The sequence below is a fragment of the Phoenix dactylifera genome, chromosome 6, assembly GCF_051530095.1.
Source record: "Phoenix dactylifera cultivar Ajwa chromosome 6, Ajwa_hap1_PhDact_Kaust_v1.1, whole genome shotgun sequence".
In the NCBI taxonomy this organism is placed as follows: Eukaryota; Viridiplantae; Streptophyta; class Magnoliopsida; order Arecales; family Arecaceae; genus Phoenix; species Phoenix dactylifera.
Genome location: NC_143195.1, coordinates 22,578,659 through 22,650,747, shown reverse-complemented (window position 1 = coordinate 22,650,747; position 72,089 = coordinate 22,578,659). Strand labels below are relative to the sequence as shown.

At 41.4% G+C, this 72,089-nt stretch overlaps 1 protein-coding gene and 1 long non-coding RNA gene across 2 annotated transcripts; both read left to right on the top strand.

Moving 5' to 3' along the window:
* The first annotated feature begins 30,195 nt into the window (after nucleotides 1-30,195).
* Nucleotides 30,196-36,724, top strand: LOC113462935 (uncharacterized). Its single transcript, XR_015987898.2, has 2 exons — nucleotides 30,196-30,508; nucleotides 34,219-36,724. It is a non-coding gene; the product is annotated as an uncharacterized LOC113462935 (long non-coding RNA).
* A 6,963-nt stretch (nucleotides 36,725-43,687) lies between these two features.
* Nucleotides 43,688-55,536, top strand: LOC103710299 (putative ascorbate-specific transmembrane electron transporter 1). The gene is made up of 4 exons (XM_008795966.5): nucleotides 43,688-43,940; nucleotides 47,704-47,752; nucleotides 47,855-48,054; nucleotides 54,990-55,536. Exons 1-4 carry the CDS (start codon nucleotides 43,791-43,793, stop codon nucleotides 55,287-55,289), a joined length of 699 nt encoding a protein of 232 aa, XP_008794188.1. The 5' UTR covers nucleotides 43,688-43,790; the 3' UTR covers nucleotides 55,290-55,536.
* The last annotated feature ends 16,553 nt before the right edge of the window (nucleotides 55,537-72,089 follow it).

Sequence of the window (72,089 nt, the reverse complement as noted above, 5' to 3'; positions counted from 1 at the left end):
CTTCCTCCTCCCAAGTACAATCAAGGGTTGATTCAAAGGGAAGACATCAGCCACCTAAAGTTATCTCTGCAAGGGAGCTAGCACCCCGGGAAGATAGAAAGCTTGGATCGGTTCCTGCTTCGTGTGGATACCCGTAGAGGCCGGGCACTTGAACGGCTTCAAGCGAACCTTCATCCAAAACCACGATCATCAGTTTGCGGTGATCATCTACCCGCACAAGGTGAAGATCTGATCTTCTAATGTTTTAAAAAGTTTTAATTCTTATCTATCTACGAACGGGTTCTTGAAACACGTTCATGCGATGAACGTCAATCCCGCTTATGCCGATTCCGCTGCCATCTGAAAATTGAATTTTCTGCAGCATGAGCGGGTTCCCAACATTTCTCACTTCCAAGTTTGAAGCGCCTTCCTTATTTTTGGTGAAGGAAATAACCGTCTTGTCAAACTCTATATCACTTTGAAGAGGGCATCAACTTCTAGGTGGTGGTCCTTCGAAGGACAAGTCTAGATGTTCTGCTCCCGAGGCGATGACCATCAGGAGTAGGGATGCGACATGTGTCTGCTAATCCTGGTGGCCAGACGACTAGTCGGCTTAATCCAAGCCATCCAGAATTTTATAAAAGGAGGAAGAAAGTCTCTACAAATACGCTACTTCTGGAGGGCTTTTGAATGTCCTTTCTATTACACTGAGAGACTTCTACAGAGCCGACTAGCCGAATCATCTTGAATCATCCTCAGGTGGTTGTTTTTAGCTTATCTCATTTTGTTCCTTTGAGAAGATTAATCATTTTGCAAATTGTCTTTTTTCTCCTTGAAGGATAACATCTTCTTGGATACTTCACAAGAAAGACGCCTTCAACAATGCATAGAGATACTCCGATTGGCTTTGCAAGCGGCTAAGGAGAGGGTGAATGAGGCAGAGGCCAAATTGGGGTCCTTTAGAAGCAAGTTTGCGGTCGAGATCAAAGATCAAAACTAAAGTGGCTCTGCTTCAGGCAGTTACAGTAGAAAAAGAACTGAAGGACTTTCGATTCACACTACCGAGACCGAGAAGAGAGCTTTCGAGGTTGTGGGGAAGTTCAAAACATTGGAGAGCCACCGTGTGATGTTCACCCTCACCATAGTTGAGTCCTTCATAGTGGGCTTCGACGAATGCAAGAATTAGGTGTCAAGACCCTTCTTCGAGGTTGACCTTAGTAGCCTCGACCCTGTTGTGAACGGCGACAATGAGGTGGGTAACCTTCAAGACCTAAGCAGTAGGCTTCTGTAGGTCTTCCTCTTCTGCTTTTTGATGCCACCATGAAGTCGAGTGACCTTGCCAAAGTCATCAACCTTGTAGAGATGGAGCCCGACCAATTTTGACCTTTTTCTTTTATAATGAAGTAGTCCAGTCCAGCCTTTGACCTTTTATGTATTCATATATTGTAAATGATAATTGTTGACCCCCTAATGGATTTTGATGAATACAAAACACTAGAGTATAATTCCATTTATCTTAACAATTTAATTGAGAAATTCATGTGTTTTATTAAGAATATTGTTAAAAAATGTCTAGGCAAGTTCCCATAATTTTTATGAATTTATTGAAGAATTTTTTGAGATGAAAGAAAAAGTTCAGGGACAGCCGAGACGTCTCCTGATAGTCTCAGAGACGTCTCTGGCACAAACAGGAAGAACTGGCACACTTGGAGACGTCCCCGGCACCTGCCGAGTCGTCCCCACGATAGCGGAGTCGACTCTCTCAGTAGCGGAGTCGACTCTCTCAGTGGCGGCAGAAAGGCAGTTTTCAAGAGATATGCGCGAGACGTCCCCACCGCAAGCAGAGTCGTCCCCACAAGTAAAAAGGAGACTTCCCGAGTCGTCCCCAAAATAGTGGAGACGGCTCTCTCAGGGTTTTCCAGAGAATGATTTTTTCGGTGATAAGGCAGCGGAGACGTCCCCTGAAAGAGCGGAGTCGGCTCTCTCAGGGAATTCCAGAGGACATATTTTTCGGAGATAAAGAAGCGGAGTCGATCTCGAGACAGCGGAGTCGTCCCCATTCAAAAAATGCAAACAAGCAGAGTCGTCCCCGTAAAGTGCCGAGTCGACCCCAGACAACGTAAAAAGTAAAATCTTGTAGCCGAGACGTCTCTCGTTGAAGCGGAGACGTCCCCGGAACGCCTGGGACGCGACTGACAACTTTTACAGGTTTGGTTTGAATTTCAAATCTCTTTTACTTTATCTCTAACGGCTATATTTGCTTTTTGGGCTATAAAAGGGAGCTCTTAAGTGCTTCAAAACAACTTTTCACCAACCCAAAAGCTAGATCATTTAAGAGAGAAGCAAGAGAGAGAAGTTCAAGGGAGTGAGTGCATTCAAGTGAAGAAATCAAGTGCTTTCAAGCTTCCCAAGTGATTTCAAGCTCAACCACTCTCTTCCGCTCGTGCATTCAAAGCTCACACTCAAATCTACGCGATCCACATCAGAAGAATCACCATTTCCCATGCTTCCAACGGCAAAAGGATTCTTCCGGATTCTATTGTTCATCATTGCCATATTTGCTTTTCTAGAGCTTTTCTTTTCTGTGTAAACTCTTTCATTGTGGTGCTTGTTCCAGTCAAGGGACTTGGAACAAGAGAAAGGCGTCCCAAGCCTAAGTGAAATTGGGGGTGTTAGGGTTTGTTGTGAGCCCGGTGTAAAACAACGAGTTAGGTAGTGAACTCGCAAAACTACCGTACTGTAATCTTGGATTATAGTGGAAATTTCCAAAGATGATTTGGGGAGTGGATGTAGGAGCAGTGGAAGCTCCGAACCACTATAAAACCTTGTGTTTGCGATTGACCTTTCTCATTCCTCCTTCTTTACTTTAGTGCATATATTTGTGTGTTTTATTTTTAATTAGGCGAAAAATTTTAAAACACCCAATTCACCCCCCTCTTGGGTGACCATCTCTGGGCAACAAGTGGTATCAGAGCAGGTGCTCTGTGTATTTCTTGAAAGACCTAACCGTCTTAGCCAAAGATCTAGATGGCAACACCCTTTAACAATGTTCCTGCCGAGGGGCAAGCAACCAATAGACCTCCACTCTTCAATGGGACAAATTATACCTATTGGAAGACTAGAATGAGAATTTTCATTCAAGCACAAGACTATGCCTTGTGGAGGGTTATAGTCAAGGGACCACAAGAACCATCACACGTGGTTAATGGCATTCGAGTTCCCAAACCTGAGGAGGATTGGGATGAGAATGATGATAGGATGGCTCAACTCAATTCGAGAGCCATGAACTCATTATTTTGTTCTTTAGATATAAATGAGTTTAATAGAGTCTCCACATGTAGTTCCGCTAAGGAAATATGGGATAGGCTTGAAGTTACCCACGAGGGTACAAATCAAGTCAAAGAGTCCAAAGTGAACATTCTAGTTCACAAATATGAATTGTTTAAGATGGAACCTAATGAAACTATTACATGCATGTTTACACGCTTTATCGATATTATTAATGGTTTAAAGAGCTTGGGTAAATCTTACACTAACCCGGAACTTGTGAGTAAAATTCTCAGGTCTTTGCCAAAAGCATGGGAAGCAAAGGTCACGGCGATCGTAGAAGCCAAAGACCTCAACACCTTGGGGCTAGAACAACTTTTGGGGTCATTGATGACGCACGAGCTCACGATGAAGCAACATGAAGAAGAGTTGCCGAAGAAAAAGACAATCGCACTCAAGGCTACCTCAAGTGTGTGTGAAGAAGAGAGTAGTGAGAGTGAAGAAGAAAGCCAAGATGAGGACTTGGGTTTGATAGTAAGAAAGTTTAAGAAATTCATGAGAAGAAAGAAACCCTTCCCAAGAAAGAAATTTGGAGGGAGAAATGATTGGGAAAAAGAAAAGGAAAAAGAAAGAGACCCAATCATATGCTATGATTGCAAGAGACCGGGACACATTCGTTCCGAATGTCCTCAACAAAAGAAGTATTTTGGAAAGAAGAAGAAGAAGGCATTGAAGGCAACATGGGATGATAGTGACACATCATCCTCCGAGGAAGAGAAGGAAGAGACCGCCAATTTGTGCTTCATGGCGTTCGAAGACGACAAGGTATGTCAAAACCCAACCATAAATTTTACTTTAGAAGAATTGTATGAAGCTTTTCAAGAACTTATGGGTGATTGTAGTATGTTAGGAGCAAAAAATAAAGAATTAAAAGCCTCCAATCAAAAACTGAAGGAAGATATTGAAAACCTATTAATTGAAAAGGAGAACGTTAAAAATATTAACACTACTAACCTAGAAATCAAAAATTCAAAACTTACCATTGAAAATGAAAAGGCAAAAACAGTAATTAAGGAATTAAATCTAAAAGTAAAATCCCTACTCGATAATAATACCTCACTTGCACAAAATGTTGAATCTCTTAAAAAGGATAAGGAAGAACTAGTCAAAGAAAATTTGAATCTTAAGAATGAGGTACATAAGTACAAACTAATTGTTGAAAAATTTACACAAAGCTCTGAAAAATTAAATCTTATTCTTTCAAATCAATGAGCTGTTTTTAATAAAGCCGGATTAGGATATAAAACTAACAAACAACAAAAGTATCTAAAGAATTTCTTTGTAAAAGCAAAAGATGTAAAAACTGAAAAACCTACATGCTTTCATTGTGGAAAGAATGGACATAAAGCCTACTCTTGTATTCAAAGAAAGATCCAAACTAACAAGAGTACATTTGTGAAAGCTAAAAACATAACTAAAGTATGGGTGCCTAAGGGAACCAACTACACTAACCACGAAGGACCCAAGAAAACTTGGGTACCTAAGAGCTTCACGTGATCATTTTGCAGGTATGCCTTGCAGCCGGAAATAAAAAGAGAATGTGGTATCTTGATAGTGGCTGCTCAAGGCATATGACCGGTGACAAGAGTCTCTTCGTCACCTTGGAATCAAAAGAAGGAGGTGTAGTCACATTTGGAGACAATGCTAAAGGCCGAATCATTGGTGTTGGTAAAATCTCCATATCACCCTCCTCATTCATTGATAATGTATTGTTAGTTAATGGACTAAAACATAATTTATTAAGTATAAGTCAATTTTGTGACAAGGGATTTAAAGTATCATTTGAATCATCACTATGCATAATTAGTAGTCCAATTGATAATGAGATCATACTCACAGGACATAGGCATGGAAATGTTTACATGGTAGATCTTGATGATCTCACCATGAAGGATGGCCAATGTCTTGTAGCCATGAATCCCAAAGTCAATGAGACTAGTTGGTTATGGCATCGTAGGTTAGGGCATGCTAGTATGGATTTAATCTCTAAATTAATTACAAAGGATCTAGTTAAAGGACTACCAAAAATAGACTTTGAAAAGAATAAAATTTGTGCTGCATGTCAATTAGGAAAACAAACAAGAAATTCTTTCAAGTCTAAGAACATAGTCTCAACAACAAAACCCTTGGAACTAATTCACATGGACTTGTTTGGACCCACTAGAACTGCTAGTCTATGGGGTAAGAAATTTGGTCTTGTAATTATTGATGATTTTTCACGTTTTACATGGGTTTCATTTCTTGCACATAAAGATGAGTCCTTTCCCGCTTTTATCAAGTTTCATAATAGAGTTTCGAATGAACTCAATCTTAAATTAAAAGCAATTAGGAGTGATCATGGTACCGAGTTTGAAAATCAGCACTTTGAAAAGTTTTGTGACGAAAATGGTATCAATCACAATTTCTCGGCACCTAGAACACCCCAACAAAATGGGGTGGTAGAGAGGAAGAATCGCACACTAGCAGATATGGCTCGTACCATGTTGTGCGAATCGGATCTACCAAAATATTTCTGGGCTGAAGCAATAAATACTGCATGTCACATTTTGAATCGTGCATTAGTTAGATCCATCTTGAAGAAAACACCTTATGAGTTAATAAAAGGTAAGAAACCAAATATAAGCTATTTTCATGTTTTCGGTTGTCGATGCTTTGTTTTAAATAATGGAAAGGACAATCTAAGCAAATTTAGTGCTAAATCAGATGAGGGGATCTTCTTAGGTTATTCCTCATCTAGTAGAGCATACAGGGTCTTCAACAAGAGAAACTTGTTGTTGAAGAATCCATTCATGTTGTTTTTGATGAAGCTAATGGAGATTCTTCTAGAAAAGAAGAAGATGGTGATGCAGGTATACTTGAAGACCGAATGAAGGAATTCTCCATACAAGACAAACAACATGAGGATGAGATCAAAGAAGATACAAATCAGCAAGGTGAAAAAGATCAACCTCCATCAAAAATTCAAGATCTTCCTAAGGAATGGAGGTATGCACATGGTCATCCAAAGGATCTAATCCTTGGTGATCCTTCACAAGGTATAAGAACTAGATCCTCTCTAAGAAATACTAGTAATTATCTTGCTTTCGTTTCACAAATAGAGCCTAAATCACTAGAAGAAGCTGAAAAAGATGATAATTGGATGAATGCTATGCAAGAGGAATTAAATCAATTTGAAAGAAATAAAGTTTGGACTCTAATGAAAAGACCCCCTAATGTTTCAATTATAGGCACCAAATGGGTATATAGAAATAAACTAGATGAAGATGGGATAGTAATAAGAAACAAAGCCAGGCTAGTGGCCAAAGGATATAATCAGGAGGAAGGAATAGACTTTGATGAAACTTTTGCTCCTGTTGCTAGATTAGAAGCTATTAGATTACTTTTGGCATATGCATGCTTCATGGATTTTAAACTCTATCAAATTGATGTAAAAAGTGCATTTTTAAACGGCTATATAATGGAGGAAGTTTATGTAGGACAACCTCCAGGTTTTGAAAATCACTTACATCCAGATTATGTGTATTGTTGCTGGAAATTGGACCCGGGGGCAATCTTCGGTCGAAGAGAGGGAGCGGATGTGAGTTCTCACGGCGGGGCGGTGGTCCGTCGGCGGGCGGCGTCCTCTGTCTGGGTGCCTGCACACGAACCGGTGGCCGGGTTTTCCGGCGCCGGCCCTCCGACGGTCAAGTCAGTGAGGGGGGCAAATAGTATGGAGAAGGAAGATAAACAGTGAATTTTTGGGGGTACCAATGTTTCCTCCCCCTTGAGAGGCCAAGGCTCCCTTTTATATGCGGGGGTCGGTTTACCTGTGATGTAACAGGGAGAGGCCGTAGTATGGCTCGGCATGTTGTTCAGGTCGGTGCTCGGTCAGGCGAATCATTGCACTGATGTTGGCGGTATGGCCGAGATCAGAGACTTATCATAGTCGACTAGACCCTGCTGGGTCGATTTGCCGTGGAGAGCTGGGGATCCGTAGATGTCAGGAGCCACGCGCATTTATTATGGAGTAAGCCGGAGATCCGCATTAATGGTGGAGTAAGCCGGAGATCCGCATTAATGGTGGAGTAAGCCGGAGATCCGCATTAATGGTGGAGTAAGCCGGAGATCCGCATTTATTGTTGAGTGTGCCGGAAGATTACAGCGGCCATGCGCAATAAATGCCGGAGGGATGTTAGAGTACGGTCCTCGGACATCGGGGTTTCTCTTAGGTCGGAGGTCTCGGGGTCGGTCGTCTCATGGCCGAGCGTTCCGAGGTCGGACGCCGACTACTGCTGTCCGGGGTCGGAGGTTGTACGGCTTCTCTGGGGCATTTATGTCATTTGGGGGGAAACTTTATTCCCCCCAACACTACCCCCCGACTTCCGAGTTCGAGCGGCTTGTGGGGCTCGGACGTGGGAAGTAAAATCTGTCACTAAGGTTGGGGGGAAGGTCTCGCCCGCCCCCTTGTGTTTTCTGGAGTCTTCATGGTGAGATATGCGCCCTCGTCTCGAGGCTGCTTTATTCGGTGAGCTAATGATGGGGCTCGTATCATCATGCTTCTTGAATCGCCAGGATCATTTTACGGCGGATTAATGAGGGGGGACCTCGAGCTCGTCGAGGCGATGTCTCGATTCCGTAATCGACGCTTCTGGCTCATTAATGAGTGTGCCGTTACGGGGTTGGCGCGACCCGAGGTCGGACGCTTTCGATTTCATGTTACTGGATCATAATTCCGAAGAAGTGGAGGCCTCATCGGGGCTCCACGTGTCCCAGATCTTATTAAACGAGGGGAGCGGGGGTTACGTCCGCTCGTTCCTCAGGACGATTTGATTCTGTGGACCCGTGATGAGGCCCCGAGATCCGATGGGACAACGCTTCGATTTCGTATCCGATTTATTAAACCGGAGTGAATACGGTGCCTCGGCTTCCGAGGTCGACACGTGGCGCAACTCGGTCGGGGGGATGAGAACCGACCCCGTCGATCTGGGCCGTCAGGGGGGTCCATATAAACCCCACGAGTCTGCCCTAAAGGTCTTGCTTGGCTGCCTCTTATTTTCGTCGTTTTTCCTCCCTGCTTCCTCCCTCAGCTGAATCTTGCTGGTGGTGCCCGGAGCGATTTCCGGCAATGTCCAGTAGGTTTTCTTCCTGTTTTCACTAGGGTTTCCTCTTTTTTCCTCCTCGTCAACTTCCATTTTCTACTCTTAATTTTTGCTCCACTCTTCCGTGAGAATGGGTTCCAGTCCCGAAGAGGTTGGGTCGAGTCTGTCGGGAGAGGAGCTGGAGTTAATCCCCTCCCACTTCTTCTTCCAGCCCGGGTTTCGCCTTGAAACCGCAGGGCCGGAAGACAGGGTGACGCAGCCGCCCCCAGGTCGGATCGCGGTCTACCGCGAGACACTTTGGGCGGGCCTGCGTTTTCCTGCCCATGAGTTCGTGAGCGACTTACTGGCCGAGTACCAGCTCGTCCCGGCGCAGTTAGCTCCGAACTCATGGAGGACCATAATCGGGTTTTTATCCCTGTGCCTCGGGCACGGGATCCCGATTTCGGTAGGCCTTTTTCGTCGGTGTTTTCTGTTAAAGAAAAACCCGGCGGACGTAGGGTGGTTGTACTTCGCCTTTCGGGGCGGTATGTCACTCTTCCGGGGCGCCCCTTCCTCGATCCACGAGTGGAAGAGGAAGTTTTTCTTTCTGGCGTCTATGGCGCCTTGGGGGTTTGAGCCGAGGTGGGGACACCCACGGCTGAAGGCCCTCAACAGACTCTCCGAGCCCACGGGGAGGGAGCTGAGGATCCTAGACTCTGTGCGAGCCCTCGGGAGGGGCAACGACCTGACCGAGCTCCTGCGGGAGGACGCCCTGGCGAGCGTGGGTCTGAGCTCGGCGCGCCCCGAGGGTAAGGGCGGCTACGTTATTTTCATTCTTTGTCTTTCGCTTTTACTGCCACTGGCCTGACACTTAACAAAAATTTTTGATTTCAGATATTCCCCGTATGCCGACCAGTAACACGTTGCTTTTTTTCCGCCTGAGGAGGCGGGAGGCCGAGGCCGGGGGGGCTAATCCCCAGCCTCGGAGGAGGGCGAGGACAGACGGCGCTTCCTCGTCGGCCGGGACGAGTGGCCCCGAGGCGGGGGCCCCTGCGGCCGACCCGAGGCGGGAGCGGGTGGTCAGTGATGCGGGCCCATCGGCCCCTCCTTGCCCTGCCCCCCTTGCCCGGCGGGGGGAATCGTCCGTGGCCCGGCCGCAGCAGCCAGGACCCGGGCCTGCCCGAGGCCCCGAGGCGAGCGGCTCCGGGACCTCGGGTTCGATCGTGCCGAGTTCTTCCCGAGCTTTCCGAGAAGAGTCGGTTGAGCCGGACTCTTCCATTCCTGAGGGGAGCTCGGCCTTTCAGGACGCCGAGGTCGCACGCTCCATGTTGCGGCGTGCAGTGCTTCCAGCGGACCGGGCCGTGTTTCGGGGGATTTCGCTGGAGGAGGTCGCCGGCAGTGCTTACTGCAGCACGGCCCGGGTAAGTTTCCTTCTTAATTTTCCGGAGTTATTAGCGTGCATACGTGCCTTTCAACTCACAATACCCTCGCTTCTTCTTTTTTTTTTTTTCAGCATATTCTCGAGCTTGACACCATGGCGTTCCTCGCCCACGAGTATCGGAAAGAAGTTCGGCAGCTCGGCCAGCAGCTGGAGCCGGCCAAGAAAAGAATCGCCGAGCTAGAAGCGGTGTCGGCCGCTGCCGAGGCTCGGTGGGCGGCCACCGAGGCCGAGCGTCTTGCCGTGGTGGGGGCGCTTGAGGAGGAGAAGGCGGCTCACGCCATGACCAAGGCAACCATGCGCGGCACGGAGGCGCGCTTGGGGGAGGTCCAGGCCAGGGTCGCGGCCCTCGAGTATGAGGAGAGGGCCCTTCGCCTCCGACTCGAGCAACTTGAGGCCCGGGAGAGGAGGGCTCTCGAACGAGCCGAGCACGCCGTGGAGCTCTTCAAAGAGTCGCAAGAGTTCCGCGACATGTTGGAGGAGGAGACGGTCGACGGTTTCCTTCGAGGCTTCGAGAACTTCCGAGAGCAGGTGCGCCTGTACTGCCCTCAGTACGACTTCTCGACGGTCCGTCCGAGGGAGGACCGGGGCTGGGGGTCCGACGTGCGAGCCCTTCCCACCATCCTGACATCCGAGGCGGGAATATACGAGCAAGACCCCGCCGAGCCTTCGACGGGGGTAGCCGAGGCGGACGGTGTCATGGAGGTGGCTCTGGCGGCCGAGACGGACGCTGTCCCGGAGGTGGTGCCCGAAGCTCCTGCTCCCGACCCCGAGCCTGTTCCGGAGGAAGGTCTTGAGGTCATCAATGTGCCGGACGACCCCCCGGATGTGGCTCCCGCCGCTTAGGACTTAGCATATTTTTCTTTTCTTTTTCATTGTATCCGGGGTCGGCCCTTGAGCGGCCGACTTCCAATTTTGTAATTGGCCTTCCGGCCCTTTGTTAATGAAAAAGTATTTTGGCCATTCCGTGTTCATCTTTCCCTCTGTTGTCATGACCGAGGCCAGGGCCTTAGCGAACCGCCTCGATGGCCTAGCTTTGCATTTTAATTTCCGGGCTGCTTAACAAAGTTGTCCTTCTTCCCGGGCTACGTCTTAGCCTTCTCGGGTTCCAGTCATCCCGGCGAAGAGGAGCTCCGAGTCTTGAGTTTTTTTTAGAAAATTTCTCTAAGTCCTATAGCTCGGATTTGGGAGTCGTGGAGGTCATTGCGTTTAGCCTTTAGGGGAGTCCCAAGGCGTCGAGGTCGGGCCTTAGCCCTTTAACTAAGACCAGACTAGGTCTGTGCGTGCCGCTAATCGGGGAGTTTAGTCGGGTCTCCGAACTTAACTCCAAACCCCTCAGAGGGAGCGCGGGCCAATAGGCAGGTTATTACCGACGGTTTTCGTAGTTATTGTTCTCGGACTCTGCCGAGGCTTCGGTGAGCAAGGCTGGGTTTCCAGAGATTGCCTTGGTACCCGCGTTTGGCTGGCACATTCGTGGCCGGGACCACTTTTTCAGCCGGACGTAGGAGTTTACGTCGAAGAGCCGAGTTGGGCACTAATTTATGAAATCCTCTGTACCAGTTTCGGAGGCTTGACGAACGGTGCATGCATAATGTAATTAGGAGGTCGATCCTAAGCCGACCCGTTAGAGAGGCCCGACTTTGGGGCGAGATAAGGCTCCAACATTAAGATTCCGCTCAGTAATATGTAAATAAAATTTGACAAGGAGGGCGTCCAGTTGAATGTACCTCTTTCATTCTCAGAGTTATGCTTCGCATGGTGGAGTAGGCTGCTTCCCTTCCTCGTCGACCTGCGGAGTCATTTTTGACTTTAAGGGGGCTCGGGCTTCTCACGGACCCGACAGCACCCGCCGAGGTTGAGAGGGCTTGGGGAGACTTTATTGATTTGTAGCTCTTTGCGAGGTCGAGGGAGTTTGAGACCCTGTGGTCGGACCTCGGGGCACCTCAACCTTGGTCGAGGGGTCTTGTGTCAGGTCGGCGGGTTTGCGGACGCTTTGCTGACCTGTGGTACCTCCCGAAGTCGAGGGAGTCTGATTCTCTACGGTCGACCCTCGGGGCATCCCGACCTTAGTCGAGGGGGCGCTACGGGGGGCCGCGAAGGTACTACCCCGTTGTTGGTGATGAGCGCCACGGGGGGCCGCGAAGGTACTACCCCGTCTTTCCGAAGTGTCGAGGGGTCTGGGTACGCACTGTCGACACTCGGGGCATCTCGACCTTAGTCGAGGGATCGCTCGCTTCGGGGATCGGGGATCGTCGACCGCTCCTGGGGGTCCACTTCGTGGCGCCCCAGGTGGAGCCACCCTTTCCACCCCTCACGGCGCCTTCCCGAGGTCGAGGGAGTCTGGTTCTCTACGGTCGACCCTCGGGGCATCCCGACCTTAGTCGAGGGGGCGCTACGGGGGGCCGCGAAGGTACTACCCCGTTGTTGGTGATGAGCGCCACGGGGGGCCGCGAAGGTACTACCCCGTCTTTCCGAAGTGTCGAGGGGTCTGGGTACGCACTGTCGACACTCGGGGCATCTCGACCTTGGTCGAGGGATCGCTCGCTTCGGGGATCGGGGATCGTCGACCGCATCCTGGGGGTCCACTTCGTGGCGCCCCAGGTGGAGCCACCCTTTCCACCCCTCACGGCGCCTTCCCGAGGTCGAGGGAGTCTGGTTCTCTACGGTCGACCCTCGGGGCATCCCGACCTTAGTCGAGGGGGCGCTACGGGGGGCCGCGAAGGTACTACCCCGTTGTTGGTGATGAGCGCCACGGGGGGCCGCGAAGGTACTACCCCGTCTTTCCGAAGTGTCGAGGGGTCTGGGTACGCACTGTCGACACTCGGGGCATCTCGACCTTAGTCGAGGGATCGCTCGCTTCGGGGATCGGGGATCGTCGACCGCTCCTGGGGGTCCACTTCGTGGCGCCCCAGGTGGAGCCACCCTTTCCACCCCTCACGGCGCCTTCCCGAGGTCGAGGGAGTCTGGTTCTCTACGGTCGACCCTCGGGGCATCCCGACCTTAGTCGAGGGGGCGCTACGGGGGGCCGCGAAGGTACTACCCCGTTGTTGGTGATGAGCGCCACGGGGGGCCGCGAAGGTACTACCCCGTCTTTCCGAAGTGTCGAGGGGTCTGGGCACGCACTGTCGACACTCGGGGCATCTCGGCCTAAGTCGAGGAATCCTGCTCCATTCCACGTCTCATCGTTCTTGCGATTCTTCCCGAGGTCGAGGGAGTTTGGGACTCTACGGTCGAGCCTCGAGGCATCCCGATTTTGGCCGGGGAATCTGAGGATCACAGACGACCCAATATTAAAAGAGGATTACAGTTATCAAGGTGAGAGAAATATTTGCAGAAAAAGGAGCTGAGTCCATTGTCCTGATTGTTTTGAACCCCTTAGGGTTTCATTGGTAATACATCCGTAGATTCTCGGAGTTCCAGCTTCGTGGGATCAGAGTCCCCTCCAGGGACTTCAATTTGTACGCCCCTGGTCGTTGTACCCGGGCGATTTGATACGGCCCTTCCCAATTTGGGGCGAGCTTTCCTTGCTCGGTCGGTTGAGAAGCCTCGGCTCTCCTGAGGACGAGGTCCCCTACTTTGAAGAGCTTGGGCTTGACTCTGGAGTTGTAGTATTGGGCCGTTCGCTGTTGGTATCTCGCCATGCGAACCCGGGCGATCTCTCTCGTTTCTTCGACAAGGTCCAAGTTGCTCCTTAGCTGGGAAGAGTTGGTGTCGGGGTCGTAATGCTCCACTCTGGGAGAAGGCAGGCCGATCTCCAACGGGATGACGGCCTCAGTGCCGTATGCTAGGTTGAAGGGGGTCTCTCCCGTGGGTAGTCGGAACGTGGTCCGGTACGCCCAAAGGACATTGTACAAGTCCTCGACCCACTGTCCTTTGGACCGATCAAGCCTAGCTTTAAGTCCCTGCAAAATAGTTCGGTTAGTTACCTCAGTTTCCCCGTTTGTCTGGGGGTGAGCGACCGAGGTGAAACGGTGATCAATGCCAAGTTCAGAGCAAAATTCCCTGAAATGAACATTGTCAAATTGTCGACCATTGTCAGATATAAGGATACGGGGTAGTCCGAATCTGCAGATTATGGACTTCCACACGAAGTCCCGCATCTTTTGCTCGGTGATCCGGGCAACGGGTTCGGCCTCGACCCATTTGGTGAAGTAGTCGATGGAGACGACCAGGAACTTTCTCTGTCCGGTGGCCAGGGGAAAGGGCCCCAGGATGTCGATCCCCCATTGGGCAAACGGCCAGGGGGCGATGATGGAGGTCAGCAGAGCTGAAGGTCGGCGCTGGATATTGGCGTTTCGTTGGCACCGATCGCACTTGCGGACGAAATCTGTTGCGTCCTTCTGGAGTGTGGGCCAGTAGTATCCCTGCCGCAGGATCTTATGGGCCAAGGCTCGACCCCCTAGGTGATTTCCGCAGATCCCTTCATGGACCTCTCGGAGGGCGTAGTCCGCCTCGGAGGGGCGGAGGCATCTGAGAAGGGGAGAAGTAAATGATTGTCGATAGAGTTTATTCTCGTACAAGACATACCGGGGAGCCTGGCGCTTGATTCGACGAGCCTCCGTCTCGTCATGAGGTAGGGTTCCGTCCTGAAGGTAGCAGATGAGCCCATCGATCCAACTTGGCTCGGAGTCGACGTACATGGTAGGCTCGGGTTCCTCCGTGCTGGGGGTCTGAAGATACTCGAGCGCTGTTCCCTTGGGAAGCTCGCTCATGCGGGAGGTGGCCAGTTTGGATAGCTGGTCTGCCCTGAGGTTTTCCGCTCTGGGAATGTACCGAATATTAAAAGAATTCAGGGCAGATGTGAGTTCCCGCACCTTTTGGAGATACTTTTGCATGGATGGCCCTTTAGCTTCAAAATCTCCTTGGACCTGGTTCACCACCAGCTGGGAGTCGCTGAAGGCCGTCAGATCTCCCACTTTTAGTTCTCTCGCCAGCTTGAGCCCGGCGATGAGAGCCTCATACTCGGCCTCATTGTTCGAGGCCGGGAACTCGAGGCGCAGAGCTTGCTCAGCCACCACTCCATCTGGACTGGTGAGGATAAGTCCGGCCCCGCTGCCCCCCGGGGTCGAAGACCCATCCGAGTGCAGGACCCATGGCTGCTTCGGGGTCTCCTCCACGGACTCAGATGGCAGCTCGGGGTCGTCCGGAAGGGTGCACTCCACGATGAAGTCGGCGAGTATCTGAGCTTTGATAGCCGGCCTGGGCCGATATTCGAGGTCGAATTCCCCGAGCTCGACCGCCCATTTGGCGACCCTCCCCGCACGATCCGACCTCTGCAATATTTGCTTCATGGGCTGGTCGGTCAATATAGCTATCGTGTGGGCTTGGAAGTAAGGCCTGAGTCTCCGAGCCGAGATGATGAGAGCGAAGATGGTCTTCTCAAGTTTAGAATATCGGGTCTCGGCATCCCTGAGAACCCGGCTGGTGTAATAGACCGGCTTTTGGAGCTTGTCCTCTTCCCGGATGAGAACTGAGCTCACTGCGGCTGGGGAGACGGCCAGATATAAGTAAAGGACCTCGCCTTTCCGGGGCTTGGTGAGCAGCGGGGGAGAAGCCAGAAGGCTTCGAAGCTCTTCAAAGGCCTGCTGGCATTCTTCTGTCCACCGGAAATCTTTCGGCCGTTTGAGGCTCTTGAAGAAGGGGAGGCAACGCTCGGCCGACCGAGAGACGAACCTTCCCAGGGCGGCTACCCGCCCCGCGAGCCGCTGCACCTCCTTAACTGTCTTTGGAGGCGACATCTCTTGCAGTGCCCGGATTTTCTCCGGGTTGGCCTCAATTCCGCGCTGGGTCACTATAAAACCCAGGAACTTGCCCGAGGTGACCCCAAACGCGCACTTTGCCGGATTGAGTTTCATTTGATATTTTCTGAGCTTGGCGAACGTCTCGTCGAGATCGGCTATGTGGTGTTCCGCCGCTCGGCTCTTCACCAACATGTCGTCCACGTAGACTTCCATGTTCCGGCCGATCTGGTCTTTAAAAATCTGGCTGACCAGCCTCTGATAGGTGGCCCCAGCGTTTTTCAGGCCAAAGGGCATCACCTTATAGCAGTAGGTGCCCTTGTCGGTGATGAAGGCCGTCTTCTCCTCGTCTTCTGGCGCCATTCGGATTTGATTGTATCCTGAAAAGGCGTCCATAAAAGTTAGCAGTTGGTGTCCCGAGGTGGAGTCGACGAGTTGGTCGATGCTCGGGAGGGGAAAACTATCTTTTGGGCAGGCCTTGTTCAGGTCGGTGTAGTCCACACACATACGCCATTTTCCGTTGGCCTTCTTTACGAGGACTATTTGGCGAGCCAGTCCGGGTAGGAGACCTCCCGGATGAAGCCGGCTCCGAGGAGTTTGTCCACCTCCTCGGCCGCAGCTCGTTGTCGCTCGGGGGCGGAGCCTCTTTTCTTCTGCTTTACAGGCTTGCTGGTTGGTTTCACCTGAAGTCGGTGGACCATGACCTCAGGGTCAATTCCTGGCACGTCCGCGGGCGACCAGGCGAAGACATCGGCATTATCCCGCAGGAAGCTGACGAGGCGATCCCTCTCATGGGCGCCGAGGCCGGAGCCGACCTGCACGGTTAGCTTGGGAAAATTTTCTCGTAGTGGGATTTGAATAAGGAGCTCACCGGGCTCTACTTGCTTCTTCCAGGGGGTGTCTCTCGCATCGAGGGTTTCTATGGGGAGTGAAGGGCGCGTCGGGCGGTCTGGCGCCTCAGCTGGTTGTTTCACTGTGTGGGCCGCCATGTAGCATTGCTTGGCGACCAGTTGGTCTTCGCGGACCTCGCCTACTCCTTGGTCGGTGGGGAACCGCATGAGTAAATGGCGAGTTGAAACCACGGCTCGAAGGGTGTTTAACCCTGGGCGCCCAAGGATGGCGTTGTAGACCGAGGGCAGACGGACCACCAGGAAGTCCATCCTCACAGTGCTCTCCCGGGAGGCGAGGCCAACTGTGACAAGGAAGCTAGCCTCACCTTCAACCGAGACCGCATCTCCGGTAAACCCGACTAGCGGGGCACTGATTCTCCGGAGATGTCCTTCTGTCAACCCCATTTTTTGGTAGGCATGGTAGTACAAAATGTTGGCTGAACTTCCATTGTCAACTAGGACACGCTTTACATCAAACCTATTTACAATCATTGAGATGACCACAGCGTCATCGTGAGGGGTCTCGACCCCTTCTAAGTCCTCGTCCGAGAACGAGATGACTTCATCGGTACGTGGGCGCTTCGGGGGTGTTCCCTGGGCGGCCGTTCCTGCCGAGGCCCGCCCGATCATGTTGATGGTGCCGGCGATGGGCCTGTTGTCGCCTGGATTTTCGGTTGGTGCGACATTCTCCGCCGGCCTTCTTTCCTCAGGTCGATTCCTCACGAACCGGTTGAGTACTCCCCGTCGGATGAGCGCTTCTATCTCGTCCTGGAGTTGGAAGCAGTCCTCCGTGTCGTGCCCACGGTCTCGATGGAAGCGGCAATACTTCCTGGTATTTCGGGGGAATCCCGTGTCTCGCATAGTAGGCGGGGGTCGGAAGAAGTCCCGACCCTCAATTTCCATCAGGATCTCGGCCCGGGGAGCATTAACGGGTGTATAGTTCTCGTACCTCGCCTGGTACATCCGGGGCCGTGGTGGAGACCTCGGACGAGGAGGTGTCCTCTGCTGAGGTCGCCCCTGCTGACGGGGCGGACTCCTCAGTCTGGGGAGATTTTTCTCTCTGCGGGGCGACCGGCTCCTTTGTCGGCCGCGTTCCTCGCGGCGTTTCTTCTGTTTCTTCGAGGCGGGCTCAATTGCTCCCCGCCTGGAGGCGACTGCCTCCTCGGCCTTGGCGTACTTCCGGGCTCGGGCCAGCATTTCGGTGAAGTCGGCCGGGAAGCTTTTCTCGATGGAGAAGAGGAATCGGTAAGAGCGAACCCCAGTCTTCAAAGCCGACATGGCTATCGACTGGTCTAGCTCGCGAACCTCCCATGTGGCGGCGGTAAAGCGGTCCAGGTACTCTTTGAGGGACTCCCCCTCCTTCTGCTTGATGTCCAGGAGGGAGTCTGATGTCCGTCGCTGGCGCCGGCTGGCAGCAAAGTTGGTGGCGAACTGCCTGCCGAGCTGCTCAAAAGAGGACACCGTGTTCGGCTTCAGTCCAGAAAACCAAAGCCGGGCGGTTCCTCGGAGGGTTGCTGGGAAGGCCTTGCAGAGTATGGCCTCCGAGGACCCTTGTAGGGCCATGAGGGCCCGATAACTCTCCAGGTGGTCAAGGGGGTCGGTGATTCCGCTGTAGGGCTCCACCTGAGGCATTTTGAACCTCGCGGGAACTGGCTCGTCCTCGATCTGGCGGGAGAAGGGGGACTTGGTAGTGAACTCAAAGTCCCCTTCCTGTCTTGCCTTCTTGCTGTGGAGTGCCGCGATCTGGCGCTCCAGATGCTCAACTTTTCGGTCAAGCTCCCCCACCCGTGGGATTGTCGCTGTGGTTTGCGCCAGCCCACGGCGGTTCGGGGCTGACTCCGCCTCAGAGAGTTGGGGTCTCCGGTCGAAACCTTCTTCTGGTGACTCTCTCTGGGGAGAAGCTCGTTCTCCATTGTTGGCTCTGGAGGAGCCATGCAAATTTTGGCTGGGGAGAACCGGGCCGTTGGGGAGACACTCCGGCGGGGCCTGGGCCTGCGGGGGAAGTGAGGGTAAAGCCTCCTCGCGCCGTAGACCTTGAACGACGGCGGCCAGGGCCTGGACTTGCTGCACCAGGGCGTTAAACTGTTCCGGCTGGACCTGAGGAACTGGATCAGCTGGAGTTGGAGAATTCTGGACGGAGTGTCCAGGACTTTGCGGGGGACGCCGGGAGATGTTAGAGGCTCCCTTACTTCTCAACTTCATGACTGCTACTCGGGCCCTTCCTCTAGCGCCAACTGTTGCTGGAAATTAGACCCGGAGGCAATCTTCGGTCGAAGAGAGGGAGCGGATGTGAGTTCTCACGGCGGGGCGGTGGTCCGTCGGCGGGCGGCGTCCTCTGTCTGGGTGCCTGCACACGAACCGGTGGCCGGATTTTCCGGCGCCGGCCCTCCGACGGTCAAGTCAGTGAGGGGGGCAAATATTATGGAGAAGGAAGATAAACAGTGAATTTTTGGGGGTACCAATGTTTCCTCCCCCTTGAGAGGCCAAGGCTCCCTTTTATATGCGGGGGTCGGTTTACCTGTGATGTAACAGGGAGAGGCCGTAGTATGGCTCGGCATGTTGTTCAGGTCGGTGCTCGGTCAGGCGAATCATTGCACTGATGTTGGCGGTATGGCCGAGATCAGAGACTTATCATAGTCGACTAGACCCTGCTGGGTCGATTTGCCGTGGAGAGCTGGGGATCCGTAGATGTCAGGAGCCACGCGCATTTATTATGGAGTAAGCCGGAGATCCGCATTAATGGTGGAGTAAGCCGGAGATCCGCATTAATGGTGGAGTAAGCCGGAGATCCGCATTAATGGTGGAGTAAGCCGGAGATCCGCATTTATTGTTGAGTGTGCCGGAAGATTACAGCGGCCATGCGCAATAAATGCCGGAGGGATGTTAGAGTACGGTCCTCGGACATCGGGGTTTCTCTTAGGTCGGAGGTCTCGGGGTCGGTCGTCTCGTGGCCGAGCGTTCCGAGGTCGGACGCCGACTACTGCTGTCCGGGGTCGGAGGTTGTACGGCTTCTCTGGGGCATTTATGTCATTTTGGGGGAAACTTTATTTCCCCCAACATGTATAAATTGTATAAAGCATTGTATGGCCTTAAGCAAGCCCCTAGGGCATGGTATGAAAGATTAAGTAATTTCCTAATTGAAAACAAATTTAAGAGAGGAAATGTAGACAAAACCCTCTTTATTAAAAGAAAAGGAAATGACTTATTGCTTGTACAAATTTATGTGGATGATATAATTTTTGGTGCTACTAATGATAGTCTTTGTCAAGAGTTTGCCAAGCTTATGCAGGGAGAATTTGAAATGAGCATGATGGGTGAGCTCAACTTCTTCCTTGGGCTACAAATAAAACAATCAGAGGAGGGCATCTTCATCAGTCAGTCCAAATACATCAAGGAAATGTTGGAAAAATTCAAGATGAAGGATGCAAAGGAAATCAGCACACCCATGGGCTCAAGTTGCAAGCTTGACAAAGATGAAAAAGGTAAAAGTATAGACTGCAAATTATACAGAGGTATGATAGGCTCTCTACTTTACCTTACTGCTAGTAGACCAGATATATTATTCAGTGTTTGTATGTGTGCTAGATACCAAGCATGTCCTAAGGAATCACACTTGCAAGCTGTTAAGAGAATTTTTAGATATCTAGTAGGGACATCTAATGTAGGCTTATGGTATTCTAAACAATCTGACATAAATTTAATTGCTTATTCCGATGCTGATTTTGCTGGGTGCAAACTCGACAGAAAAAGCACAAGTGGCACATGTCAATTCTTGGGTGCCAATTTGGTTTCTTGGTTTAGCAAGAAACAAAATTCAGTTGCCTTGTCCACAGCTGAGGCTGAGTACATTGCAGCTGGAAGCTGTTGTGCCCAAGTTCTTTGGATTAAGCAACAACTTGAAGATTTCGGTATCAAAATGGATAATATACCAATTAAATGTGATAATACAAGTGCAATTAATTTAACAAAAAATTCTGTCCAACACTCTAAGTCAAAGCATATAGAGATTAGGCATCACTTTATTAGGGATCATGTGCTGAAAAATGATGTGATGATTGAATATGTATGTACTGAAAATCAATTGGCTGATATCTTTACAAAGCCCCTTTGTAAAGATAGATTCAATTTCTTGAGGAATGCTTTAAGCTTGTATGATCCTAGCAAATGAATTGAATTTGTATTGCATTGCTTTGCTACTCAAACTAGTAATCCATCTCAAGGTCAATATAAGTGAAAGCATGAATCCATCTAATCTAAATGACGAACTGTTTGACTTTCCGGAGGATGGTTATCCTCCCTTGGACTCTTCATAGAGATATTTTCAGAGCCTATATCATAGGTATTCGAAATTTGGTCAAACATTCCTCATTTCAATATTAATAATTCAAAAATCATAACCAAATTATTATAGGGTGTATTATTAATGGGGAGGATCACAAACAAATTCACTCTGTGTTTATCAAAAGAAATCATGTTGTTTAGGGCGATTAAATAAACATTTGTAAAAAGATAAAATTCAGTCTGAAATTTTTCAGTGCCGGAGACGTCTCTGGCAAGTCGCAGAGACGTCCCCCCAGGCGAGACGTCTCGCCTTAGTCGCGGAGACGTCTCGGGGACCGAACTAGGGTTTTTAAAATAAGTAAAACAGCTCGAGCCGACCCGAGCTATCTTCTCTCATCCCCGACCAAAAATGAAAACCCTAGCCTCCATTTGTTCTCCATCACAAACCCTAGCCTCCTTCTCCACTTTTTCTTAGGATTTCCAATCATGGCACCCAAAAGAGCTAGGACAACCCGTGGAAGGCGACCTAGGGCAGCGGCCGACGATGAGGAACGGAGGGAAGAACATTCCCCGCCGTCTCCTCCGGTTGCTCCGCCAACCACGACTATTTCCTGTGCAAATCGCACAGTCACGACCGGAAGGTACATAGATTTCTCATTTTTAGATCATGAGGGGTTCTCTATTGGAGAGAGACTCCGAGCCCAAGGGTGGGAGCACCTTTGTACCCTAAATACCTCGACCTACCCCGGCCTAGTTAGAGAACTTTTTAGCAATATGGCCTTAGGGGACCAAGGGTACACTGCATATGTCCGGGGGACATTAGTAGAAGTCAATGAAGATGTCCTATCCACTGTCTTACAAATCCCTAAGGACGGTGAGGCTCCAACCTCACATTCCCAAAGGGAATCAGCCCTAAATCTACTTTTAGGAAGAGAGGACTGCGGCCCTCTTGATGTTGTCAATTCCCAGGACCTAAATGCAGAGATGAGACTTCTTTTAAGTATTGTCAACCGGGTCCTATTTCCCAAAACCGGTCGCTTCGATTTTGTTTCGGAGCGAGATTTAGTTATAATGCACCATATCCTACTAGGGATACCCCTAAACCTCCCTAGACTTATGCTAAACTACATTGCCCTATGTCATAGGTATTCTAGGTTTAGTTTACCCTACGGCATGATCTTTACCTTAGTTTTCAAACACTTCAAAGTTCCCATTCCAACAAATGAACCTGCAAAGCCCTTGAGAAACACCGACTATTATAATGAGGGCACAATGAGAAGAATGGAATTTCATAAGATAGATGGGTCGTGGGTGAAGGTACCAAAGAGAAAAGCCCAAATCCTAGAGCTCGAGAACCCACATCATGAGTCTGACCATCACTCTCCTCCACCTAGCCACTTGGATATCCCTGATATACCCTCCAGCTCAGCTGGACCTTCCACATCCATGCCACCACCTCCTCCAGTTAGCGGGCCCTCCTTTCTTTCAGAAGATCAGATGCGCACCCTAGCATCTGCCATTTGCCAACAAATGAGGGAGGAGATGAGATCCATGATCTCTACAGAGTTGGCCCCCTTCAGAGCTTCACATGAAGTGCTTCTACAAGAGCTGAAGGACATTAGAAGTCAAATTGAAGCCACAACACATGAAATAATTGGTGTGGATGCCTCCCAAAAATTCAGATCAATAGAGCTCAAGGACAGCTTGAAGACCATTTCCAAGAGCCTCAAAGAGTTGACAAGCCCAGGAGGCAATGTGGGCACTTTAGTTGCCCAACTTAGAGGGAGGATTGAAATGGCAACTGAAGAATTTGAAGCACTTGTGGCAGCCTTCCACAAGTCACAGGGAGATCAATTTAAGACCCTAATGGATTCAATCAATGCTTTTATAGATGCAGCTTGTAGGATTTATGAGCAACGTCGCCGATAAGGGACGCTTTGTAAACATCTAGGAATCTTCTTTTTGTAAACCCTAGGCTATTTTGAAACACTTTTTGTATTAGAAATCAATACTTGTAATGATTTCTTCTTTTGACTATGTACTGACTTCAAAGGTTTACAATGACATATGAATGACATACAATCTCTTTTGAAACCCTGTGTACATTTCTAACTCTGTGTATGTGATTGTGTATGTGAGTTTGTGATGTGCTATAAAAATCTTATCACATACCTTGAGTGTTCAAATTTGATACAAAGAAACAATGCATATAAAACAGAGGGGGCACATCTTGTGATAACTATACTAAACAAAAAGATGAGTCTGAAATGAATTCCAAAACAAAGGGGGAGTGATATGAATGACTGAATTCATTAATAGAAATGACTTGGACAGGGGGAGCACAACTTGAATATTCTTGAGTCGTTCATGGAAATATGCTGAATCTTACTAGGAAGTATGCTTTAAGCACCTACAGATAATTTGTCCCCTTCATTGTTGATGACAAAAAGGGGGAGTAGAACCATAGAACCAATATGGATAAGGGGAGTAGAACCAATATGGATACATTGGCTTTAAGATAATTGCTCTTCTGGAATATTGGCTTTAAGATAATTGCCCTTCTGGAAAAGAAAGGGGGAGTCAAAAAGAACTTAGCTTTCAATTATCTTTATACCTGTACATCTGAGCAAATACTGTGTATATGTTTAAATTTCGAATTTTGCATATACTCAGTGTTTTGTCATCATCAAAAAGGGGGAGATTGTTGACCCCCTAATGGATTTTGATGAATACAAAACACTAGAGTATAATTCCATTTATCTTAACAATTTAATTGAGAAATTCATGTGTTTTATTAAGAATATTGTTAAGAAATGTCTAGGCAAGTTCCCATAATTTTTATGAATTTATTGAAGAATTTTTTGAGATAAAAGAAAAAGTTCAGGGACAGCCGAGACGTCTCCTGATAGTCTCAGAGACGTCTCTGGCACAAACAGGAAGAACTGGCACACTTGGAGACGTCCCCGGCACCTGCCGAGTCGTCCCCACGATAGCGGAGTCGACTCTCTCAGTAGCGGAGTCGACTCTCTCAGTGGCGGCAGAAAGGCAGTTTTCAAGAGATATGCGCGAGACGTCCCCACCGCAAGCAGAGTCGTCCCCACAAGTAAAAAGGAGACTTCCCGAGTCGTCCCCAAGATAGCGGAGACGGCTCTCTCAGGGTTTTTCAGAGAATGATTTTTTCGGTGATAAGGCAGCGGAGACGTCCCCTGAAAGAGCGGAGTCGGCTCTCTCAGGGAATTCCAGAGGACATGTTTTTCGGAGATAAAGAAGCGGAGTCGATCCCGAGACAGCGGAGTCGTCCCCATTCAAAAAATACAAACAAGCAGAGTCGTCCCCGTAAAGTGCCGAGTCGACCCCAGACAACGTAAAAAGTAAAATCTTGTAGCCGAGACGTCTCTCGTTGAAGCGGAGACGTCCCCGGAACGCCTGGGACGCGACTGACAACTTTTACAGGTTTGGTTTGAATTTCAAATCTCTTTTACTTTATCTCTAACGGCTATATTTGCTTTTTGGGCTATAAAAGGGAGCTCTTAAGTGCTTCAAAACAACTTTTCACCAACCCAAAAGCTAGATCATTTAAGAGAGAAGCAAGAGAGAGAAGTTCAAGGGAGTGAGTGCATTCAAGTGAAGAAATCAAGTGCTTTCAAGCTTCCCAAGTGATTTCAAGCTCAACCACTCTCTTCCGCTCGTGCATTCAAAGCTCACACTCAAATCTACGCGATCCACATCGGAAGAATCACCATTTTCCACGCTTCCAACGGCAAAAGGATTCTTCCGGGTTCTATTGTTCATCATTGCCATATTTGCTTTTCTAGAGCTTTTCTTTTCTGTGTAAACTCTTTCATTGTGGTGCTTGTTCCAGTCAAGGGACTTGGAACAAGGGAAAGGCGTCCCAAGCCTAAGTGAAATTGGGGGTGTTAGGGTTTGTTGTGAGCCCGGTGTAAAACAACGAGTTAGGTAGTGAACTCGCAAAACTACCGTACTGTAATCTTGGATTATAGTGGAAATTCCCAAAGGTGATTTGGGGAGTGGATGTAGGAGCAGTGGAAGCTCCGAACCACTATAAAACCTTGTTGTTGCGATTGACTTTTCTCATTCCTCCTTCTTTACTTTAGTGCATATATTTGTGTGTTTTATTTTTAATTAGGCGAAAAGTTTTAAAACACCCAATTCACCCTCCTCTTGGGTGACCATCTCTGGGCAACAATAATGAACTAAAATCATTTTTGAGTATACTTTTTTTCTTTCGTTTATTGTCCGAATGCTTGTTTGAGGTCATCTCAAAGTCATTGAGATGAGCTAGATTGGGCTAGAGATGCAAAGATGCAGATGCATGTTTTTGAGGTTGGCTGAAGAGATTTATAATTAAATAATTTCAAGTGCTTGAAATTGGCTGAATGCTTCGAGATAAAGCCATGAAATCATGATGCCTTTGAAGATTGGCTGAGATAGAGATAAGATTATAATAAGATGAGGTCATAGTAAGATTAGCCAACTTGAAATAGAGCCGAAATACCTATAGAGATTAGCTGAGATAGCTATAAGCACTTCTGTGATATATCAGAATACATTGTAATGCCTCCTAGAGATAGGCTAAATACAATCAAAATACCATAGAAGAATCGGCCAAAATAGCTATGATAAAGAGTGATTGGAGGAGATAGTTTGGAATGTTCTCTACAAAGATCAGATAGATAGGCCAATATAAAAATAAAGCTAGAATTCCACAAAGTGCTTGAGGTAAGCAAGAATATCATTTATACATACACAAAGTATTTGATGTTGCCTTATCTTTTATTGGCCTTTAAGCTTTAAGAGAGAAGAAGTACTTTACTAAGGTTGAGATAACGGCCAACGGGCCTTCTAAATCCTCAGTGGTTAGCGAAACTTGAGAATGTGCCCATCCGAGGATGAGATAGTGGCCAATAGGCCTTCTCAAACCTCGATAGCCTATGAGCCTCAAAAACATACTTATCTGAAGATGAGATGGTGGTCAGTGGACCTCGTTGATCCTCGGTGCAATGGACCTTGGGAATATACCTATTTGAGGATGAGATAGTGGCCAGTGGACCTCCCCAATCCTCAGTGGCCAATAGGCTTTGAAAATGTACTTGTCCGAGGATGAGATAGTGCCAACGGTCTTCTTGATCCTCAGTAGCCAACAGACCTTGATTCGTGAACACTTTGAATGGTTGAACTGAGTGTAACTCCTAGGTTGAGCTAGAGCTTTTGGATATAATGATCTTTGCCTTCGAGGTCGGTAGCTTTCATAAAATGGTACAACCATTGATTCGAGTGTGCCTCCTATGTTGAGCTAGAACTTTTGGACAGAATGATCTTTTTCTTTGAGGTTGGTAGCTTTCACGAATGGTACAACTAGTGATACTTCGATCCTTTTGGAGGAAAATTGAAACATAATTCCATTGATAGTTAGAAATATAAAGATTCCAAATTATGATTCTTATTAATTTTACACCCTGCCATTGTTAGGGTGAGAGCTTCTCAAATTCAATGATTCAACATGGGCACTTCCGGTTCGATGAAATTTGATCATTGCCTTATCAATCTAAAGGGATAGGACTCTTTGGGTTAAGCCTTCTGGAAATAGCAGCAATCATTTTGACAAGTGGTCAATCGTTGTTGTCTCGCCTTTCAAGGGACTGCATGTCTCGACCCAAGTTTTGTTGATTGCCGACATATCGGTCAAGGAACCCTCGTCGGATGAGGGCTTCAATCTCATCTTTCAGTTGGAGGCAATCCATGGTATCGTGTCCATGATCTCTATGAAACCGATAGTATTTGCTTGTATCCCTCTTTTTAGTAGAAGTTTTCATCTTCTGAAGCCAGCACAAGTAGCCTCGGTCCTGAATCTGCATCAAGTTTTGGGCCCTCGAAGCATTGAGTGGAGTACACCTCTCTAACCTTCGAGGTGGAAGGTTTTATGGTGCTCTATTATTCTTAGCTATGCTTTCTTCTCAGCTCGTCATTCACCTAGCTACTCTTGTGCTTGTTGCCACCTTTTTTTGTTACTTCTTTTTGGGCACAATAGCCTCCTCGATGCTAATATACCTTTCTACTCTTGTCAAAAGCTCGACCAAATCCTTTGGAGGCCTCTTATCTAACAAGAAGCTAAAGCATGAGATCCTTAGCCAGTTCATTACCATAGCTATCACGATCGAGTGATCTAGTTTATGCACTTTCAATGTTTCAGCATCGAACCAACTGATGTACTTTTGGAGGGACTCATCTTCACTTTGCTCGACAGTTAATAGTTTGGTCAAAGCTTTCCTTCGTCTTCTACTACTGATAAAGTGGTTGGTGAATTAGCGATTAAGTTAATGGAAGAGCCAATTGAACTCAATCAAAGGTTCAAGTACCAGAGCCAAGCTACTTTTTTAAGTGTGGCCAGAAATATTTGGCACATCATGGCTTCCAAAGCTTCTTGTAGTAACATGTAAGCTTTGAAGCACTTGAGATGATGCATCAGATCCGAGGTACCATCATAGAGATTGAAGTGAGGTATTTTGAATTTCTTGGCCGAGGCTCTTCCATAATTTCTTTAGTGAAGGAAGATTCATTCATCATCTCAAAATCATCTACTGTTTTGGTCCTCCACCCTTGCAAAGTCTTGATTTGGTTGCTCATCTCCTCAATCATGCGATTGAGGTCAGTCTCCCATTTGGAGACTCTTCCTGGCTAACATAGGAAAAGATCGCTGGTGTCGGAACTGGTTTTAGAGGGGGAATGGGAGCAACTTCACCTCTGGCCTCTCTTAAGACTTTTGGGATAGAGGTGGCTGTTGCTTTAAGCCAAACCATCCCAACAATCTGACTGGCTTGCTAAGGGAGGGACAACTTGTTGTTGCAGGTCTTGCATCATCGCTTGGAGAGCTTGTACCTGCTGCATAAGCAGGCTAAGCTATCTAGCATAGGTAGCCTCCATGAATTTCAATGTGGCGGAGAAAATCATATATCTGCATGGCCCAATTAATAGTTCAAGTCACACACTCCCATAATCCATCCTCTCTTCGAAAAATCCACTTCAACTCTTTGTATCAATTAAGAAATACAATACTTCAGAGTTGCTGACAGAGCGACTACTTTGACTCTTGTGACTATCAACGAGACTAGACTGATGATTGAGAAAGTTTTTGAAGCCTTTTTTCTTCACATTCACTATTCATTACTTCGTGCTTTATGTCCCTGAGCGGAATGTCTTCTATGCCAAGATCTTTGGGAGTTGTGCATAGAGCCATTAGACTTCAGCTGAATAGCTCTCTGGTGTTATTTCTTCTGAGCTTCATAGCTTTCCTTCCTTCATTTCTACAGACAATGCTAATCTATTGTTTTCGATCCTAGAACAATGATATAGGCTGCTGCCATGGCTTTGCAAGATAACAAACAAGGTCAAAGAGTTCATCAGATTGGCTCTGGCCAGGCTCTCTGATGCTTAAGTCAAGAGAGTTTTTTGTGAGAGAGAAAGAAGAAGATGAAGATAGAGTATTGTTGATATTAGAAAATGACTGAGTGATAGAGCTATTTAGTAGTTGAGTCATACAATGATTCAATAATTTTTTAATGAAAGAGTGGCTCAATGGTTACCTTCCATGTAGGGTATCTAGATTCAATAATAGCTAATATCCTTAATCATATGAGGATTATATCTTAACAAACTCGGAGTCATGCTATAACAACCTACTGATGTAGCATAATAACCTACGGACATGCTGTAACTGCCTGGCACATGATGAAATTACTAAAACCTCATGCTCATTAGGGCAGAGGGGTTGAGCTACCTTTGCCAAAAGAGGGTTTTGCTCGGCTTGCGTTTGTTGCTATGTTAAATAGTCGCAGGGCCAAGCTGATTTGAGACATGTACATGAACAACATGATTTTTACGACATGCCCTAACTTGCAAGATGACTACTTCTAGGTTTGTCTTATAAATTGAGCGCTAAAAAAGGAAAATTTAGTTTGGTCGGTTTTTTGATCAAACAGCTTTGAACAAGCCTAGCCACATAGTCCTTTGAGACAAACAAAAAACTTGTCACACTCATATATAACTTTAGCATGCTCTATGATATAGCATTTCTCAATTAGATTGAAAAGCAATCGAACAATATGCATGAAGAAGTATCCTTGGGTGGTTTTAAAGAGTTTGGCTTTCACTAGATTTTTTCTATAAACTCTAAATATTTTTAAAACAAATAGTGTTGATCTTTATTTCTAGATAAATCACAATGATCGGTTATACCTCAAAAATAAATGCTTTTCTTCGGCTATAGGAAGTCTAATGTATGCTATATTGTGTACTAGAACATACATATGCTACGTCGTTGGACTAACATCCAGATAATAGGGCAACCTAGGGAGTAAATATTGGGAAGTAGTTAAGCATATTATTATCTTAAGTGTACTAAGGATAATGTGCTTGTGTACGACCTGCTTCCCATGGTTCCACTGGCCTTCAATAATCATGAAGAACAGACGCATGCTAGAATTCTTCTTCATGCATACCTAATAGCATCACCATCAGTATTAGTGGAGGAGCAAGTCTTCTCCTAAGTGAATCCACCATAAAGGCCACCAACTTCTTTGGACATGGCCACCAACCTCCAAGCCCAAGTTCACAAATTATATAAAGTAACATGATTTTTCTTTTACTGTTCATTACCTAGAATATGAAATATAGTTATAAAAAAATATTAAATCTACGGAATATATCTATCAAAGGTAATACATATGTAAAACAAGCTATTTTTGATTCACTAGAATAATTGATGTTTGAGTAGTACTTCTAAAGATTTTTTTCCGTAGAGTTTATTCGACAATTATTGAAACCATAACCATTATTAAGTTTAACAAAAGAACACCAGAAACATTAAGGCCCCGTTTGGCCTATTCGTGTACTCATTGAAAGTGATTCTGAGTCCAAAAGTATAACTTTAAATAAAATTTTTTATATAAATATTTTTTTTAAAAAATATATTTATATAAATATTTTTTTAAAATTTATATTTATTTTTGTATCCTCATAAAATACTTTTGTTGCACAAATGCCTATAATATAATAGTTCTTCTAATATCGTTAATAAAAACTATATTTATTTTAATAAAAAATAAAATAAAAATTTTAAATTATTTTTTTATTTTTCATCGTGATCGTATTATAAATATTTTTTTTTTGCACGTTTACTCATTAAAATTATTTTAGTCATTTTAATTTGAAACTGTCAATTTTTTAATGATGTTAGATGACGTGGGTACATATGTAAAAACAAGAATGAAAAAAAGAATAAAATAATAAAATAAGTGTTTTATAAGGATATATATGTAAATATTAATTTTGAAAAGATATTTATGTAAAATTAGTTATTGAGAAAGATATTCATGTAATTGTTTTTTTTTAAATATTTGGCTACAATTAAAAGTAATTTTGGACTGTATTAAATTTTATGTATTTGCAGGAAGTTATTATTTTCAGAAAATAGCATGCTACCCGTCCACACCCCTCGCACGTCTGCGTCTTCTCAACTCCCCAATGAATCAGAACTCTCCTTTTCTTCAGATTAATCTCCTCCCAAAAGGATCAACTCCTCTAAAAATCAAGACCAGGTCGAGGATCATTCCCTCTGTATCGGTGGTGGCGGCATGGTGGTGGAACTGACCAGATTCCAAAGCCATCCTCCTTCCCGCCCTCTCGTGGCGATAAATTCTTCCCTCCGTCGTCTGAAACCTGCAGCTCCCAGCATGAAACCCTCGCCCCCATCCTCACCCGCTCGGATTGATTTCGATCCAGGTTCGTCTCCTTTTCTTCTCGTTTCCATGGATTTTGATCCATACCTAGGGCTTGATTTCATCTTTCTTTCATTCGATCATGCTCCGAAGCATCGTTGTTCTTTATCTGTTTGCTCTGATCTCAATTGTTTACCTAATTGCTTTCTTTTTTTGATTTGAAATTTGGTTTTTGGTTTGATTGCATTCCTACAGTTTCTAAATCAGTTGTTTCAATTCTGAGTCTTTGGTTTATTATGGTGATAGGGGAATTAAATTTCGATCTGAGGTGTTGACTATTGTTCTTGGGGTTGGTTAGATTGTGAATAGGCTTACATTGTATGTTTCAAATGATTTGCTTGTTTTGAGCTCAAGAATATCACAGGTCGTCCCTTGATTTGGCCATTTTTTAGCACCTGCATTTCTAGCCTTTGTGCTACCAAATTCAAGGAGGGATTTTCTATAAAAAAATTTGCATATTGCTCCATTACCAAGCCCCTGGCAAGAGAATGGTAAAGCATTTTGGATTTCCATGATTTGCTACAAGAGAAAATTTAAGATGTCTGGAGGATGCATAATAGCAAAAGAAATGTGAAGGCCAGGAGCTATAATGTTGGTTAACAAATGATGTGTTTTAGAACCTGATTCATTGCAATTATCAGCACCCTCTCTCCCTGAACTCCAATTTCTAACTGAACTTTGATATGCACCCTACAGGAAACATAGTATAGTAGGTTTAGGCTTGATGATTAAGGGAACATTAAGAGTTCATCATCAAGTGATAAGAGGTTTTATGGTGATAAGAGGTTTTATCTATTCTAAAACTTCAAACAGAGTGCCAATTCGGGTCAAATGGAGGCCATTCTAGACTTGGACCCTTCTAACTCATTTTCAACTCTCAAGTGCGACACATATATGGTTCATTCGCGTTTATTGAAATCAATTAAATGAAATAGAATCTTATTTTTCTCAATTTCCATTTACAATCTTTTCCTATGAAAGGAATCATGAATTTCTACAACCAAGAGTTAGATCTAGGAGATATAAGCTGATTTGGTTTTTCAAGGGCAAAGTATTAACACAAAAAACTTGTAAAACATCATACACTGATACATGTATAAACATATTGCGCAATACTCATAATGTGCATCATGGTTAGATTTCCAAATACTTTACTTGCAATATCATATAAAATGCTTGTGTTTGCATACCACAGTCCGTTGTCCTTGCACATCGAGCTACAAAGTTGAACAAGAGAATCACATGTAAAGCAACTGGTTAAATTTTGTAATCACAGTTTTTGTAGACTGAGACTTTGAGTAACCTTGCTTTGTTTTTGAATTTTGGTTCTGATATTTAGAATTTCTGCAACCTTGTTCCATATTTAAATGCATTAGCTTGCTATTTTCTCATTTCTTATCTTTTTCAACCTAATAAAAAGTTCTTGTATTGAGTAATAGTATGAACCATGTTTATGCTGATCATCTGCAAATACTTTTAGTTGTTCAATTTTCAATTTTCTATACCAATGTTAAATTTTGAAATATTTTGTTAGTCTTGAAAGTGACAAATGAGCATAATATATCCCAGATAGAAGGGACAAAGTGACAAAACAACAAAATGTAAAAGCAAAGCTATTGATGATAGTAATGAACAGGGGATTAGGAAGAAAGCAGTCTGGGATAGTAAAAGCTACACCATTTTTGTTAAGCATTATAAAGAACTTGTAAGGGTTGGATGTAGACTTGGTTCCCATTTTATAAAGGATGGGTGGAATTTGTTGGTGAAAAGGTTTAATGAAAAGGAATCCAATTGAAAAATTACTTGGATAATGTGAATAAGGAATGGCAAAGTTAGAATGCTTTAGTGGATAAAGAAACTGGGTTAGGTTGGGATCATGAAAAGTGAACTTTAAATGCTCCAGACGAATGGTGAGAATAGAAAATTGTGGTGTATATATATATAAATATATTTTGATACATATATTTAGCTATATTGCTTATGCTAATTAATATTTCTAATATCATGCAAAGGAAACAAGATTGGGCAAAAACAAGGACAAAGGGCTTGCATATTATTTTGACTTGGATTAATTGTACATGGACATTGTAGTCACTAGGAGGCTTTAAGCCAGAAGTCACTAGGAGTCCCACTTGGGCTATCAGAAAATGCTATAAGTGAGGAGGTTGAAGATAATGATAGGCATGAGGATACACCGGAATTAGAAAGTATGACTTCTGGCTTGGATAGTAGGGATACCTCATCAATGATCCCAACTCCTAAGAGAACAAGGGAGGCAAGAGAATTAGCTCCAATGGTAGCAAATGTGTATCAACAGCTTCCACTTTGAACAATATAATTAATTGGCTAGTCAATGTCATGGTGAGTCGTAGCACGACTACAACAGCTAGACATGATTCTTCTGGTTCTAGCATTCTAGATGTAAGAAACTTACTTTGGCACACTCTTGAGAATTGAGTATGGGAACAATCTCTTTTTGCTTGGGATCCAATTATTTTTGCACCTTGAATGTTGAAAGATATTTGTTGCCTTGGCTGACCTAATTGTATAACTTGCTTGGCTTATAGTATTTTATGAAAAAAAAGAACAACCATCCACCTACCAACCTAACCTCTTAGTTTTAGATTGTCTAATTTCTTGGCTTTATAGTACATACTTGACTATTCAAGACTTTGTTTGAATTGTTATTGGAACAAATTTATTATATTTGTTATATGATGAATATTATATTTTGACTAATTATTTGGCCAAATTTGAAAGTATTATTTTATGCTTGGATGATTTGAGCATCTTTATATTCTTGGACATAGGTTCTTATAATTTTATAGAATATGGATGCGGTGCTATATGATATTATGGTAGATGAATGATTATTTTCATATTTTTATAAGCATCTTAATAATTATAGTCGTGCAATTTTATATTTATGTTCTTTGGAAAATGTTGTTAATTAATCATGATTTTGACTTTCATTAAATGATGGTATAGATGGGAATGAATGGGTTGATTCTTTTCAACTAGAGGATGGTATTGAAGAGGAGAATAATGAAAGTCATATAGAGCTTGATGCATTTGTACTAGCTAATACAGCTGCATGTGTTAATAATTTTCTAAAATATGTTTACAAGGAGATGTATAGAGATTCTTTATATGTTGGTCATATGTGGGTTATGGATATCTTGCATAGACTTGGCAATAGATGCTACGAGCAATTTCGAATGAAGTCTTCAAAATCTTTGCAGTCTATTTAGGCACAATTATAGTTTGATGAGTACCAAAGAAACGAGTGTTGAAGAAATAATGACTATTTTTTGGCTGACCTCGGGCTATGGAGTTGTTAATAGATTTGTTCAAGAAGGATTTCAACATTTTGAGAAGACTATTAGCAGGCAATTTTACAGAGTTCTTCAAGCATCAAAGAAATTAAGCATTTGACATAATAAAGCCACCGCCAAATTATATTGATACCATTCCTGAATATATTCGACAAAGACCACAATTTTATCCATATTTTAAATTAAGGATTCAATATAATATCTTATTCTTATATACCTGAATTATATATTTTCTACATTTATTAGTATCTCTATTTGTTACATAATGCTTAAGATTTTATTGGTACTATTGATGGAACACATTGGTTCCTATGAATAAGCAAATGCCATATATATTATGGCAGTATTTAGGTTTGACATGTTTTTTACATGTGTACAGCTAGGTGGGAAGGCAACACTCATGATACACGTATATTCATTCAAGCTTTGTGAAAACTAAAATTAAGTTTCCTACACCAAGACACAACACTCAATGCTTGAGAAGACATGGATTTTCGTCGCTTTTTCTGAACTTGTCGCCTTTTTTACCTTCCTTAGGCTGATTATTCTCCTCAATCCCATGGCCTTCACGCTGGCTTTGCCGATGTCTTCAACTTTGAAGAGTTTCAGTTCCTTGTGGATACCCTCATTAAGACTTCCAATGTACTTAAAAATTACATGATCGTCGATGAAAATTCTGAGTGAGAGTGCCTGCTTGTAGAACTCGGTGGTGTAGTTATGAACAGATTGTTCATACTTTTGCTGTAGTTACTGCCATTTGATCCACCAATCCTTCTTTTGGTTGATTGGGTAGAACTCTTTTTTAATTAGGCTTTTGAATTTGCTCCATATTAGATTCGAAACATCGTTGTTCCTTATGTACAAATTCCACCAAGTAAGAGCATAGCTAAAAAGCTTGAGACGGGCGAAAGCTACTTTTGGACACTACAGTATTTATAAATAGTAAAGTATGCCTCTAACTGGGCTAACCAGTTATCTAGCTTTTCTGCATCAACAACTCCACATGTATAGGGATCTCGATTCGTGCCTCAACTTTAAATAATTGAAGAGAGATTTTTCATACCTGTAGTAGGTCATTCATCCTCATCCTCGCTGGATGGTTCTTTATCTCGAGCCGTAGGAGACAGCTTCGCAACAGGAGTTGCTGGTGTTTGTGTTGAAGGTATTGCCAATCTTGAGACGATCTCGGTGAGTTGGGCAATCTTTTTCTTTAGTTGTATGAGACATTTTTCATCTCACATCATCTATTGAGGAAGAACTAACAACCATACTCGCCTTTGCCCTTCGATATACTTAAAGCAAGGATATTCCTTCTCTTGATTGCTTGTATTGCTTATGCATCTAGACTATGAACATAAACCTCTGACAAATATAGAGGACCGGAGCTCTGATACCAGCTTGATCTGATCAGATCAAGTTGGACTTTTACTAGATAAGAGCATGGCTCTGATACTGACCTGATTCGATCAGAGAAAAACTTTAAATCCCAAGCAGCCCTCCCTTCCTGTATGCCTTCTACTCTTTTCTCTCAGCAAAGACAAGGTTGCTTCCATTGTAGGGAGCCCGATCACTTTCGAAGGGACTGCGGAAACAACCTTCTTTGCTTGCTTTGCAGGCGAATAGGCCATTCCTCTAGATCGTGCCAAGCTAACCAAAAACCTACAACCAGCAAAGGATTGATGTTCATCCCTGGCAGGCCGAAGAGCGTTGTTGTCTTCCTCTCCATGGAGAATAACTTCCTGCAATGATATGAAGAGCTAGCAATAGTAAGACTCATTTGAATGCATATCGTAAGAAGTGGGGTTCGGCCTCCAAAATCTCAACAGGTGAAGATGGACCTGAGAAGAGTTGTGCCAAATCACCTATTGGGACCCGGTGTCGTGTGGTTACAACACTTTTCTTGCATCATTTCCAATAAGGGCATGCCTTTTCTGTGCCCACTTGCAAGGTGAAAGAAGACATAACTTCTCCTTCACCATGCATCCTTGGTCTCAAATCTAGATTGGGAGGCTAGCTAGCCACCAAGAGGTCCTTTATTGATGATCAAGACAACGGTTCTGGCCAGCTTCATCATAACTCCAGCTCTCTTGAGATAGGAGACTCATCAGGCCAAGGAGATCAACCAAATCAAGCATGTTTTCCTGTTGATCTCCTTGGTGATGCTCCTTTACCGGAGATAGAAACAACTGCTTCGCATCGGCCATCCTTTAAAGATAAAGCCCTTGTTGAAGAGGAGCCTCCTTGTGTTTCTTCCTTGAAGGACCGGGAGAGTGCTCTTGGCCTGCAAATGTCGTGGAGCTGGACAAGCAGTCCAACCATCTCAATCTCCTTAAGAGCTTGCTTCAGCAAGCTATTGAGGCCTGACCCCTCTCTTTTATCCATCCCCTGATCATCCTCTCCTCTGATGCTGCAGGGGATGGCAGCAAACCCTCCTGAATCGGAGATCGAAGCCAGTCTGGTCGATCTCAACCTAGGGAACCAAACCAAGAATCGGGTTGTGGAGAATTCAAATTTCTTGGACAACATTGGGGGAAGAGGCATGGGGTCGATAGCCATTCCTAGAGAGAGAGAGAGTGCTGGGGCTATGCAAGAGAGCTTTCACTCTAGTAAAGGTGATCCAACCTTTTCCAATCTGAGAAAGACTTGTGGTCTCCTAAGTTCGGAGTCAATCTTAGCTTCTCCTTCTGACTTAGACTTGGCGCTGCTCTCCCTTGAAAAGCTGGAGATGCTGAATTTGAATCTTTACGAAAGTCTGTCCCCTTTAAAGTAGACGTTAGAAATTCAGGTGTCTTAGTACCGGATTCCTCACTCCTTTGTGGCTTAATGATCCATCCAAAGTCGCAAGAGTGGTCGCCGACTTCACCTCAACCTATGCTTGCAAGAACTATGAAAGATCCGATAAATGAAGTTGAGAATCTACCAAAATCTCCTCCGCCATCCACAAAAAGCCCTACCAAGTTGAAGGAGACCCTATTTGGAAGCCAGGTGGAAGCCATGATGCTGGGCCCTAAAGCCGGTGAATCCTTTGAGGAAAACTATGACTTCTCTGCATCCCAGGACTCTCAGACTATGGAACCCGTGCCCCACCTCTTTTGAAGCAAGACGGCCACCTTTAGCCGAGGCCATCAGAACCATCAAGTTGGCTACAGAAAAACTCTTCCCCCCTGATGAAATAAAAAGTCCTTCCCTTCTGTCTCGCTTCCGTCGGAGACTCCCATGCCATTGAGCCTAGTCCAGCACCAAATTTCTTTTGAATTGGGGAAAGGCACGTGGGTTCCTGTACTCGGAGGAGAATGCAAGGGAGATTGTGGACTCCATTTTGCTTCTTGAGAAGGCAAAGGCCGCTACTCTTGCCCAATGATCATCTTATTTCCCTTGTAGAAGTTTGAAGCTGAAGAGTATCCTATGTCTGTGAGTTGTTATTGTCTGTTGTTAACTGTTGTTCCTATCTTGTTCCTCTGTTTTTAAGCCCTATTGTTATGCAGTTGGTGTCCATTGTTTACAAAAGCCTAGGGCTGGCTATTTTGTTGTTTCTCCACTTGAATGTCGGGAAGGATTTGAGCTTTCCTGGTTTTGAAATAGAGCTGATTTTATGAGGCGCACCCTTCTGCTTCGGACTGAAACAATCTCTCTTGAAAATTTTCTTAGTGATTTTGCTTGGTTGGTAATTTTTCTTTGGACTGATTTAGTAGCTGGGCTCCATCATTATGCAGCTACTTACAGTTTCTGATGATCATTACATCTAGGAACATCCATGGTTCTGGAGCTCCTGCAAGCGATAAGAGATCTTATCCTCTCTTGAATTGTGAGGTCATTCTCATTTAAGAGACAAAGGTCGCTGACCCTTCTCAGAGGTTCCTTTGATCTATGAGGGAATCTAAAGTTGATGAATGGAGTTGTCTGAATGCGATTGGATAATCTAGTGGAATCATAATCAGCTGAAACTCTAGATTATTTCAGTTGTCAGATTGAAAACAAGGTCTTTCTCTGTTACTGTGGAACTCCATTGTACTCGGTTGAAGAAGAACCTTGTATTCACAGCGGTATACAGGCCTAATTAAAGATATCAAAGACCTTTATTCTTCGACTAATTGGTGGAGATCAGAAATGAATTTGCCTGTTCATGGTTAATCTGCAGAGATTTTAATATCACAAAATCATGCTCTAAAAGAAAGGGAACTGCTCAGTGCTTCAGAGATAATATTTCTTTCATGGATTTCATTTCTTCTCTCAGTCTTTTTGATCTTGACCTGAAAGGAAGAGAACTTACTTGGTCTAATGGGTGGGACCACCCCTCTCTTGCTAAATTGGACTATTTCTTGTCCTCCTAGGAATGGGAAGATATTTTTCCTGCTTCTTTTGAAAAAGCTCTTTCAAGTACAGCCTCAGATCACATTCCTATTGCAGTGGACTGCAATATCCGGTTTCATAAAGTTTAGAATCTTCAGATTCGAAAATTGGCGGATCAAGGAGCTGATTTGGAGAGTATGGATAGTTGGCAAAACATTAGAGGATCTCAGAACAAAGCTGCTGTGTGGGTAGAGAATTTGAGAAAGCTGAGGATGGCTCTCAAAAGTGTCTGTCTTCATTGAAGAGGATTTTGAATACAGAGCTAAAAGAAAATTTGCCCTCTGAGCTAGACACCAGAAGGATCTTGAAAGCTTCTCTACAAGAAATCTATGAAAAAGAAGAGGTGTATTGGCACCAATGCTCTAAAGTGAGCTGGCTTAAAGATGGAGATCGAAATACTACCTATCTTCACAAAGTTGCTTCTAGGAGAAAAAGACTAAACTTCACTTCTTCTATCTTGAAGGATGGTGCTGAAATCAACTGCCAAGAAAATATCTCTAGAACTCTTCATAATTTCTTCAAAGATCTCTTTGGTCATACTCTCTCCTTTGCTCTCAATGAACTGGAATATGCTCTATGATGATACCCCCTACGGCCTTAGCACCCCCAACGAAGAATTCAGATTGGAGGAAGTCAGGAAAGCACCTTTCTCTTTAGGAGGCTCGCAAGCTTTGGGACTAGACGGATTCACTTTTGCCTTCTTTTAGATATTCTGGGACTTATTGCAGGATGATCTGATGGCTATGCTTGAGGAGTTTCACAAAGGTACCCTTGACCTTAACAAATTGAAGTATGCTTATATCTCACTCATTCCTAAGAAGAGCGTCTTCTATCGCCAAGGGATTTCAGACCAATTAGTTTACTCAACAACCTTTACAAAATTATTTTTAAAGTCTTGGCTAACAGATTGGCTTGCTTCCTACCACTTATTATGGATGAATCACAATTGGCTTTCATTAAAGGGTGTTCCAATATAGAGAATTTTTTATCTACACGTGACATGGTTGCTTACTGTAGGAGGACAGGGCATAGCGGTATTCTCTGGAAGTTCGACTTTGAGAAGAATTTTGACAAGGTCAATTGGGAGTTTCTTGTTGAGACCCTCGTGCCAGATAGTTCCCTCTCAAGTGGATAGAATGGATACAGTCTCTTATTTCTTCAGCTTCCATTGTTGTTATGGTGAATGGGTCCTCTGCAAATAGATTAAAATGCAAACTAGGATTAAGACAAGGTGATCCACTATCCCCATCCCTCTTTATCTTGGTTACTGATGTCTTTGCAAGAATTTTGAAATAGGCAGGCGCTCTTGGTCACCTAGAAGGCATTGGCAACAACATCCACTTCTAGGGTATCAAGAGCCTTTATTTTGCCAATAACACCCTTCCATTTTGTGCAAGTAAGAGAGAAAGCATTCTGACAACAATGGCAATTCTTCTTGGTTTTGAGAGAGCTTCGGAACTCAAAATTGATATCCACAAGAGCATGATTCTCTACCTCAACATGAGTGAAACTGAAGCAGCAAATATGACCACTCTTATGAACCATAAGCAAGGAACCCTTCTGATGCGAACCCATAAGGATTAAATCCTTAGAACCCACGAACAAGATGGTATTTTAACTCCAAAAAAGCTAAAACTAGATTTGGATGATCTACTAGAACCCTTGAATATGATGAAACAAAGACCCAAAGTGCTGAAACGCCACAAGGTTGATCAATTCTTGATAAGTTTAGGTAGTTCAATGAAGAACATAAGAGAAAGCTTTTCTCAAATCTGAAATTCAGAACAAATTCATTGTTTTTCATTCTCTACATGACCTGAAATATAAATACTAGTTTTGGAACACCCCTCTAAGTATAGGAAACACAAAGCATTAATTAACTATCTTGGAACACCCCTCCAAGCATAGGAAACACAAAGCATCAATTAACTACCTTGGAACATCCCTCCAAGGATGGAAAAGACAAAGCAACTAATGAGAAGTTTCAAATGATGAAAAATGTTCATAAATTCGTGCACCCCATTAAATGAAGATAAAAACACCATGTTGAGCTCAAATTAATGAAGTCCAGGTTCAAATGAATCAGCCCATGTATGAAATTCAGCGAGACTTCTTCATTTATGGTAGATTTAGCCCAAGTGTCATCAATAGCTCCCATCTTCTACTTGAATGACATTGATGACTTCTTGTGAATTGCTCAAGCCCAGCTTTATATCTGTAGATCCACTCGAAGCTTGCCTAGCCCATATGTTTAGAACAAGCCCAATCAGAGCTTCTCTAAGTCTTTTAGCCTGGGACCTTGTAATAGGCCCACTTGGAATGTGCAAAGGATCACTTGATATATTTGACTTAGCTTGTTTCTTTTGATAAGTCGCATCACCTTCCCTTCACTTACCTCGGTCTACCTTTTCATGACAGGAAGCTACCGGAGCAACTTTGGATGCCTTTTCTAGATAAAGTTAGTGCATCTCTAACTTCCTGGAAAAGGAAAATTTCTATCATGGGTTGGAAGAGTTTCTCTGATTAATGCTATCCTGTCAACCTTACCTTCCTACTGTTTGTTGACTTTCAAACTTCCAAGATGAGTTCTACACAGGATTAACCAAATGAGAAAATCATTCCTACGGAAAGGAAAAGAGACTGTGAAGGGATTTCAATGCCCTATCAGTCAGGACAATGTATACAAAGCCAAAGAGGAAGGAGGACCTGGTATCAAAAATATCAAGAATATGAACAATGCACCACTAGCCAAGTGGGCTTGGAAACTCATTTCCAGATCGGATGTCTCATGGAGGAATTTGATAAATAGCTCTTATTATCACCAAAGAAGATTTAGTTTCAGAGTGAGGAAGAACCTAGTGAAGCTATCCCCTATTTGGAAGGACATATGCAAGTATTTAGATGCATTTTGGGACTGTACATTATTCAGACTGACAGATGGCGGGGACATCAAATCTTGGATCAGTATGATACCTCTTACCTTGCTTTTCAATGTCCTTTACTCCATGGCAACTAGAGAGAATGTATTAGTGGCATCCTCATGGAGATGGAGGAATCTTCAGTGGATTGTTAGATTAAGGGGCCCGCTTTCTTTCCAACAAATGGAATAATTGCAGAAGTTATATGATCTCCTTTCCTCCGACCCACCAGAATTGCTGATATGTTGGTGTGGAAGCTTAGCAGCAATGGATCTTTTTGATGGATTCTTTCTACAAGTTCATTAGCAACGGCGATCTTCTTTGCTGTACCCCAAGGTCATTTGGAAAGCAGCAGTACCTGAAAAGATTAAGTTTTCTATTACTGATCTTGAAAAACAAACTTCACACGGGGGAGGCGCTTGCTAGAAAAGGAGGCGCGATAAGTACAGGTTGTCCTTTTTATGGTTGCAATAGGGAAACAGTGTCACACCTCTTCCTTTAATACCTCTTCTCCAAAAGCATTTGGACCACCTCTAAAACTTGTCTTTATATTAGAGGATGGCCCGCCAATCTACATGCACTTTGGACTTCTTGGAGGAAGAAGTAATCTCGGCTTATTTTGTGCACATCCTGGGATCAACTTGTGATTGCATGATTTTGACGCATATGGCAAGAAAGAAACGGAGGGATCTTTCTTCATGGACAGTGCTATATCTTCTCCATTCTCCAGAAAACACTCCCCACTTTCAAGCTTTGGGGTCATCTCAGGTTCGAAATCGGAAGAAGGATATTGCAAATTATTGGAAAGCTTATATTCATTGGCAACCACTCACTTATTTGCTATTCTTCCATCTTAAACGGGCCCTTTGTACATTCCTTGTCTAATTCCCCTCACCCCTTTTTCTTGTACATACTTCTTCCTATCTTAATAAATTTGGGGGAGGCGACTTGCCTCCTCCTAATTCTATCAAAATACTTGATGGGCGTGAGTAACTATAATCTCTAACCTGGAATCCTCTCTTTGGAACAAAATATGGAATATAAATATTTTGTTTAAGCATGATGATGGAGTTCCTAGTGATTTCTAGAGAAAATGAGTCAAAAAAAGATGTAGCATACACAAATTCAGTAGATGGGTCATAATTTTGCACAGGAGGGTGAAAATTTCGCAAGTGAATCATATCTGGGCTCATTTGATGAAGGAATAACATCCCTAGTACTGATCATATGTAGAAATGGCGTGAGGAATATGTTCATGAGAGTCGTATCTGATTATGCTTCAAAGAGTGGACTTGATTCCAGATTTTCTATATCAACATTAAGAGATTTTTATCAATTTACTGGCACTTTTTAAAAACTATATGATAGGATGGTGCACCTTCTGAAAATTATATAATTGGATAGATGGAGTATTCCTCTATAAACAACAATTTTTGGACATTTGCCTTGGATTTTTTAGGGCTACCTCTGTTAATTTCGCTACAATCGCATTGCATTGCGTGAGTCGCAGAACATCCTTATCATGGGTCATAAAAAACTGCATATATAGGACCACTTGATAATAAGTGACAGAGAGACAGCAGACATATCATGGGTCATGAAAAATCGTCTATGTAGGACCACTTGATAATGAGTGGTGGAGAAATTGGAGAAATTTTCACTTTACACGTTACTCTCGCGCATAACCGGAAGCATTAAATATTCACCACTCATATTTGAACAACTTGCCTGATGACCTCATCTGCCAATCCCAGTCCAAAATTGGGCATATTTGGCAAAAAAATATGCCCGATTATAAAATAGGTTAGAGCCTGAAAAAATTTAAAATTAGTCCGGTTGATAATTATATCCATTTAATATATATTCAATATATTAATTACATTAACAAATTATATATTATAGTAGTAAATTTTTGTGTTATATGTTAATGAATATATTAATATTAGATTTGTTGAGCCTGATATTGAATTTTCAGGATTCTTGATATGGCAAATTATGCTCATGTTTGAGTTATATGAAAAATAAAATGCTGTTTTGACTTAAAAAAAAAAAAAAAAAGAAGCTTTTAGGGTTGGGATAAAGTCAGACCAGGCTGGGGCATAACCACGAACTTAATTGTCCAAGTCTGATGCGGCCTGACGTTTGATCAGCTCTAGACTGGAGATTCCAGTAGGATTTGTTACACCGCTTGAGACACGTGCCAGATACCTCGGGTCATTGCATATCCTTTCTTCTCACCGTCAGATGTAGAAAAAAAGTCCAGCTTTACGTCATTGCTGACCCCACGAGATCATTCAAGGAGACGCGAAACTCCTTCAACGCCATAACTGTCATACGAAAAGATCGAATCCCGATGCGATCTTTCTCGACCGCACGCTCATCACTCACCTGTCACCTTCCCAGCGGACGCTTCCTCATCCATAACCAGAATTTTTCACCCGGCGATTCCGAACCCCACGTCGCATGTTCCCGAACAAACCAGATAATAATGTGGGCCCACACAAGTGAACGGATGTACTGCTCCTGGACTGATGGAAATCGGACGGTCCAGATCTGGCGGCATCCGGTTCCCAGGTTATAATACTCCAGTATCGCCAAAAGAAGAAGGCCGGCTACTGGTATCGCGTGCTCGTCGTCCGTGCGGAGAAAGAAGAAGAGAAGAAGAGGAGAAGGGGAAGCGGAGATGGGAGGGTCGGTAGGGGTCAGACCTCTGCCGTTTACTTTCGCGGCGCACGTGCTGGCGGCGGCGGCGGCAGTGATGGTGCTCGTGTGGAACATCCATTTCCGGGGAGGGCTCGCCTTCGAGTCCAGCAACAAAAACCTCATCTTTAATGTACGTTGTCTTTGATTTGTCTTTTCTTTGCTTGCTTGCGTTCTATCTAGGTTTTTTAAGTATTCCATGAGAGAAAATTACCGGGGAGGGCTGTCCCAAACAGTGTTTCATGTAGTTGTAAATTGGTGGTGCGACGTATTCGTGTAGTTTCTCTCGTTGTTTTGATTCGGGGTTTCATGTATTGCGATTGTTTGTTTATTTGTTAAGCAGGGAAAGTGGTAAAAGAAATTTGCAATTTTGTCTGCTGGTCGCAGGTGCTTATTTCTGGAGGGAGTTGTGGTGTTTGTTTTTGTCTGTATTACTTGATTGGAGATAATTGATGCTCTCTAGTCTTTGTTTACTTTATGGGCGTTTATGTTATTTTGCATATTTTCTGTAATTTTTTATGCTTTTATAAGTACTTTTAGACAATGCTGTATGGGCATGGATGGACCTCCGGTGAGTAGCTGAATTCCAAGGCCAATTGAATTAATTTTCCTTTCTTAGAAGAGTATAATTATGGCATATACACCGAACATGACAGTATGAATGTTGTTGCTAAGGATATGCTTGCTCTGTTTTTCAACTCAAAATAGCTTTGTTAAATAAGTTTGATATTCAAAGAACTTATTCTTTGTCCATTGACAAGTTTTGCTCTATTTTCCTTTGTTTTCCCCATCCATCCTCTTGGTTTTCGGCTTAGAAAGTCCTTTTAAATAAGTTTGATATTCAAAGAACTTATTCTGTGTCCAAAGACAAGTTTTTCTCTGTTTTCCTTTTCTTGTTTTCCCATCCTTTCTGTTTTCAGCTTAAAAAGTCCTTTTAAATAAGTTTTCTACCTAAAGAATATTGATCATATTAAATGGCCCATGCGTTTTGCTTGGTGGGTTCTGACCAACAGTCTATCTCGAGTTCATATTTACGGTCCTCACACTAGGTTGACACCTAGTCTCACCAAAAAATTGTTGATTGGAAGGCGAGAACGAAATGGGATCCCTTGTGTGGAGATGGGATCCCTCGAGAATTCAATTAGAGAGAAGTTTACCCTCTTTAATCGGTTAGTAGGCATGTTCATCTTGCAAAAAGCCTCATAATAATACATCCATTGAGCTTTCATTATCTAATAAAATATGTTTTACATCACAATTAGCAATAGTTAAGGAAACTACAACAATATCATCATGTAGAGTCTGTACTACTTCTATGTTAGCATCTAGAAAAGAAATGACCTCGTCTGTTTTCTTCCTCTTCGGATTCGAGCTTCCTACTTGGAAAGAGTGCACACAATTCCTTCATGCAGATGAGCTCGTTCCACCTACCGCTGGACCACCTGAGATAATTTTGATGATGCCCGCAGTAGACCAGTTGTTAGTGTCCTACTCAGAAGAAGGTAGCTCCCGTCTAGTATTGCTCCAGTCTTACGGCTTGTCGATGAAACGTCCAAGGTACTGTCGCTAGATGAGGGCCTCGATCTTGTTCTTGAGTTGCTGGCAATCTTCGATATCATAACCGAAATCTCGATGGAATTTGCAGAATTTTCTCTAATCCTTCTTGGCAGCTTCCTTCATCTTTAGGGGTCACGTAACATAATCTCGATTTTCGATCTCCATCAGGATCTACATTTGAGGGTTATTAAGAGGGGTGTATCTCTCAAACTATCGAGGCGGGCCTTTCGATCGATGGGAACCTCGATTACCCATCCTTTGCTTCTTCCTACACTTAGTTTTGTTCTCCAGAGCCTACTTATTTTTCTTCTTCCTGGACTTGTTCTCGTCCGACTCTCGCCAAGCTATCATAGCTTCTTCTGCATTTTTATACTTTTCAGCTTAGGCAAGAAGTTCCGAACGGCTTCTCAGAAACTTCTTAAGGGCAAAGAGGAACGGAGAGGTCTTTAGCTTGTGCTTCAATGCGGACACCACGACCGAATGATCCAGATCGCTCATTTCCAAAGTTGCCACATTAAAGCAGTGTAGTCACGAAGAGACTCTCTATCCTGTTGCTTGATGGTTAACAAGTACTTCAATTCTTTTTTGTACCGATGGCTGCTGACGAAGTGCATCATGAATAATTGGCCGAACTATTAAAAGGAATGAATCGAGTTCGGTCGTAGCCCGGTGTACCACAATCGAGCTAAAGGCTTGATAAAGCACTATGTTGGTGGCTTCCTAGAGTATTATGAGGGCTCTAAAATTTTTTAGAACGTCCAGGAGATCAGTAGTCCTATCATATATCTCTAGCTGGAGTATCTTGAACCAAGGAGAAAGGGGTTCCTCCATGGTTTTTGCAAGCATGGAGGGGCAGTTGTGAAATCAACTTTGTCCTCGAGCTTGGCATTGCAACCTCTTAAGGCCTCAAGACATCGATCCATCTTCTCAAATCTATGGTCGAGGTCGACCTTCCTCCTGGAGATCCTCTTCGAATGATGGTGGGATGAATGCCCTCACATCGATTCCTTTTGAGACTACACTTGGGGATTGACGCCATCCCCCTCACCTTGTACTCCATGGGTGAGAATAGCGAACGTCGGGCTTATCCTGGACCTCGAGGATGGGAATGACATTCGGCTGCACTGGTCCTGATCTCTCGGTGTAGAGTAGGCAGTGATGGTTGCTGCGACTTCGGTTGTTGCTGCTGTTTGGTAGCCATCTGCTGTAGGTTTTGGACGGCGGCAGTAAGCATCTGGATCTGCTACATAAGTAGATGGAATTGCTTAGCGGTGATCGATGGGTGGCTCTTGCTGGAGAGGAGCCCTCTGGGGGCTCTATAGAGAGCCATCGAACTCCATGGTTGCGTCCTGTTGGGAGGCTGTAGTTGCCACTTGAGTTTTTGTTTTCATGGTTGTAGGTCATCCACTTGATCCACCAAACCTCTAGAGATGGGATTAGGACCCTTCTTTTAGCGTCTATTTGTTGCTGGAAATTGGTCTGACTCGGGCACCGAGTTGGTAGTGGTTGCTGGAGTTCTCGGTTTGTTTGTTGTCTGGATCGAAGAGATCGAATAGGATTGCTGCACACCTCCGTGTCGATGCTCTGGTGGAGTTGGATGGCGGAGCATCTTTGGGCGGTAATCCAATGCCTAGCTCCGACTTGAAACATCAGAAAATAAAGAAGTCTACCCATCGAAGCATGTCCGGCGGGGACCCTTCGATGCCTACGTCAGATATAACTCTTAGTGAACAGACGGAAGCCTAAAAGGAGCAGAGAGAGCACGAGAGAGTCAAAAGAGAGCTTACTTAGAGAACTTTCGGGAATGCAATATATAGAGATGAGGGCTGGACCCAATCGCCGTGTAGTTTTAGGGAGATATGCTGGTCGATAAGGCAACAAAGCTGCGCTAGTGTTTCTTGATAGTGGGATTTACTTGGATACCATGTCTGTTAGGAAACAACCAGTGATATGGTTGAGTTGTTGCCATCTATGAAGAGAGTTTGAGCTGCAGAGGACTCTCCATGCGCCCTTTGGGTGAAACATGGGGCAAGCTTTGAATGGTCAGCTAGCGGCTAGGTGGCAAATTTTCATTGATCAGTTCGCTTTGTCAGCACAGGTCCATTCCAAGATATATCAGATGGTATTAGGAAACTTCATTCCAACTACAATTATCATCTTCTCCATATAGTGTGCAGTTCTATGATGTTGATTGGAATTTGTTTCTTCCATTTTCTGTAGAACTATGGTGTTGTTTTATTTGTCAGACCAAACTGATTTAATAAAACAAGGAAATATGGAATATTTTCTTATTGCTTAAAGATTGATCATTGGCTTTTGTTATATTTTTATCTTTGCAGGTTCATCCAGTTCTTATGATAATTGGCTTCATTATCATGGGAAGTGAAGGTAAGCAAGCTTAAAATATATCAGTCATTAGCCTTTAGTTTAGTTTGAATACGTTTTGCAATGGATGAATCTCTTCTGTTTTTTTTTCAAACTGATTTGCAGCTATAATGAGTTATAAATCTTTTCCTTGGAGTCGTGAAGTAAATAAAATGGTTCATCTGATTCTTCATGCGATTGCACTGGTGCTTGGAGCTTTTGGAATATATTTTGCTTTCAAGAATCACAATGAAAGTGGAATTGCTAATTTGTACAGCTTGCATTCCTGGGTTGGGCTTGGTACAATATGCTTATATGGCATTCAGGTAAATTACAATAACCTACATTTTAGTCCTGTGACAAAATATTTTAAATTATTATGCATATTAGATTTGAATCCAGATGAGAATACTGGTGGTGCATTTGTAAGACATGGACTCCTACTTCATTAGCACATGAATCTATGATACGCAGATGCTGCGAACTGCATGCTCAATATCTATCAGATCGCAATTATGGTTTTTGATATGGCTAGGATATTTTAGTTAGATACTTATCCTATGCATCCTCTTTTTATTAAAATTAAGAAAAAGGCTCCATACATTTAGGATACTTATTGAATGTTTTGGTGTGACATGGATGGCTGCTGTTTTCTTCCTTTTGGATGAATGTGATGAATATTACAGATTATTAGTATTAGAGCTTGCAATGCTGATGTGATTATATGGAATATGGACTATGGTTGATGGATTTGAATGATGAATATATATGGAGTATGGTCATGGACCTTGTTGATGCTGCTGTGTTGAGTATCAACTATGTTATGGTGATGAGCCATTATGGTATCTGAAACTTTCTGCATTATATAAAACATTAATTTATTATTGTCATATCCTAATTGTATCATATCCATTTTTTCCAAAATTTTTCATATTGGTGTAGCTGTATTGTGCATGATTTCAAGTGCTGGCTCTGCTGGTCGACACATTGTGTGCCAAGCTAGTACTGGCACCTAGCATTGGTCGGCACAGCAACCACCTAACTCTTTTAATATTTTTAATTAAAAAAAGTTTTTTTAAGCACATCATGGAGCTGAGCATGGCATGGCACATACCATGTTTGAGGGTATCTCGCCTGTTCGCTGGCATTGATACTTAAAACCTTGGTATTCTTTTGTTTCCTTGTCCCTATCCTGTAACATAGTCACGCTCCATAGACATGGGTTTATGATTACAACTAGAATAAATAGAAACCTTGCTTATAATAAGTACCAGTAGCAGTGTGAAATAGCAAGACAAGCGGCAGAGATCATATTGATAGAAGTGGCAACTATTGCTGATATTGCTGTGCTTCTTGCTGTAAAATAATGTTCAAACTGGCGACACTTATACCAGCATGACTCACGAGAGGCATTTTAAGCAACACAAACAGCAGGTGTCCTGGTGCTCCTCATGTATTGTGTTCATCCTATCTTATCGTCATAACATGTATAACTATATATTTTCATCAAAACATCGTTGTCTATTAGTACTCACTACTAGTATAATTTTCATTTCTTGACAACACATAAATTTTAATGCTCCTAGAGCAGTTTGGAGTTTTGGTTATTAAGTCAAGGAGGGTGTTGTAAAATTAAAAACAGAACTTGAACTTTCACATGTAGAAGACTGAAATTTTTGATACCTGTAGTAAAGAATATGAAGAACTGTCTTGGCTGTTTTTGATTATTAGCTTTGACGGCCGAGAAGGCTCAAATAAAAGAGGGTTAGATTAAATCCATTGAGCGGTATAAACTGAGGGGTGACCTGGAACTATAGATGGCAGCTTTGAAAAGATGGAACTGACGCAAGATAGGACAGGCTCTGATACTAAGCGGACGTAGGATAGGAGGAGGAAGAGGAAGAATAAGAGGAAAAAGAAGAGAGGAAGGAGGAGAAGGTAGAGAGAGAGGGCACCTCAATATTTTGTATTCTCAAATCTCAATAATATAAATTATATTCTCAATTAACATAGTAAAGGGTATCCTAATAAGAATTTGTATAAAAATAAAATACCAGAGTCCTCATAAACTTCTAGTTCTAAAGTTTACGTAAAAATAAAATTCTCTAATTTTCAAATGAAATTAATTTTTCTAATTTCGATTTTTGCATCTAATAGAAGTGCGTGTAGATTTCTTGTTAGACGGTCCCTCCGTCATACTTCCTCGGTTGGAAAAAATTTGACTCTTGAGAGTTTTAAGTGCAAGTACCACTTGAAAAGTTCAAAATCCAAGGAGTGAAACTCATCCTCTATAATCCAAGAAGTATCGAATAAATTATAGCCTTTTCATTGGACAAGATAGTAATAGAAGCTATCAAGGTCCGCCGTAACGGTACCGGTCGGCGTACCGGTGGCCGGCCGGACCGGTACGGTATCGGTCCGGTCCGGTACGTACCGGCCGGTACGCGGTGGTTTCAAAAACCACAGCGCGCGGCGCTGTGGTTCTAAAAAAAAAACGTACCGGTGCGAACCGGCCGGTTCGCACCGGTACGAGGCCGGTACCGGCCGGTACGGGCCCGTACCGGCCGGTTCAGATAAAAAATCGGGAAATACCGGTTTTTTTGTCGTTCCAGTACCGGTCTAGGACCGGACCGGTACGGCATTCCATGGAAGCCATCATTGGAAGAATTAACAATCTCATCATCCAAAACAGCTTCAATCTTTTCTCTCCTCTGAGCAAAATGTGGTGCCTTAGGAAGTACCTCCAAGAACCCTAGATAGCAAAGCAAGAAGCTCAAAGGTGCCTCAGTAGGTAATAAATTCTCCATATTGAAAATAGGACTAATATTCAAATGATTGGGCAAGTAAATATGCATTAGGTTCAAGTATTTTAATATGGAACATAGGGCAATGGCTCGAGCTTGTTTTTTGAAGGAATTAGACACGTTCTGAATGAACGCGAACCATAACATTATCTTCTATATTAAATTCCTCAGTCCTATGATGAACATCAATAGCAAATTTGTAATCAAATTTTGCGCTTAAATTTATGGTTGAAGATATAGATACTCTTTCTAACTGGAACCCAAGGCAGTGGCTTATTCTTAAGTCTAGACTCTCTATGTGAGGCTTCGGCGGGATCAAGATGATATTCTTGCTCTTAACATATAGGTGTTCTCCCTACCATGGTTAGTCACATCTAAGTCATTAAGGCCCTAGGCATCTTAACAAATATATGCTACATCAATAGGTAACACATCATGGAACACCTCATTTTCATAATTTTTCATTTTAATAGGCACTAGACATCTCTTAGTTATAGGCAAGGTTGTCTTAACCTAGGCTACCTTAAAAAGCTTAGGGTGTGGCTCTACCTCAAGGTTGAATTTAGCTATAGCAACCATAGAAACCAGATTCATGGAACTTCCCCCATCAATGACCAACTTACCAGATCTCTCATTGCATCTAATGAAGGGGTGAAAGATACTAGTATGCTTTCTGGTATCACTATCCGCAATAGTGGGCGTCACAACATTACAATGGTGGTCCTCTACCTCTAAATATCTTACGGGATCCACTTCCTAGTCCTCAACCTCTTGTAGATTATTAGACTTTTGCTCAAAAGCTAAAGCTTGCTAAGGATGTATAGTCTTGTAACCTCTATTATAATAGTGATCACACTGCACTAAAGAACCACTAGGACGGGGATCACCTATGGAGCCAATAGGATAAGTAACAGATCGAGGTTCCCTATTTCTAGCAATACTATCCCTAGAAGCTATTTAAGAAGCAACCCTAGACTAGGTAGCAGATCTCGATGAGGAAATAGGTATAGACTGATGAACCTATGCTGAGGAGGAGTCTTAAGATACTTCTCTATAGTGATTGTCTTTTGATAGGCCTCCTCTAAAGAATTTAAAAGCATATAACTCTATTTTCTTCTTTATATCTTCCCTAAACCCATTGATAAACCTCCTAATTGCATGAAATGGATCTTCCTGTATTCTGGTCCTAAGCATAAGCTCATCAAATCTTTCCATATATTTGGACATAATTGAGGTTTGCCTATGGTTTAGAAGCTGATCAAACAATTGATTCCTATAGTAGGAAGGTAAATATTTCTCCATTAACTTCTATCTCATGACTTGCCTATTGGGTGATAAGTGGTTCATCTAGACGTTGAAGGTTTTGTTATACACTCTTCCAACATTTTTTAGCAACTCCTACCAACTTCATCTTAGTAAAACAAACTCTCTCTATTAGTCATATCAACCAATGAAAATAATCCTCAAGCTCATCAAACTAATCTAGCAAGGTGTCAAGGTCTAGTTTACCATCATAAGATCACATATCTACCTTAACCAACCTACTAATGCCATCAATGCCCTCCTGGTTATATATATGAGATAGAGGGAAATGCCTATTAACCTATTAGGATATCTAGCACACTGATCAACTGGCCTATGATAGACTCCTCCTGGACAGTCATGGACTGGCTGCCTATGGTCCTGTCTTTGCGGATGCCTAGGGATCTTCTGTTCTTCTATAAAATCATACTCCTTATTTACATCCTCATCAAACCTAGACTCTATATTATAATGAGGATCACTAGGTAAGACTCTAGTAGCATGTCTAGGGGCAAAACTCTTCCAATCAGTAGCTGCTACTAATCCGGAAGTGTGGAGGTTACCCTGGACTGACCTAACTGAATGAGGGGATCCATCGTATTGCATAACAGACTCGTCTACCTCTAGACCTCTTAGTGCTTGAGCTACCTGCTAACTTAATTGCTCATATTGTTGACTCATTCGCTCAAATTCTGGTCTAGAGAGTTCATAAAGGCTTGAGGGTCAACTTATAGTGTACAAGTGGAGGGAACAACATTTGTGGTAGTTTTGTCCATTGTGGATGCATAGTCACTCTACTTGTTCTTGGTCATAGTGTGATGTACTCAAATGTAGGGCAATGAAAGTATATAGAGATAGACTAAAAGTTGCAATAAGTATAAATCATAAACCACGACGATGAACACACACAAGACTAGTATGTTTAATGCAAATGATATGCCAAACTCCAGAAACTAGGGTAGATGCAATAAATTAGAAAGTTGGATGCAAAAAGGGTTAGGCGCAACGAACCAGATTATAGGGTTTTCTTTTGTGGAAGAAAAGAGATTAAATTAAACCCAGAACTAAAGCAATTTACTAATCACTGAATCAAATAAATATCAATCAAGTTTTCAAAGGGAAAGTTCTTACCTCACAAATAGCACTTTAAATCACTACTTCAATTTATAGCAAAGAAAACTATTATAAAGGTAGAATTTGCAGAAATAGACACCAAAATCGAAATCGACACATCAAAATTAGCTAGGGATAAGCTTCTAGAAAATTCTGCAGCTGCTGACATAGTGCTAAGTGGATGCTGGTGTGGCACTGAGTGCTGACATGGTGTTGAGTGGATGCTGACGTAGTACCACTAGCAGGAAATTGACATAGCACTGACTGGATCCTGATCTAATTGGTAACGATGGGTCTAATTAGGGCCAAAACGGCCTGGATCGGATTATATCTGAGCTTCCTTCAGGTTGTCATATCAAAAGAGAAATCTCTCATATCATCACCCTCTACTGAGGAGTGTGTCGGTAGCCTTCGGAATAAGTCCTACGCATACCTACTGGCGAATAGTTCAGTGAGTGGGTTCGGGTAAGACTCTACTTATTGATCTACCTATTTATTCCTCCCCCAGAGAAGATAAAGCTACTGAATCCACATGTCGGATCAAGTTGAAACGGGTTGGATCTGATGGGTTTGAACCTGAATTGTGAGGCTTCAAGTCCAAATCCCTAATCATGGGGATGCGGTGCCCGAGCAGGTGGTGGTGAAATTATGTGAGGATGGTAGTGGAGGCCTCTCAGCGGTGGAGATTGAGCTAGGAATAGCAATTAGCCTAGGACAGTGACGACTTGAAACAGTGAAAGGGAGACCTTCAAAGCTTCTAGCCACGACAACGATAGCCAAAGTAGAGGCATAAGGAGACGGTGACATTGCATGGAGTCGATGTTCTCATGGGAAGCCAGTGGGAGGTAGCAAAAGGCATGGTTCTCAGTGTACAAGCTCAAGTAGGTGATGGAGATGGGTTCGAGGGATAATAAGCCGGTTCCAACAGATAAGGCGACATGTTCGGGTGTCTGATTGGTGTGGGAGTCCGGTATGGTTGTGAGTGAGAGAAGACTCGCGCAAAAGGGCAGCAGGCCACCAGTGGCTATGATGGAGGTGGGAGCAATAAAAGATTATGGAAGAGATCGAGCTCCATTTTTTTTCTCTTTTTCTTTCCTTTCCCTTTTCTTCTTTTTTTTCTCTCTTGTTTTTTCCCTTTATTTTCTTTATTTTTTCTCCCTTTTTCTTCCCCTTTTTTCTTCCTTTTTTGTTTTATTTCCAATGTCGTTGTGGTGCGGTGTGGATGGTGGATCTCGGGAGGGTGGTTTGAGAGGTTGCTAGGGCTGGCATTGATGGAGAGACAAGGATGCGGTAGTGGTGGTGGGTTAGGAATGGCTCTGAAATCAAATTGACGTAGGATAGAATAAGCTCTGATACCAAAGTGATGTAGGATAGGAAGAGGAGAAGAAGAGGAAAGAAAAGAGTGGAAGAAGGTAGAGAGTGAGAGCAACTCAATGTTCTATATTCTCAAATCTCAATAATGCAAACTATATTCTTAATTAACACAACAATAGATTTATATAGACAACCAAAAATTCTACTAACTGTCCACATAGAAATAAAATACTAAAATTCTCATAAAATTCTAGCCCAATAGTCCATATAAATATATATATATATATATATATATATATATATATATATATATTTAATTTTTAAATAAAATATATTTTTTAAATTTCAATATCTGCATCTAGCAGAAGTGCACCTAGACATCTTATTATATGGTCCTCCATCAAGAACTTAAAGGAAAATTTAAATAAATTGGTGAAGACGTAATATTTTGAATAAGACAAGTGAAAAATGTAGAATTTCATCATGCTATTGGAATAGCACAAGTATTTTTGGAGCCATAACTATAGATCAGCAGTCAAGGGCATAGAATTTTTATTTCTTTTTTTTTTTTTTGCACGAAAAGGAGCAGCGTAGTTGCATCAGTAAATAATTTTCCACAGACACATGCATATTGTCATGGTATTTTTGTTGTTTCTCCTAATGCACTCTATTCATGAAGCTTTGCTGCACCTATATCTGGCATTCATTTCGGCTTTCTTTTTTTCCAGTGGATTTTTGGGTTTGTCACATATTTCTTTCCTGGTGCTCAGCCAAGTGTCAGACGTAATGTTCTTCCTTTGCATGTATTTTTTGGGCTCTTTGTCTACATTTTGGCCATAGCCAATGCAGAATTAGGCTTTCTGGAGAAGCTGACTTTCCTAGAGAGCACAGGTCTTCCCAAGTATGGTCCAGAAGCCTTTCTGGTAAATTTTACAGCTCTTGTTGTGATATTGTTGGGAGTCACTGTTGTGATATCTGCTGCTACTCCTGCCCACACTGAAGATTCCCTTAGTTATTCTGCAATATAAGAAAATCTGTATATATTACCAGTTCTCCTATAACCATTATTCTGTGGTATTGAAATGTCATCACTTCTCTGCACATATACTTTATAGTCTGCGTATCTTGCTGTACTAGTCTTTTATGGCACCCTCTTAAGTATTTTCTGGTTGAACGGTTTTTTGAAAGAGGGATTTGTATAGGCTCTTTTATATGTATAAAGTTTCTATCCTGCTGAGAATAACAAATATCTAACTAAATGATTTGCTGGTGCAATCTGTGTTGTCTTCTGTCAGTTATATTTTTCTTCGAATTGACCTTTATTTGGGAAATGCTTGCATACTTGGCTCATAAGTACAATATTTTGAGCATTGCAACTTCTTTTCTAGCGGTATTAGTATTTATGACTGCATGCTATACCATGTAAGTTTCTTGGTTGTGGAAATTTATTTTTCTTTTGCTCCCACACTAATTTGATTTTTCAGATAAAAATTTAATGAGTTATGGAAGACTTCTTTAATGGATATGGCTTAAAAATCAGCAAAACAAAAACAAATTACTAAAAAAATGAAATGTCAGTAAAAATATAAATGATGCACGATAGATTCTATAGATTTAATATCCTAGGATATGAAGATGTAATGGAACTAGAGATGGTTGGATCAAGTGGAGAAATGCTTTTTTGGTATTGTGATTAATATTATATCTTCATAGCTTAAATGAAAATATTGTAGAGTTTAAAATGTTGTGTAATAAAGAGGGTCTAAGGTGAACGTAGCAGAGACAAGGATTTTGAGGTGGATATATGGTAAAACAAGGATAAATATAGAAAAAAATACGTATTATTAGAGGAGTTGTAACAATTAAGAACTAAGGGATGGACAATTGATTGAGATGGAATAGACATATTTAAGGAATGGTACTTTCATAGTTGTTGAAGGAAGTACAAAAAGGAGGGAGAAGATCTAAAATATGTGGATGAAAATTATGAGAAAATTTAAGAAAAATTGTTGAGATGATATCAGAAGGAAGCCCAAAATGCATGGTGAATGAAGGCCCATAAAGGTAAAGCCGAGTGGCAGGGACAAGGCTTGATAGTCATGGATTTGGTAGTTAAAAAGTTCAAAGAAAGACCAAGATTATGTTTATTTGAATTCCCACTACAGAGAACCGTTCTTTCATATACAAGAAGACAAGACTTTGGTCCTCTAGCTTGTGAGAAGTATTTTTTACACAAGCAAAGTGAGGTTGTGTAATATTCTGATTGTATGAGGATTAGATATTAACCTCTAGGATTGATATTAGTGTGAGATGAAACCATTTAGCATATTAATATGGAGAAGCTTACCATAACATCGAAGATGGTCCTAAATAGGAGTACTTGGCAAATATTTCGAAGTATTTGGAAAGAGTGAATTTGAATTCAGGAATGATATGCAAACTATTAATGACTATTCTATTAGTAAACTCGTTTCTATCTCAGTTGACTCCACCATCATATTAATGAAGAATAAATATGGAGCCTTTTCTGTTATGAGACAACATTTGCTGTTCGTTCCCTTGGCCTTTGGACTGGAAAGGGCATTTCCAAGAATAAACAATAAAGGCGGAACTTTGCAATTTGGGTATTCTAAATTGCTCAAATTTCAATGCTCTAAGTATTAGCAGTTTGATGCACTTATCAAATAACTTCAGAAAAATGAACAAATCAAATAATTGCAATCATGGATTTCTTTATGTTGCAAAATAGGGATAGGTGCTGCACATGATATTTCCTAAAAGCAGAAAGATATTATAACAAACTAGCCTAGGCACGCGCTTTGCACTTGAATTTACTATTAATTAGTGTAAAGAATATGTTATTTATGAAATTTTGAAATGCTTTATTGTGAATTTAGTATTTCTAAATTGCTTAAATTTACTAAAAGGAGAAAGATATAATAACAAACTAGTCTATTCATGTGCTCCACCCATGAATTTACTTCATATTAATTTAAAATATGTTTTATAAAATTTCAAAATGCTTGTTAATAAAGGAATTTGAATTCTATAACCAATTACCATATAAATCCTAACATGTCAATATACTGATATTAGAGATGGTGCCTTAAGCAATATATTTGTTCATCTATAGCAATTTTTGTTCGAGAGATTGATGGGGCAAGCTTACCTTATCATGCATCATTTAGTATTTTTGAAATTTTAAAGAAAACTATAAGTACATCCATGTTCTAAGTGCTTTGGTTTTCTCTTGCAAATTAGCCATTCTAAGACGGAGGCTTGCATTGATGTGTATCTTGGTGTTAAGAAATTCGAGCTGCTAGCTTAAAAAAAAACTATTTACTTCATAACTGGACAGACAATGGCGTCTGTTGATCAACCAAAATTTATCATCATATTTCAAGATATAGAGATTAAATGTTTTTGCTTTTGCTACGTTCCTGCACGCGACTTTTTAAATAATCACGATGCCATGCATTAAGTTAGAATTTCCATTTAAATCTTTCCAATTAGGGCATGCCTTTTATTTACGTTAAGAGCATTCCAAACGTTGCTACACCAATCCAATGGATGAAGGATAACATTGTCGTCTACAGCTTGTTAAATTATTTTAAGCAAAATAGTGTGAGATTCTACCTACATGTAATCAACTCAAGATGCAGGTTAGTGAATTCCTGTGAACTTAGAGCCGAAAATTTCAGCAAGGATAAAGCAGTTGAGATGAATTACCTAAAGATGTCAATCATATATAGTGGGTGGCAACCATGGCTTCGGTAAATCATGCTCAAGGAGTCAATAGAGGTAGCAAGTTTTGGGAAAATAGTGAAAATCAAGTAATTTTGGCTATAATTTGAGGGGGAGGAGGAGGCACTCAATGGAGGAATAGACATGGCAGGAAGCAATTGTGACTAAAGTGCTACTAGGGATGCATTTGGTTATAGAATAAGTTAACCTAAAGCCAATGGATTAGTTTTTAACCCATTGTATTTTAGAATAAACTAATCTTATATGGTGAAATAGTTTACTTTAGGTTTGGTCGAAAAAGTGGCTTATCAAATTTTTAATGCTCCATTTTACTTCAAAATAAGTTCGTTGTTGTTCTGGTGTTCGGTAGATCGGATCTAAGTGGGTCGAATCGGGTTGGGTCACGGGTCAACCTGACCCATTTGCAGCCTTAATGAAGATACTACTAACACCCCCCCACTTGCAAGCTGAGGTAGTGGGTACCCTCAAGAACTTGAATGCAACTATTGAAAGTGTTGGGAGGCAAGTTCTTTTGTGGATATATTATAGCTATTTGGTCGTTAGAGAAGATGAATCGGATATGAAGCTGACGACGAGCCACTTGCTATGCTTGGCATGAGCATGAAACACAGACTTGGCATGAGATATATGGCAGATAAGTTATCACATCAAAGTATAGGGGGTTGAGAAAGTAAGATATCCGATTCTTGTAGTAAAGATTGAATCCAAATTAGTTTGGCAGTAACATTGACAAGCCATTTGTATTTGGATTCAGTACTTGAACATATCATAATGTGTTGATTTTTAGCACTTTAGGATATGAGATTAGGGCTAAGAAAAATATCGAAGCCACTTATAGAATGCCAGTAAAAATCAGGATCACCAATCCAATTGGTGTTTGAATAAGCATTTGGGCCTTTGGTTAAGTAAAGTTTATAGTTCAATAGTATGCTTCAAGTAGTAAAGAATATGCTTGACTGCAAAATAGTGTATGTAAGTGGGCCTATTCATAAATGAACATACTTGGTTAATTGCAAAAGCAATAGCAGGATGCATAAAAGTAAGGTATTGAAATGCACCCACCACACTCTAATATTGAACTAGATAAGGAAGTGACAAACCATCAAAATAAGAGTTGGGAGCCAGTAGATATAGATGTCAAAACAGGGTTAGAACCATCCATATTGGTTTTGAAAATAAGATCAAAAATATACCTTGATTGGGTCAAATAAAGTCCAGAAGTAGTGGTCTTAGCCTCAATACTCAAAAAATAGTGAAGAGAGCCTAGATCCTTCATAGTAAATTCAGTTTGTAAAGAAGCAATAAGGGCATCCAATGAAGTAGTAAGAGTACCAATAAGACTAATATTATCAATATAAATAAGAAAGAGTATTGCATATTCTTGGATGCGCTTGATAAAAAGTGATATATCAGCCTTAGACTCATGAAAGCTAAGAGTATATAAATAAGAGCTTAACCACTATAACCAAGCACGTGACACCTATTTATGACAATAGAGAGGACATTGTAGCTTGCAAGCATAAGTGAGATGGTCTGTATCAGTGAAACTAGGAGGTTGTTTTATATAAACATTCTCAGTGAGATGTCCATGGAGGAATGCATTTCTGACATTAGATGCCAAATGGGCCGATGTTCGAAAACTACAGGAAAGAATAGTATGAATTATGATGAGCCTAATAATTGGGTTGAACGTCTCATCATAATTAACACCCTTTTATTAATTGAAGCTCTTAGCAACCAGACGGGCTTTATGTTGCTTGATAGAGCCATCAGATTGCCTTTTGATTTTAAACACCCATTTGTAGCCAATAATATATTGTAAGGAGAGGGGGGGAATTAAAATCAGGAACTATTAAAGAGCAAGGCATTATACTCATCAGCCATCACTTCATGCTATTAAGGGTCACGTTGAGCTTGAGTGAAGCAAGTAGTCTTAGCAGTGGAAGCCATAAATGCAAAAGGTATTTTGTGCTAAACCGATGAGCGTTGATCACATGTCATTCCTTGGAGCAAGTGGTCACGTTGAGCTTGAATGTGCCATCCTTGGAGCATGTGACCATATGATGACCACCGATGTTAGAAGAAGAAATCATCAGTTTATGAGCAACGGGTTCAATAGTGACCATAGAATGTTGGTCGCATGTTGTAGTTAGGTCATTGTCATGTGTTTTTAAAAAACTAGGCTGAGTTTGAGAACTTGGGGCTAACGATATAAGTGGATCGATGTGGGTTGATGTTAATTGATCATTAGGCTTGGGTGCAAGCCATGATAAAAAAGAGACATTGGAAGGGCTACTGGTTCACTTGGGAGTGTCACTAAAAGAGTTATGTGCATAAGTAAATACTATCTCATCGAAGATAATATCACACTACAAGAAAATCAGGCATTGCCGATGCTTCTTAATTATATATCGATGCAAATAAGCATCAGTAGTTTTATTCCGATGCTTTCTAAAGCATCGCAACAACGTCGGCAATGTGACCATCGAAAATCAACTTGGACGTTTTTTGAAAGCGTTGCTAATTGTTGACGCTTATAAGTGTCGGTTATGAAGCATCTCTAATTAACGATGCCAATAAGTGTCGCTAAGATATCTTTTAATGACATTTTAAAGCGTCGTAAGAGTTATTTTTTTAAAAAAAAAATATTTAAATTTTTTAAAAACTCTGTATACATTTACCAAGCACATACACAACAAAAGTTATATAATAACATATATTACAATCAAACAGATCATTCAAAATATTCATATTAGCAAATATAATTACATTTATATTGTCTATTTACATTTACAATGTATTTCGAAAAACATAAAAAATATACATATAAAACTCCTAAATAAATAGTCTAAGAGCTATGAGGAACCTACAAAAGAAAAATAGAAACTTTATAAGTTAAGAATGCGAAAATCATTATACTCATACAAAAATACATGATAATTATGTAAAATATTCAAATGAATGTAGTTATTTGCTTGAGGAGGGACAAACCTATGCAACATAGATGCAATTTAGTCAAATTGAGCCCTCAAAGATTGTATCTCTATTTGATGGCTCTGCTTCATATCCTTCATTTCTGTATGATGGCTCTACCTCATCTCCTCCATCACTGCTTTCAGACTACAAACATCTACTACAGTCTTACCACTTTGTCTGGCATCTTGGGTATATTTGCTCACTATAGATAACTGAGTAGGGGTAACTCTAATGCCATAACCCCTCACTCAACCATAATGCTCTAGGCCCATGAACTCGGCGAACACCTGAGCTTCAACACAATAGGTCTCGTTGGATGATGATGACTCCCTGACACACTCTAAAATAATAGATGTAGCCTTGTCCTATATTTTAGAAAAAATGGTCACATATTAATGTTTGAAAATATGAAACTAATAAAAAATTATTGCACAAATTAAAGATGAATACATACAACTATATCTCTCGATTCCTTTCGGATAAAGCTGCTATTTCGATGGATGTGAGTCATCTTGTAGAACTCCACTTTACTAGGCTCTCTCCCATGCTTTTCCATCTAAAACAAAAAGTATATTGGCAAGCTATATATTATCCATGATATATGATATATGATGGAAGAGTATCAACGAGTTTCAAAGAAACTTACAAATTTATCTCTACGCCTTGCATAACTCTTCGAGCCTGATGTTTAAGAAACTTTCTGAGATGCTCGTGCAACTCTACGAATGTCAGAATATATCTGCCAAAAAAAGTAAACAATGTAATATATTTGATATATATATATATATTTGCAATCTATATTAATAATAAATATAATATAATGTATTGAAAGAGTATACACAACTTCCTCTCTCGAAAAACTAGTAGTGAACATGCTCCCTCCACTGATGAGGGTATACATCAGGAGGACAATTACGAGCAATCTCCTGCTCTATCATACCTTCACTCTTGTAGTCCGTCTTCAACTTTTCCTTATATTCTTTTCATTTGCGGTTAAGGAACTTTAGCACCTAGTTATGGCTCTTTGTAGGGGCATAAACTTATTCTATACCAAAGTAAAGAATATTATAACAATATTAAATCAAAAATTATAATCATGATAGTAAGCAAATTAACATATAATATCAAGTGCAATTCTTTATCTGTATAACTCTAAGAAGCTCAATCTTATCATTCCACTTTGCATAGTTGAGTGGACACAACTGATATTTCCGTGCAACTGATCCTAGAAAACCTGTTAAAAGGCTTTGGATTGTCCAAGTTCATTGCATCCGATAACGATCTTCTCACCCTCATGAAGTTGCCACACATCCCTTGCTCGAGTAGGTCTCTGTCTCGTCGTCACTCTTCCCTATCCATCCATGAAAATGTAATAAATATGCATTAAAAATTTAAAGGCAAATGAATTAAAATATTTAGATTGAAAGAGGAATTAATATATGAAATTCTAAACTCCATTCAAATATGCTTTGCTGGATCTCGACTTATTTATCTAACTTTTGTCCATTATATTAAAATACTGACTGAATTGTAACTTATCTACAAAAGATAAACAAAATTAGATATTAAGTAAGAAAGTAGAGGAACAGAAATATATAAATTCACCAAGTTGTTAACAATTGCAGTTCTATGTATCAAGTTATCTGAAGCCAACTTCATGTCAGATGCTTCATGGCGATGACTTAATCATTCTAACATTATAATTGATCGTGATTGATTAAAAATATCAAACTGCTCTTTTTAATCTTTCATAATTGTAGCATTATAATGGTAATTGTTGGCTAACACTCTAGGAACATACATGGTGGCTTAAACCATTGAAATAATGATCTTGAAGTTGTATGCTTATAAATTCCAAATTATGAAAATTGATACTTAAAAAAATAAGACTATTTCCTACACTAGCCATGCAGGACACTGATCTATTCTTTTCTTTTTGATCTATTTTTGATGTTATGTTTTTTGTCTTACAATCTATCTCAAATTAAAATACTCTTCAACAATTAACACATGAAAAGGTCCAGTTATTACACACAAATTTTTGAAATCATCGTGAACCAATGGAAACTTTCACTCAAAATACTTTCTTTCAAGTTTCAGACATAGCTTTAAAGTTCATACTTCTATATGTGATCAAATAATTTCACTCAAGTAAACCTAATTTTTGAATATAAAGAAACCACAAATGAGGCAGCGATGTATACAGAAATCAATATATATAGGAAAAGTAAAACCAATCTAGCAAAATGCTAATATTGTCATAATGGAGTTGACATTATTTGGGTGAGATCTACATAGGGTAAACCATTTGATGCTTCATCAAATCCCGCCTCCATAATGGTGAACAGTGTAAACATACTGTGTACCTTTGTGAACTAATATTAAGTATTGTTTTCATGAATAAAGGATACAAACTCTAGGTCCCGCTGGCCAGTTACATCCAATATATGAAAATAATATTTGCTCAAAAGAAAAAATAACTAGTTTTTTAAGAAAACAGTCTCATGTTCCTCTTAATCAAATTGATACAATAGCAAATATGAAATAACTGTTTTCTTATAGGATTTTCACTAATCTTAGGAGAACAGAATATTAGGGCATGACGCAATAGCTCAAAAGGAGAATATTCTGAAAATAGAAAATCACCAGCATGGAGGTAGGACAGTTGAGATCTGCAATCGGAGGAGGGCAGTCGGCCGAAGGAGGGTGGTTGGCTGGAGCTTCGAGGAAGACCGCAGATTGGTGGTGGGTACGGGCAGCTAGGAGGAGGAGAAGGAGGTAGAAGTTGGCGAAGGAGAAGAAGGCCGATGGAGAGGGGAGGAGGAGAAGGAAACCAGCGGAAAGAGGCAGAGGCGATGCTCGATCGGCAGTGATTGATTTAGGGCTGAAAGGGATTTGGGGCTGAGACAATGGAGTGGGTCGGTCGGAGATTTGGAAGTAAATATGGAGCCTGACGACGCTTATAAGCGTCGTCTTGTATTGGCTTCCGACGACGCTTAGCAAAAAAGGTCGGCATAGCCTTTAATATCATGACGCTGTGAAAAAACGTTGGCAAATTTTGGCACCTGAGTCAAATTACCGATGCTTCTTTCTAACATTGGCATATCAAAGTCGGAAATTACCATTTTTTCTATAGTGTCGTGAGATACAAAAATACGCTCAAAATGATAATAGCACCAATAGCCATGAAAACTTGTAGGATAACCAGAAAAGATGCATAAATGAGAACGATATTTTAATTAATTTTTTAATATAGGAATGAAGATAAGAAACATATAAGGAGTTAAAAACACCAAGAAAAATATAATCTGCCTTTTTATTAAACAATTTTTTCCAAGGTGAAGTAAAATGGAGTAAGTGTTATTCAAAATTTAAAATTCAAAATTTAAACTTCCTCAAATTATGGATCCTTGAGATGTGGTTGAGATGAAGATAGTGCCGACAACTAGAAATCCTACCATTTCTTTAATTTATCTAAATTTAATAGGACATTGGAAAAAATAATATCGACACTAAATGGGACTTGATTTTTTTCTCTATTTTTAAAATTTAGATAAATTTCGAAGAGGCAAAGGCTTCCTCCCTCTTATCCACCGTTGTCCAATTAATAAATATTGGTACATGGAGTGCAGCGTTGGCACCCTTCCGTAACAAGAAACACGAGATGCATGGCTAACATGAGATGGATGTACGTACGCTAGGCCATGTATCCGATATGCAACGAAGGTGTAACGTATGCCCAGTTTTGTTTCAACAATCAAAAGGCTCAATGCACATGGCGATGCTTCAAGTGTCGTTTCCTCTATGTATTTTATTGGCGCGTTTCAGAAATCAATAATATTTCTTATATATGTGTTTCAAAAAGCCAATTCAGCTGTTGTTTTGTTGGCAAGGTTGAGCAAGTTAACATTGGAAGCAACTAATGTTGACATAGAAACAGTTCTTTAGGGAGTTTGGAGATAACTTGTTACGACCTCTGGTATGGGTTTATATCCAAAGTAGATGATTTGTCTGAACAAAAAAGAAGAAAAGATGAAGTTTGCTTCATACATATAATTGTAAGTTGCTTTCCTTGTTTCAATTGAGACTTGAATTAAAGTTACCATTCTGACTTAAAGAGTAACTTTCATGGTCCCACTGAAGAATAACGCCATATATCGCAGGCTGCTGGTCTCCCGCTGCTATATTTTCCGGTCAGGATCCACTACCAAGTCGAGTTTGTGTATAGGTTTCTATCACCTGCCACTATCTAATATCAAATATCTTCAAACTCAGACAGAGATGGCTTCTCTTCATCTAATCTTTGGAAGGGATTGTGGTTTATTAATTTTAGTTGGTGAAATCTTAAACCTAACTCTTGTTTGGCAAACAAAAGGACGGGGCAAGGTGAGGGTGATGATAATAATAACAACAGACAGATACAGCGGTTGAGCATCCTTAAGCCACCAAAGACCGTGGTCCCAGCTTGAATATAATTTGACAAGGACTCCTAGCTCAAATTTAGCTCCCAAGACAACTCACCTAATCCGGGATGGAGATGGCAAAGAAAACTGAAGCAAAGAGAAGGATGGGAGGAGAAAGAGAACAAAAGATAAAGGTGGGTTACCCACATAAAAAACTATTGGATCCTGTATTCCCAATCTAGTTGCAAAGCTGAGCCCTGGAAACGGCAAAGCGAAGGCAAGGGCGCTGTTTTCTGACAGTGGTAGGGCCAACATTCGCAGGAGAATCAGATAGTTGATGTCTATATGTTGGTTTCTTTGTTTATCTTTTTTCTCTTCTTTCTTGGAAACGAAAAAAATTGTTATAGATGAATCCTTTTTTCTTACTTATATTTTAATTTCTATTTTTTGTATGTTTGTATTTTAATTCTTAAAATCTTTCAACTTATTATTTGTATGTTAATTCCTTACGTTAGGTTAGTTTATGATAATGAAATATTCTACTTATATTCTCTTAACAATATTAATTCATATATTCTGAATATATTTGTCCCAGTCCTCCAACTTAGCTAACCATTTCCCTCCATAGTTGGTCGCTAAGCTGCTAGCTCCCCAGCGATAAGATCACCATTCGTAAATTGGCATTTTTGTCATTTGGTAATTCTAATTAATCTTAACTAATATTTGATTAATGAAAACTAGCAAAAGAATCAATTTATACAAATAAAGGACTTTACGATAATTTTTAAATAATTTATAAGGAATACATAAATATAGATAATTTTTAGACAAATTTACAAAGAACCTAGGAAAAGCTAGACATTAGCTATTTATTTTCTTATTTTATTTTTTGAAAATATTTATCTAGTTATCTCAAAACCCAACCATGGGACCTTTCTATAGACACATCCTGATTTTTCACAAATAAAGTCCTTGTAACATTAGAATACATAAAAGTGTTTTATTTGTCCAGTTGTCTCAAAACCCCACCATGTGACCTTTCTCTAGCCACATGGGTCCTGATTGTTTAAAATAAATATCATTGTAGCATCAGAATAAAAAAAATGACCATCTTAGTTTACAAGGCTCTCACAACGGTAAGGTCATTGAAAATGAGATATACACAATTTTACTCTTTTATGTGAAGAGGTTATTTTCATATTTCAAATCTATGACATCCAAGTCAGAATGAAGCAGTCTCATAGTTTGCACCAATGCCTGCCTTCAAATTGCAATATCACAATAGCGGCTGTTAAAATTTAGAAAGCCTCTTTCTATGAGAAACAGACATATAGTGGATATTATAATAGTTTCCATTATTAACTACTATTATGTTAAACTAGCCATTACTCAAGGGCAGTGATAGTGGTCAATTAATTTTTTTCATGATATTTAAAATAAATAATTATTTAAGTTATATTTGTCTACCCGGTGTGTGTACAAAGAGAGGGGCACTAATAAAAATTTAACATTATGATGTTTGAATAGTGGTGTCAAATATAGCCATCATTTTACTCCTTAATTAGGTTCTATTATAATCACTAACAATAATTGTTATAGTTCATCATTGTTTACTTTTAAACTACTTAGTCATATAGGAACTAAGCAAATAACGATATTTTAATATTTTCATTATAATATCTAAATATAAATTATATCATAAAACCAAAACCCCTAATTAATTATCGTGTATTCATTGGTTTAATATCTCCATTTTGCTATAATTACTTTTATATTAAATACAAACTAATTCTTACTCTTAAGAGAGGGAAAGAAGATAAATTTACCTCTCAAAATTAGAAGAATATATATATCAAATTATATAAACAAAATTAATACACTAGAAGATCACAAACAATCCATTGTCTCCCGTGCGCATCTCCAATGCTGCAAATACTATAAAATTATCACATGCATAACATATCTATGTATGTGCTAGGATCACGTATATGTAATACTAGCTTAGAAATATGACAATTGAGGATGAGTTCCTGTGGCAAAATCCTTAAAATGCTTTTCTCTCAAAATATACCAAACTTTCATTTTAGATGTTTCATAGATGAACCTTGAACAAACAAAATCCTCCTTGCTTTTATGGGTACTTGCGTTGCATTAGATGCGAGGAGTACATTAAAAAGAGTGATGCAACACTTATCTACAGTTTAATTCAATCCACTTTACGAGTAGTCATAAAAGCCAACCTAGTTTTGCCAAATCACCTGTATGAAAGGGGCTTTTGAATCGCATGGCCCCACTTCATTGATGAATAATACTAAAGAAACTATCATATCAACCGATAATAGAGTGTAAAGAAACTATGAAAACCAATTAAGTCATAAAAAAATTGCATAGTACACAGTCATCCATATAATTGCTTCCTGAAGCAATTAATTCACAACAACCCAATGCTAGCAATTAGTAGTGGAATTTCTCATGTGGTTGGTGGCTTGTTGCAATGAGAAATCTATATTATATTAAAATATCATTCACATCCAAGTATCCAACACACGAAATCTATACTATATTAAAATATCAAAGTTTAAATTTATAGGTCATTTCAGAAAATGTATAAGTTATTCACTTTTTTTTTCCGGAGTCAACGAAAAAAAGAAAAAAAAATAGGAGACTACCAGCCAAGTAGCCGGACTGACAACGATTAAGAGACCTCCCACAAACCCTCCACCAAAAGCATGTCAAAACCTAAAGCAAAGCGAAAGCCTCCCCAGCCATGTAAAGCAAGAGAGCAAGGGGTCACTCGCACGTGCTGCACAATCTCCACAACGTTTAGTACTCACGTGCAATTTAATATTTAAATTATTATTATTTATTATTTTGATATTATTATTAATATTTTTTAATCATTAAGTATTTGTATGGATGGTACCATCCCTTGCCACCCCAAAGAGATAAGGGTTCAATTCCACATGACATCAATTCTTGTTTTGATCTTGATTAACAAAATCCCAAATCCATGAGCTTTGACCCAATTTATCTCAGAGAGTAGGGTCCCATTGGGATGGGTGAGGTGGATATAGGATAATAGGTGGATATTAGTTCCACCTAATCTTTAGAGGAAAAAAAAAAACGATTGATGCATAAAAATTCTAGAAAAAATTACTTAACATCCTCTCAACTTAAGGCTATTTTGATTTAATACCTCCCGAGTTTAAAAAATTTCAAAGTACTCTGAAGTTATTTAAGTGGTTCTGTATAGTTCCGAGTCCTATCTAGCATCCAATGCCATTAAGGTACTATCCTAAAGAATAATTTTGCTCTCAGCAAAATGGCTTATTGATTAGAAAAATATCTTTTCTTCTCCTCTTTGCATCTATCTTTACTCTACCTCCTCCTGCTTTCTAAACCCCACCATCATCCTCATCCCTCCTCTCTACATAATCTCCTCCTACCTGTTTGGTGCACATAAGGCTTTCCCTGCTACCTAGAGATGGATGTTTTAGAAAAATTATTTGACAAGTCAATGCAAGACAAGAGATAAGTGCGCAAGTGTGCCAACGGTATTAGAGCATCTAGAAAGATTGTGACCAAAGGGAGGATACTAATCGCGTGAGTTCAGATGCTTTGATTTTCAAGAACTTTCATCACCATCACACCATTATTCAAAAAAGATGAATTTGGTAACGATAGAAGGATAGGCTAAGCTACGGTAGTAGAAATCTAAATTAACATAACTCTTAAGATAGAAATCTATTGATAAGATAATCTAAGATAAAATAAAATTCATTGATAAGTTGAATGTCGAAAGATCCAACATAAGCTACAATTACAAAATAACTGTATCATGACTGCTACTCCTTATGACTGCCCATGTCGCCATTGTCCTTATTGGTTTTGAAGCTTAGTCCCCATGATCCCACGTGTAGCATAACCATAAATCAAATCACTATCCAGTGTTTTTCTGCTTGTGATTCATGCCAGTGCATCACAGTTAATCACGGTCAAGTTCCAATCTTTTAGCCTATCTATTTATGTCATAGTCGAAATTTACCATTTTAACCTATGCTTCCACACTTAGTATAATTCATTATAGTTGAATCCTATCCAACCCAACATGGGTTATGTGATATTCATTTTTCCTAACTCCATCTAGCTTGAACCATGTGGCACTCGCTCATGGCCGGCAACTAGAGTATTGAGATAAAGTGTAAATAGATAGTGCTACCACTCCACTCATGCCCTGAATAATATTAAGATGGGTGCTATTAATTAGTTATGCCACTTGTCCTTACTAGTGTGTGGCACATAGGTCATCATTGCCATGCATAGCAGGTAGTTCGACCACTTCTCTCATGTATAGGTAGTGGTAGCTGCTAGCCAACTACCATCCTTAGACTCTGGTCCACTAAAGCCTCATCCTAAGTTGATAAGTCTTTCCTCCTCGATTTACAGTCACCACGGCTAGCACCTTGGTATTTCATCCTGAAACCTCGGTGTTTTAGCTTGCTTTATCATTCAACTAAGTATAATTTCAGCTTACTGGCCAAATGCTTCATCTACTGATCAATTCTTAATGGGCCTACACCCTTGATATTTCGACCTGTCTAAGATATCCTTATTGAAGACTTGCTTTGCTTTGTCTATATTGGATGGTGTTTTAAGACTTGCTGTTGATTGGTCTTTGAATCACAGACATTGGTCTGAATATGCTATAAACAATGCCCCCTACGTATCCCATCAGTCAACAATCAAGAGGGTGATGGGATATACTTGACACCTCATCCATTGGTCTCTTAGGAGAGGTGAACATGAGCAACAGGTGTAAACCACAGGGATCTGGTAGAGATGAAAAACTTGAGCAGTTGTAGAAACTATAGAGGATCTGGTGGAGATAAGATCCATCATCATGTTTACCCACCAACATAGAGACTCAATATATGCATCAATTTGCATATCCTTAGGGACCTCCATCGAGAAAGTTGCCCCTAGTATAGAAAATTGCTATATATGGCTACTAATAAAGAGCAGGTCATGGACTATAAGGTTGTTGCCCTCAAATTCTTGGAATAGAGGCAAGTTTTGCTGTAGGTTAGTTGAATTATTACACACCATCCATTACCTTTAGGAGATAACCGTCTCCAATAGTAGAAAATTGTGTCAGCGTGATTCCACCAATATTTCTTTCGACATCCATCCATGGATCGAGATGGCCAAAGGCTACATTGTGCTTGAATGTTGGCCTAATGCTGATCAAAATATGAGCGAACGCATATTTGGTTTGATCTGCTCCTATATTCGCTTGCAAGATATCTTCATTATTTCCTTATGTTAGACTAAGTTTTTATAAGGTTGATTTTGATGATAACAAACATTATGTGAATATTTATTAAGAAAATTTTTAAATTATTGTTAGTATGTTGCATATTACCTTGTTTTATATGCATACATAAATATCTTGGCATTGCACTTCATAAAGTTGGTTATTAATATTGAATTGGATTAATAATTAATAATAATATTTTAGCAGTTATTTATACTTTTTAAAATATTACTTTTTGTATAAATAAAAGTGGTATACATTCAAATAAATGAATCATTCTTAGTAACATGATTGTTACATACACTCTTGGATATTATCTTAGTATTTTTGGTATATCTCGAGATGTACCAATTAAATTACTATGAAATTTGATTATGTTATACTAGACTCATATATCTATAAGTTTTATGTTTTGCAAACTTTTTAGATCTAACTTCTAGTAGGTGAAATAAGAGCTACAAATGGAGTAATTGCGGCAGACAACTTTTCAAAACCAGCTTTGGTATTTGGACTACATCTCCCAAACCACGTAGAGGAAAACTCTGAGGGGGCGTTTGGTATGGGGTGATCGTCCCACGATCAAGGGTGATATGGGTGGAGGTGATGAGATCACCATATTTGGTTGCACCACGGTGATCCTATGTGGTGGTGATCCTAAATCACTTCCACTCCTCAAATCACCATCCAACTCGGTGATGGGATACTCGTCTTTGAGGTCGAAAATCCAAGATCATCCTAGGGCAGTGATCCTGGGTTGAAAATTAAAGACAAAAATACCACTCAATTTAGCAGAAAAATTAATATATCAATATACCATCAATATATTATGTCAATGTTATATATATATATATAATATTATGTTGATATTATATATTATATTAATGATATATATACTATATTATAATATATTACTAATCATATTATTATCCTATTATTATTAAAGGATAATTTTAAATTATAGTAGAAATATATTATTATATTTTATATTTATATAATAAAAATATTTAATATATTACTCCTATTTACCTTATTTTCCTAATCAAAATAATTATTAGTATTAAAAATTCTATTATAGGTATAAATAAAAAATATTAACTCTATAATGACAAATAACATATTTTTATAAGATTAATAATTTATAGGAGTAATAAATATATTTTTATAGAATATATTAATAAATATATTAATATTTTATTATAATATATTTTATATGATTACTTAATATATAATAAGGCCTACTAAAAGTAGAATATGTGACAAAATTATGGCGTTATTATAGAAATTAGCATATTGACTTACATTTTTGATTCATGAGAATTAAAAATACATAAAAAATCCATCTAAGATATATCAGGGATATTTGTGGTATT

Excerpts from the sequence above, each read along its gene's own strand:
- LOC103710299 (XM_008795966.5), top strand. The coding sequence starts at position 43,791 with ATGGGAGGGTCGGTAGGGGTCAGACCTCTGCCGTTTACTTTCGCGGCG. Across the intron at positions 43,941-47,703 it reads ACAAAAACCTCATCTTTAAT|GTTCATCCAGTTCTTATGAT; the intron begins GTACGTTGTCTT and ends TTATCTTTGCAG. Across the intron at positions 48,055-54,989 it reads TATGCTTATATGGCATTCAG|TGGATTTTTGGGTTTGTCAC; the intron begins GTAAATTACAAT and ends CTTTTTTTCCAG.